General features: G+C 40.7%; 1 long non-coding RNA gene across 1 annotated transcript; it reads right to left on the minus strand.

The window, feature by feature from the left end:
• Positions 1–18830: 18830 nt before the first annotated feature.
• LOC139440804 (uncharacterized) lies at positions 18831–47552 on the minus strand. The gene is made up of 4 exons (XR_011651037.1): positions 47340–47552; positions 34413–34523; positions 25212–25333; positions 18831–25046 (listed from the first exon to the last, which is right to left on the minus strand). It is a non-coding gene; the product is annotated as an uncharacterized lncRNA (long non-coding RNA).
• Positions 47553–69987: the final 22435 nt, after the last annotated feature.

Genomic DNA, 69987 nt, shown 5'->3' on the forward strand with positions numbered 1-69987 from the left:
TACGTTGCATTTCCCTAACAGACTTTCCCTGTTAAAGTGCTTGTTTAGCCAGTCCATCATTATTATAGATTCTACCAGCCTATCTGACACCCAGCTGGTTTTTTCTGGAACACTATCTTTAGTGACTTATTTTTGTACAGTATAGTTTTTAAAATTTCATAGCAGTTTAGTGTTTGCATCTACACACAGAGAAGTCATCCCAGGTTGTCACTTTTAACAAGGATGAGTGTGCATATGTGCAAACATGCATGCATCCCAGCTTGTATTTTTTATAATTCATCAAGACACAGCTCAAAATTGTTTTTATACAGCATATGAAAGGCAACATAACATAACTGAGCAAAGTGTGCTATAAATAAACTGGAAAACAAGTTATAATATTAAGAAAACAAATTATTCTCAAGCCCTGAAATAGCCTCTATTCGTGTATGAAATACTGTATCAGCCCAAGCCCATCCCCTACCACGCCAAGACTGTGTGTGGGACTGTAGGAATCCATTCTGGTTATTCCTGTTATGTCTGTTTAATCTAATCACTAGTTGATAGATATTTGGTCAAATACGCCTGTGAACTGACAAACCTAACGACTTCTGCTTTCCTGTGTGAGGCTGTTAGAAGTTCAAATTTATAACGTGCAACCTAGAAAAAAAATGCATGTGTTATAGGAATTAGGCAGGATACTAACAAAAGGACACATTTCTTCATTGGCCATAGACACACTCTTTCTTCAATGAGAGCTGAAGTCTGGGTCCTGGAATTGAGAAAGAGATTTGAAACACTAAAAAGCATTAATCAAAGCACACGTGGAGGATCTTGACACAAATTGTCTATGTATGATGTGAATATGGACCAGTATGATTTTTGCAGTACAAGAGGGGAAAAAATGAAAATTTACCATCATTCCTAGAAAAAGGATAAACACTTATATTTGGCCTCAACACTATAAGGGGGGGGAAAGCAAAAATTAAATGCCAGTGACATGCTATAAGCACTTTTCTAAGAAGTTTGTGTTATCTCATTTAATCCTACAGCTCTAAGATGTATCTTTATAACCCCATTTTACAAATGAGGTTCGTAAAGGTGAAGTAACTTGTCCAAGGTCAACCAGTAAGTACCATTGAACTTAAAACTCAAACATAGGCAACCTAAGCCCAGAGCCTAGGATTTATAGGATTTACTATATAATTTGCTATATCGCCTATCTGTTTTTCCATCCTGGGTCCTTGCAATTACTTGACACTCTATATTGTAGATTTCTAAGTGTGTGAGTGAAGCTGTGAGGAGGAAAAAGAGAAAAGAAGAGGGCATTTTAAAAATATCTAATATAAACAAATTTTCCTTCACTGGGATTTGAGTGATGTTAACACCCTAAGTAAAACAATAGTGAACCAATATTCTCAAAGATTGATAAATACATATCCTGGCAAAATAGGCTTCCAGCTGCTTGAGCTAATTGCTTTTCTTTAATGATTTTTTTGAGCAATTATTTTAGTTGTGTTTTCCATTTGCATCATCAATATAGATTGAACAGGAAGTCATTGCTTTAATAATCAACCAAGTTTCAATAATTAACCACTTACTTTAACATAAAAATATATGAGGTCTGTTAGAAAAAGTCCAGCCATTGTTAATATAACAAGAATGGTTTGTGTGACATCAATGTAACCTGGCAGCCAAGGAGAGTGGACCGGAACGCACATGTGTGAATAATGATGACTTCACTGTACTAGTCAGTGGGGGCAGTAGATGCCATTATGGAGTGAGCATGCGTACTGTGTGGCCATTGCATTCAAAATGACCGAGACAGAGGAGCAACGAATCTGCATCCAATTTTGCATTAAGCTGGAACATTCCTCCGATTCAGAAGGTTGCAACTATGGGCAACTGATGATTGGCAGCTTCACCACGACAAGGTGCCCACTCACGCATCACATCTCCTGCAGAGTTGTTTGGCAAAACATCAAATCCCCCAGGTGACTCAGCCCCCTACAGCTCAGATTTGGCGCCCTGAGACTTCTGGCTTTTTCCAAAAATAAAATCACCTTTGAAAGAGAAGAGATTTCAGACCATCAGTGAGATTCAGGAAAATATGATGGGCAGCTGATGGCAATTCCAACAAAGGATTTTGCAGAGTGTTTTGAACAGTGGAAGAGACGCTGGGAGAACTGTGAGGTCCCAAGGTGCCTACTTTGAAGGGGACTGAGGCATCATTGTCCTGTGTACAATGTTTCTTGTGTCTGTATCGTCTTCAGTAAATGCCTCTATTTTTCATATTACCTGGCTGGATACCTTCTCAACAGACCTTATATTCACCTGCAGTATATAAAATTGAGAATTTCTAAATCGTGTTTGCAATAGCATCAATCTGCCCTGTGGCACAATTAAAAACATGCACTTGGCCCTCAGTGACCACATGTTCCTCATATACATGTATTCTCTGCAGACTGTTCCCTGATCACGAGAGGCCATAGAGTGGCTGCCGCTGTGAAGAAAGCACTCCTGCTAATACAGACTTTCTACAGTTAAGAAAACAGATCAACTCTTGGAGTGTGGTAGCATGTCATTGTTAATTCAACAACTAGGTAGTGAGTGCTGCTTTGTAGTACAGGTAACGGAGATACTGTAGGAATAAACACAGACCCCGTCCTCAAAGAGCTCAGTCTAGTCTATACACCAGTGAAGATAATCAAACATTATGATACATTGATAAGTCTTATAACCAAGAAGGTAAAAGCCATTATGAGAGCCCAGCAAAGCATTTAGGTGGTGGATAAAGACACAATATATGAATCACACCCTGGGATGGTTAGAGAATGCTTTCAGAATAAAGGGCACTTCAACCAAATTTTAAAGAGTGAGAGATTTCAGCTAAGGTGAAGAGAATTTCAAGCCCAGAAAACATAATCAGAAATCATCCTTAGAAATTTGTATCGAAACAGCAAGCGGTAGCAGGCTGGTGCGACTGAACAACAGCGTGCATGCGGAGGTGTGGTGAGTGGGCGAGCTGGAAAGCCCTGCCAGAGCCTGGGTTCCAAAAGCCACTTGCTCTGATAAATAGATGCTGTGAATTATTCACTGTTACTCTCTGATTCTTGCATATCCCCTCAGTTAATAATAAGTATACACCGAAGAGCACAGGGGAGAAAGGTAAGACAAAGAAGCAAGGATGAATCTTACGTTTCTAGCTTAGGTACTGTGATTCTAACTAAAGTAGGCAACATTAAATACATAATCATTTTGATGAAGGAAAACAATGCAGTCAATCTTTAGACAGTAAGTTTGAGCTACTCAACTCTGCTCCGGGAAGGCATCACAAAGCTACTGGAGCACTCTTTCTTGCTGAGCCCACAGTAACTTCTGAAACCTCTGTATTTTTCTCCCCACATCCACTACATCCACTACCAATTAACCAGTGTTGGCACCTGCATTAAAAACCCACTTGTCTTCCTGATGTAGAACAAGACAAGACAACGAAGGACTTGACTCTGAAGAACAGGTTCTTAAACATCTCACAAACCACCAGCTACACATGTGTGTGCTGGTGTGAGCATAGATGGGACTCTGGTATTAACTACTGTGAATTCATTTTAAACGAAACCACACAGCCTGTCCGCATCCCAGTCCTAGCTAACCTTCCTTCTGATCGTGACTTCTACAGGAACCTCATAACTGCTTTGCCACCTAAATGCTTGCCCCTCTGTAACCCCACCCCCACATTGCAGCCAGAGTAATATTTCCAAAGCACAGATATGATGGTATCACTCACACCCTAACCTCTGCTATTAAAACCCCTTGATAGCAGCTCATGGCACTTAAAATAGAGAACAAGGTTTTTTCGCGTGGTCTGCAAATGAAATAGGGTTTAACCCCTGATTCTGCAGCCTACTTTGTACCACGTACCCACCACAAGCCCCCACCTAGTCCCATTTGCTGTGCTGCTCCCCTCCACCACAGGCTTTGGAAGATGCTCTCAGCCATCCTTGAGGACTCCTGCCATTCATCTTCACCTAGCTCACAACTACACATCGTCTAGGTTTCAGCTTTAATGCCACTTCCACAGGAAGCCTTCCACACCCAGATGTCCACATAACCCCATTGTACCGCACAGCACTTACCCACACTGTAATGTTAGATGTGCCCACGTGCCCATTTGCCCACTGTTTCAATATCTGTCTCTCCTGCCTGACACTAAGCTCTATGTGTTCAGGGAAAAAAAGTTTCTTTGTATTTTTCCAATACCTAGCATCATGCCTGGCACATAGTAGGCACTCAATAAACATTTATTTAATTGGATTGCCTTTGCTGATCTGAATTTTGATCATATATTTTCACTCCTGGAAAATATGCTTAATAAAATATTTACTAAAAGTTTACTTTCATTTTAAAATGAATTAATATGGTTGAAGAAATGACAGACAAGAAATAACACTTGGCAAGTAGTATGACATATATTTCAATAGTCATTTAAATTCATCGCAACTATTCCATCATTTCCCAGGAAACTTGCACAGTATTATTGAATAAACAGTCATATTACTTCCTGAAATTACATACAGCTGGAAATCCTGCTGGCTTCAAAAATAAGAAAATGAGATATCTTTTCTCCTCTTTTATTGGATTTGAAGACTCCTTTTCAAGAATATTGCAATCCTTGTTGTCCTCACCATTGTCTCAAGAGTCATTAAGAATCACATTCTCATTTAGTTTAACTAGCTGTGTGGAACACCTCTTTTTTCCCACCTCTAAGTATCCCTTCTCTTTAATAGGTTTTAATTTAAGACCACAAAGCTACCTGACAGCTTAGATGAAGCAACAGCATGTATTTCTTCCCTTACTTCCTCTTCTAGTGAAAGAGGGGCACTATGGGAAAGTAGGGACTTTCGTGGTTACATGTGCCTGGGAGCATCCTCTCAGATAATGAATAAATACTATACTGGCCTTCTCATGTATTGCTGACCCAGCCTAACAGAAGAACTACAGTGGTGTCCCATAAAATGAGAGCACTATATAAAGTGCACAGTCTTTTAGCAGCCAAATGCAAAGAAATACACAAGTTTCACTCAGGTGCTGTTTGTTTTTGTTTTTTAGTGGTTACTAATGACAACCCCTAGATATGAGCCGTGCCTTAGGCAAAGCTGTGTAACACACGCACTTCCCTGGTAACATCCAAAGCTCCTTCCTACTTTGTCTTTGCATTCACATTCATTCTAGCCCCACTGCCCCAGGCCTTGTGATTTGCCCTAGTTACTCAGGGCACACTGGCTTCCCTTAGAAAAAGTAGCCTCAGTCGGAACCACCTCTCTGGACTTCTACTTTCTTGGCATATATTTCCGACCTGGATCCCTCTAGCCAAAACCACTACTGTTGTTTCTCTGACAGATAACTTGTACTGAGATATTAATGACAAGTTACATGATTACTTGTTTTCATATCATATACATTTGAAGCTTATTAGGGGGAGCTAGACATTTCAGTGCCTTCTAAGTGAACACTGGTGGAACATGGGGGAGAGAAAAGTCACTGAAAAAGTAATTTAGGAGTTGGCTGACCATCTATTCTACCCACACACAGGTATTCACCATTTCAAACATCCACCAAGGGGAAAAGAAGAAATAGAAAATCAGCATAAATTCTAGTTGTCAGAATTCCACTCAATTCACTAATTTAATGGATATGGTGCTGACGTCCAAGAATCTTAGTGTGGGGCGCTCATCTACATGTCAGTCTTGAAGTCAAAGGCTCTATAACTCCTTCAGAAATTAACTAAGTATAAATGCAAATATATTTTCAAAAACCTTTCTACAATTAAAAAAAAAAGGCTCTGTAACTTATATCCACTAGGATATAAGCTCCAGAAGGGCAAGGACCTCTTTTTGGCAACTGTAAACTCCGCGTCTCGCACTGAGCTCAATAAATATTTAGTGAACAAATTAATAATGGTAGTATGTTCTTGCAAACAACAAAATCCATCGCAGCTCATTTTCCCTGAAACAAGATAGAAATGACAATATTCACTGCCTAAGACTTTCGTGTAGGTTAAGATAGAGGGCATATGCAGAAGCTCCTGACAAGTCTTCAGGAAACAGCAAGCACCCTGTTATTTTCAGTGGACTATACTAACTGTGACGACAGGACCAGGAGATGTAACAGAGGGAAAATACAGTCAACCTTCAAGCACTCGTAACAGAGAAGGGTTCCTCTGCACACAGCTTGCAACACACAGATAATCTGGACCCTATACACCAACCAGGACATACACCACGGTAGGAAAACTGAGAGTGAAAAAGCAGAGTGGGAACGATCTACTTTGAGAGAACTAGGAATTCACTATACTTCCACTATGTAGCTAACCAGTGAGGGGGTAAGAAAGTAAAGGGCTTGGTCCTAAACTAACTCCAAATATCCCACAATAATCATAATCTGGTGATTTGGCATCACATGTGGTACTTGATAACAATCTCGCTAAGGATCCAGAACATTCAGTTTTGTCTCCAGCTCTCACAATGCTGACAAGCCATTAATCAATTTTGTGTCTTGGTTATCATTAAAGTAGTTCTAACCAACTACAGAGTTATTTATGACTAGTAATTGTGAAACATGGAGAACAGGAATGAAATAAAAAATATTCTCTAGGGTTTTGCCTAACTTTGAAACATGCCTCCATTTCTACCATATGCCGTAAGTATTCCTTCCCAATAAAGATTCAAACAAGTAAGAATTCATTTTCAAGGCAATTTGTTCTTGAATATATTGCTGTATCAGGTACTCTGTCAGATACTAACTTGTGTGATTTTGTTTGAGTTGTTATCTTACATACTCTAGTCCTTTGTGCAAAGTTCTACCATCCAATGTACAAATATTTTTAATTCTTTCTCCAATAGGAATTTAAAAAATTGTACTGAGTTGTTATCTTCTTTCGATTGGTCCCCTTTGTGAACACGTGAAATATTGAGCCAGAGCTTGGTGATGCAGTCAATGCCCTCAGAAGAGAATTTTCTCCCAAATGAGGATATTTCATGGGAAGAACAAGCTTCATTAGCACCAGAGTTTAAAATTGTGATTAGTGGTCAAGGCCATAATATTTGTCACAAAGAAACATGTTGCTAGTTCTCATCCTGAAAATTGAGAGCAGGAATATTTTTGGCATAGTGTCCAGTTTGACCCTTAAGTCTTCCTTCCAGTTACTTCATTATAGCCCATGGAGAGAATATGGTGCACAAATCATTGAGCTATCGGGTTCATCATAAAATACACCCATTTGATCACCCATGTGTGATTCAACACACATTAATTAAGTACCTATTATGTCTAGGAACTAGAATACAAAGATGAATAAGATAAGATCAAGTCTGTCTGTGAGAGAGACAGACTAGGAAGCAATTGCTCTACAGCATTCCAAGTGTGACCACTGTAGATAAAAAGTAGAATGTAAATGTAGAGAAACCAGAAAAGTTTCAGGAAAGTCATCACAGAGTGGTGACGACTGAGCTGAATATGAAAGAATCAACTGAATGTTTTTCAGACACACAGGTGATAAGGGAAGTTATTTGAATCAGCAAGAAAAGTATTATAAAGACATGAGCTGAGATATGCAAACTAACTTTGGGGACAGTGAGCAATCTATCCCCAAAAGGTGGCACTAAGACAGACAGGAAAGGTAACTGGAAAGGTGGATTAATGCCAAATTATAAATGTCCTTTATCAATCAACTCATAAATAAGTATTTTGGGTCACCTAACTATATATTAGATATTATCCTAGAAAATGTAGGCACAGCAGTAAACATGGCAGATAAGATCCCGCCCTAGATTCTAGCATATGACAGTCTAAGGAGTTTGGACCTTAATCTAAAAGCAACAGGTGAACAGGAAAAGTAGCACAAGCAGATTTAGAAATGTAACTCTTTGTCAAGAATGGATTAGAATAGAAGGAACTGAACATAGTGAGCTGAGTCAGAAGGTAACTTTAATAGACCAGGTGAGTCCTGCTGCTGTGATGTCTTCCATGAAATATGGTCTTCTTGAGCATGTATCTTCACCGAGCATTTATAGAAAATATTCATTCCAAAATATCATTATTAGTTGACTGAGTTCTCACAAAAGATGTGAGTTTATTCTCTAACCATAACAAATTTCTACACCAAGAACATATTTTTGTTGGATCTACATCACGTTGCACCATTAGCTACTCTCAGTCATCCTGACTCATTTCCTGAACTTGCAGTTGTTCCAAGAGAACCTCACTTTGTCCAAGAGAGTTGAGACAGGGCCAAAGAGACTAAAGCCACCTACCTATAAGGACCCAATGAATTCTCAATTTCCTGAGGACTTCCAAAAGAACAAACCAAGACTCTTTGAATTTAGAAAAAAGGAAACAGGCTACATTGGTTTTCCTCCTCTAATCCATCCTCCCTGAGATAATTAGGACCTCCAGGATCTATGATCCTCCAACTCCTGTACTCATTTGTACACATCCCAGAGTCTCGAGAATGGCCCAAAGCCTTGAAATTCATGAGAGAGGGTCCCAGAAATTCTTTTTTATATAGAACTTCACGCATTTTACATCTATTATTTCATGGGATCCCATTTACAAGCAATGGTATAAGGCAAATCATTTATCATCAGACCCATTTTAAAGATGAAGAAACTAAAAACAAGAGAAAGACTTTGACCTTAACGTATGTGCTAGTAAATATTAAAGTCAGAACTAGAACCCAGAACTTTTGACTTTTGGACCATATTCTTTGCCACTATTCTGTCTCTTTACCTATCAACATTTCTCTCTCCTATTCTATCTAAGAGCTGCATAGCAGTTATTTACCCTCTTAAGATTCATAAATAACCTCTTTTATGTTAACCTAGATTTCATGAAGCAATCACTCATATTTTCTAAAGCTAAAGGACTTCTATGTTAACCACTAAATAAAATTTCTTTCATAGAGATCCAAGATGGCAAAGGAGTAAGTGGAAGCTGCACTAACCTCCTCCAAGGACCAATCTGAAAATACAAGTAAATTGCAGAGAAATCATCCAGAATAACTAACTGAACACTAGCTGGAGAGAAGCCTTATAACCACGGACAGACAGAAGAAACCGCTTCACCAAACATGACTGGTAGGGAGCATGAAGGAGGCACAGGAGGGCTGACTGGGCTCCCACAGGCAGCAGCAGAAGTGCCAAAAGGATATTCCAGCACCTAAGGGTTTCCCCCGAGAGTGTGGGGTCTAAACCCCAAGCTAGGCTCCCCACCCTACAACACCAGAGCCAAAGGGAACCTAGATAACATTCAGCTGCAAAAATCAGCAGGGTTTCTGCCTGTCAGAAAGAAATGGCTGGAGCCTCAGAGAGCCTCTTAAAGGACCAACACAAAAAAAATTTTTGCAGCCACTTACCCTGGGCTCCAGCAGAGGGAGGGCAGAGTGGACTAGAGACACTTGAAGAGAGTCTGCAATTGGTGGCTTTGGGGAGAGAACTGAGGGAACTGCTACCCAGATCACTGTGCTGAGACATCCCCCATACTGCAGAGACCCTCTTACTCAGGCAGAGCACTCCTCTCCAAGTGACATCAGCCTGAGGGAAAGCAATAGCCCCACCCACAGGTATTACTCTGCTCACCCTGTGGTATTTGAGCTGGGCTGCTAATTACAGATTGGTTTTAACAACTGATCAGTTTAGCAGTTGATTAGTTTAACATCCAAGGCAGAAAATACAAAGAAGCAGCCAAAATGGAAGGACAAAGAAACAGACCCCAAATGAAAGAAAAAGAGAATTCTCCAGAAGAACTAGATGAAAAGGAGGCAAGCAATTTATCAGATACTGAGTTAGAGTACTGATTATAAGGATACTCAACAGTATGAAAAAAAGACATGGAAACCATAAAAAAGGACCAGTCAGAAATAAAGAATGCAATATTTGAAATAAATAATACACTGGAAGGAGTAAACAGTAGGTTACATGAAGTAAAGGATAGAATCTGTGTTTTGGAAGACAAAGTAGAAAAAAACACCCATACAGAGCAGCAAAAGATAAAAAAGAATTTTTTAAAAATGAGGAAGCTTAAGAAACATTGTGGACAACATGAAGTGTAACAACAGCTACATCATGAGAATAGCAGAAGAAGAAGAAGAGAGCAAGCAAGGGATCAAGAACCTATTTGAAGAAATAATGACCAAAAACTTCCCTAATCTGGTGGAGGAAAAAAGTAACAGAAGTCCAAGAAGCTCAGAGAGTCCCAAACCAGTTGGACCCAAAGAGGCCTACACTGAAACATATCATAATTAAAATGACACGGCTTAAAGACAAGGATAGAATAGTAAAAGCCACAAGAGAAAAGCAAGTAGTTACCTATAAGGGAGTACCACCAGGGATGTTCAACCTTTTGGTATCCCTGGGCCACAAGGAAGAAGAGAGTTGTCTTGGGCCACACATTAAGTACACAAACACGAACAAAAACTGATGAGCACAACAACGTTTTAAGTAAACCTATGAGTTTGTGTTGGGTCACATTCATAGTCATCCAAGGCTACATGCAGCCCACAGGCTGTGGGTTGGACACCCCTGATTATTAGACTGTCATCTGGTTACTCAACTAAACATTTCAGACTAGAAGGGAGAGGCATGAAATATTTAAAGTGATGAAAAGCAAGGACCTAAAACCAAGGTTACTTTACCCAGCAAGGCTATCATTTAAAATCGAAGGAGAAGGAACGGAAGGGGAAGGAGGAGGAGAAAGTGGAAGAGGAGGAGGAGGAGGAAGGAAAAGGAAGAAGAGGAGGAGGAGGAGGAAGAAGGAATAGAGAAAGAAAAAAAAGAGGAAAACAGTCTAACAATATGACATAATGTATATATCTACCAACAATCACCTTAAATGTAAATGGCTTAAATATTCCAACTAAAAGACATGGGGTAGCTGAATGGATAAGAAAATAAGACCCATATATATTCTGCCTCCAAGAGACCCATCTCAAGTCAAAACATACACACAGACTAAAAGTAAAGGGTTGGAAAAAAGGTATTTCATGCAATGGGAAAAGAAAAAAAAAAGCTGGCGTACCAGTACTTATATCCAACAGAATAGACACTAAAACCCAGGCTATAGTAAGAGACAAAGGAGGATACTATATAATGAAAAAGTAAACAATCCAACAAGAAGATATAACCCTAGTAAACATTTATGCGCCCAAAATAGGAACAGCTAAATATGTAAAGCAAATCTTGATGGACATAAAGGGAGAGAGATTGAAAGAAATACAGTCATAGTTGGTGATTTTAATACCCCATTGACTTCAATGGATACATCTTCCAGGGACAAAAATCACAAGGAGACAGTGGCCTTAAATGGCTCACTAGATCAAATGGATTTAATTGGTATCTTCAGAGCATTTCACCCCAAAGCAGCAAAATACAGATATTTTTCAAGGGCACATGTTTTCTAGGATAGACCACATGCTAGGACACAGAATACGTCTCAATAAATAAAAGAATATTGAAATCATATCAAGCATCTTCTCTGATCACAATGCTATGAAACTGGAAATCAATCACAAAAAGAATATTGAAAAACACACAAAGACATGGGGCTAAATAACATGTTATTAAACAGTGAATGGGTCAACAACAAGGTCAAGGAAGAAATCAAAAGACACCTTGAAACAAATGAAAATGAGAACACAAAAGTCCAAAATCTGTGGGACACTGGGGAAGCAACCCTAAAAGGGAAATTCATAGCATTGCAGGCCTATCTCAAAAAAAAAAAAGCTCAAATAAACAATCTAACTTCACACTTAAAAGAACTTGAAAAGAACAACAGACAATGCCCAAAGAGAGTAAAAGGAAGGAAATAATAAAGATCAGAGCAGAAATAATGAAATAGGGTCTAAAAAAATGATACAAAAGATCAATGAATCCAAGAGCTGGTACTTTGAAAAGATAAACAAGATTGACAAACCTTGAAAAAATGGAATTACCTTCTGGAGGGCAGGCCCCTTGTAGTACAGGCCTCCCCCAACTAGGTGAGTGTTCTAGGAAGCCATCTGTATCAGTGTACCGACTGGCATTGTTGTGAGAGGCTGCATTTGGCTTCAGTGAATTTTTTTTGAAGATTCTTTCAACTCATTTGCCCATTTCATGATGGGTGATTTAGAGTGCACCTGCCCACATTGAGCTGAGTGTTCAGCAGTTTTTGACCAAAAATGGCATGACCCCTGCACCCCACCCTCCCTATTCAAATTCACCCCAAGTGACTTTTTTTGTTTTCCCAGATGAAACAATTCCTCAAAGGGAAACGTTTTGCCAATGTGGAAGAGGTGAAATAAAAAATGGAAGAAGCAAAAGGCGTCAAAATCTACGAGTCCAAAAGCTGTTTTGAGCAGTGGAAAAAAAAAGTCTCAACAGGTGTATTGCATCAAATGGGAGAGTACTTTAAAGGTGACTGAAGTTTAAACATGTAAGAATAAATACACAATTTTTTATAAATAAATTCTGGTTTTGGGGGGGTTCCTCCCTCATAAATTTAAGATGTTTACAGACATCCAAGTGAAGTTGTTGTGCAGGCAGCTACGTACATAGACCTAGAATTGTGGGCCAGAAACAAAAGCGTGGGAACCATCAGCATAAAGACGGTATTTACAGCCAGAGAATTGCATCAAGGGAAGCAGGCTGACAGAAAAACAAAGACTACTAGGACTGAGTCTTGGAGAATGATACAGGAGACAGTAGCCCTCTTCGCCTTCTCAGACACTATTAATTTACCATGTACTGTGTTTATTTTTTGTAAACTCCAAGAATGTGAACTCGTAAGGGGAGGGATTTTTGTCTTCTCTGTTCTGTCCATTGATGTATCGAAAGCACACAGTGCAGTTCCTGCTCAGTTAGCATTCAATTAACATTTGGCCATAAAAATCTATGCATTATGCTTTTCATAGTTATTTTAGAAAATTTTCCACCTGTTGAGGTCTTTCTTTTCTTCTAAGTATATTACATATTTGCCTTTCATGTCTATTTCATTATCTATATAGAACTGAATAATATACAGGAAGGATCTAATTTCATTTTTCTTATATCTCTTCATTTCTACAGAATAAAGTCCAAGATTGTTAGCATGACATTGAAGGCCCTTCATGATCTCGAGCCATGTTCTCTCTCCTGGGCTGTCTCTCAGTGCCATCCTGTGGAGTCTCAGTTCAACTCTACTAATCTGCTCGCAATTCTTGAGCTCTGGCAATGCCATATGATATGCAAATCAGTGGAAAATGTGAAATTAATAAAAAATGAAATCAGGATTTGTGGATCATGTAACTGCACACCTAGAAAAATTTAAAAATCATTTGAAAAACAAAATTAACAAGAACTTACAAGAGCTAAAATATTTCATCCATTCAATTGATATTTGTAAACACTAAATTACATAAGACATGCTTATAATATTAACTGATGAAAACCTAATTCCAAATTGTACTTACCATATTTTTTAAACTAAGTTTAAAAGTTAAATATGGAATAAGTTATTTAAGAAGTATACTAAAGTGTAAATGGCCATGTGTTTTGATGGTCAAATTTGTCTCTATATCCCAAGTTTTATATGTGCAAGTTAGTTGTATAACTTAAAAAACTTAAATGAAAATATTTTATATTTGTACAGAAATGCTAATACCTCCCATTCCTGATCAAGAGAAGTTCCACCAAATTTCAAATAAGGCCTGGATAAAAATGGGAACCTTAGCTGTAATTTTACATCAGTCATAACTACAAAAAAATGGAACCATCCACCTAAGAAACTTTATTTGTGCCTAGAAAACACATATGCTCATTGTCATTAAGATTAACAAGCCTAAATAAAAAGGATATTCAGAGGGAAAACTTGTAAGACAAAAAATAACATTTATTGTACATATTCTCTGCTATAGCTAGGCACTGTGCTCATTACTTTAAATGCATTATCTCATTTTAATTCTCAAAGTACTCTACAACACAGTCATCATCTGCAGGAGTGCTTAAGAGAATGAATCCATGGCTTTCCATCTACGTATAGTAGAACCAAAAATATAGGTTTGTTTCTAAGTCCTAAAGCAAATATAGTAAGTCCTCATTTGATGTCAATAACAGGTTCTGCCACTTTAAGCAAAACAATGTATGATGAGCCCTGGCTGGTGTGGCTTGGTAGATTGATCACTGGCCTACAAACGAGAAGGTTGCAGGTTCGATTCCCGGTCAGGGCACATGCCTGGGTTGTGGGCCAGGTCCCCAGCTGGGGGTATGCAAGAGGCAACCAATTGATATCTCTCTTGCACATCAATGTTTCTCTCCCTCTCTTTCTCCCTCCCTTCCCCTCTCCCTAAAAATGAATAAATAAAATCTTTTTAAAAAACATAGTGTATAATGAAACCAATTTTACCATAGGATAATTGATACAAAGAAGACTTAAATTTCTATGGCATCTCATAAAAGTTACAATGAAATGACATTGAAAGAAACGACGTTATTCAAGGACATAGTGCACTCAGATAACATGAGCTTCTATTTTACAGCTGAAAGTGTTCCTGAAGACAACCTATCCCAACATTTTAGAGATAAAGAAATTCCAGTCCTCGGGCAGAAAAGAGATCTGTTGACGGTCACACATCTAAATAACGAATAACATCAATACCAGAATGACTGTCTCACCATTATTTTCACTATACCGCACTTCAATTCCCAACTGCTGAACTCAAATCAAAATAGCTGAATATTTGCCTTAAAAATATTACCCTGACAATATGCTCCTCCAAAATGGTTGTTTTTCTGGGAGACAATTTTAAAACTATATAGGCTCATATGACCACTCACATAATTCTGAACCCTGAGACCACATACTGGTAGATTATCTGCTTTTGGGCAACATCCACTTGAATAGGCAGCATGGCTTTCAATATATAAATTCTCTATTTCAATGGTTATGAAGCAGTTTTCCCTTTTGTTGCTAATAAATGAAAACACTGTATCTTCCATAAAAAATTTATTAGGTAATGCCATTCGTAAAAAGATTCAATTAAGTATATGAAATGTATTCCACTGTGACCTATATTGAGTTGTAATATGAGAAAATATAATCGTATTTTTGTTCTCAGCTCATCTCTGAAGAAAAAGATTGAATACCATTAAGAAAAACAGCTCTGCTTTCCGAAGTAGAGACCCAGAGGAATCTATGAGAACTGCATAGGGCATAAGGTGGCAGAGGGAAAGACCACTGATGCTGTCTCACATCTTACACACACATACACACAGAGGGAAAGAGAGAGAAAGGGCATTCCTGTAGTATCCCTTCCTTTTGAGATTGACCACAGTTAATTTTTTTAACTAACACACAGGGGAAATATTACAGCATTCATTCATTTTTGACTAGAGACCCAGCAAAGATCATGCCCTAATCCAAGGTTCATCAGCCGAAAATCACAGCTAAATTCTCTCAAGCCTTACTTAAGCAATGCCACTGAAATACCTGTCCTCTCTTCCTCTGAAGATATAAATCTCTCATCTGCATCTTGCATCGTAGATTCTTCTAGACTCTAGCTACACTCCCCCCTCTGTGTGGAGAAAACCCCACTGCAGCAACAGCAGGCCATCCACACTCTGACTGAATAGCCTCAAATGGTGGAAGACTCAGTTACTTCCTGTGGCAATCTGTGCTTTGTTGGGGCAGCTCTGGTAGGATGTTTTCCTTGTATTGGTCCCAGAGAGCCTAGTAATGTTTGCTTCATGTTGCATGGGTTGTTCGACATGCCCATCTCCACAGTATAGTAGTCAGTAACCTCCACGTGAATGGCTGCTTTGTTCTCTCATTCATTCCATTTGCCCAACATTTCCTACATGCTTGCACACTCTGTAGAACCTTCATGTTCAATCATTATACATACATACAGCAAAAAAATCAGGCATAGGCATTTGAGATTTTAATATTTTTGTCCTCTGTGAAGAATTTTCTTTCCATCAGGCTTTTTCAAGTATTGATCTACAGACTGGTTTCATCAGAATTACTAGGGAAATCAATTTTTTTTAATACTGATTCCACCCCTAAAAAATTATGATTCAGAAAAATCTGGAAAGTCAATTTTTTTTTAATTTTAAGGAGATTCTGATACACATCTCGAGTTTCGGAACCACTGGTCTAAATAACTTCTAAAGTCTCGTCCAGAGTCTCTTTAGTATTCTACAACTGAGAATTACTACCTTGCTTATTAGTATTTACACCCACGGTGCCCACTGATTGTGAATACCACCCGACAACAGTGAGGACTTCTCACTGCCCATGGGATACAGGGGTTTTGTTTTTGGAATTTTTTAAAAAGATTTTATTTATTTATTTCTAGAGAGAGGGGAAGGAAGGGAGAAAGAGAGAGATACATCAATGTGTGGTTGTCTCACATGTGCCCCCTGCTGGGGACTTAGCCCTAGGCATGTGCCCTGACTGGGAATCAAACTGGCAACCCTTTGCTTCACAGGCTGGCACTCAATTCACTGAGCCACACCAGCCAGAGATTAGCATTCAGAAGTTTCCTGGGGACTGCTAACTGTGAAGTAAGGAAAAGAAGCAGAACTGAGCAGAGTGAGACACTAGGCTAAGCTACTATCTCAAGAAAGACTTCAGCTGACTCGTATGGAGCTAAGGCTGGAGCAGCTCTTCAGAGTTGTTTTGAGTTGGGATGAGGGGGTTGGGTCTTAATACCTGGTACCAATCTGTTATTGGATGCTTCCCCCAGGAAGGGAACATGAACTTGGTGAGGTGGCTTTTTGCAGGCAAGAGCAGCCAAGAGCTGAATAAGTTCCTCAGTTCTAAAGGGTCCTAAGCACAGATCACAACATCAAGTCACCTACTTTCACAGGAAAGCAAAATGCACAGAGTTAAGCCAGAACATTTCTCAGTAGAGAACCAACAGTTTTTAAGTTGCCAAAAAGAACACGTTATTATCTCTCACTTCCTCCCATTTCAAGTGCTGGATATTTATGGAATGATTCACCACTGAAAGAAGCATGAATTTCTCTGTGGAATCATTTCTAATGCCTTAAATGGCACTTCTAGGGCCACTTTGTGTTTATAGTTTTAATCAATAAACTGCCTACAAACTGGTCATTTTGCTTGTTTAAGAGATTTGTAATTAATATATGCATTTCTCCCTTAATGTGTTTCTTTGGGAAGAGAAAGGAGAGTTCTCGGTTTTTATGACAGTCACGGCCCTTTCCAAGAGGGTTGTAATGAATAATCATTACAATTTCTTGGGAGCCAGGAAATGGCCCTTTTCCCTAACTTGCCTGATTCCATAGAAATATTAGACAAGTAGAACAGGTGAGATCATATCCTGAAACCTCGAAATCAGACAGGGCCCTTTGGAGGTCTCATAACCAGCTATACGAAGTGGATGGGGCTATATATCAGATGCTAAATAGTACATTTGGAGTCAAATATCCTTGGCCTGAATTCTGCCTCTGCTGCCCTTAGCTTTTGCTACTGATGACGTCAGTAAGTCTGAGTTCCAGCTTGCTTGACTAGTAAAATAGGGATGGCATTACCTCCATCAAAGGTGTCATGATGATGGCACAGAAATATATGACGTAAGGAATTTGCACACACATGCAGTCATCACCCCTGTCGGGCAGTCCTCCACCATTTCGTGTCTCTACACTCTCTTCATACCCAGCACGTAAGCAACTCGAGGGGCATTTTCCTAAATCTGCAGTTCAGACACATCGCGAACCTTGCAAATGACAGTAAAAACCACTACTAACCGCCAAGTACTATGGCAAGCGCTTTACATGCATTGCCAAATTCAATTTTTCAGACAATTCTATAGATTTTTTTTTTTAGTTTAGCTTCATTTTTTATTTTATTGTTGTTCAAGTACAGTTGTCTGCATCTACCCCCGCACCACTCCCCCCCCCCGCACCCCAGCCACCCCACCTCCCTTCCAATTCCCACTCCCCTTGGTTTTGTCCATGTGTCCTTTATAGTTGTTCCTGAAAACCCTCCCCTTCTTTCCCCCCATTACCCGCTCCCACCTCCCCTCTGGTTACTGTCAGTTTGTTCTTAATTTCAATGTCTCTGGTTATATTTTGCTTACTTGTTTGTTTTGTTGATTAGGTTCCACTTAAAGGTGAGATCATACCATACTTGTCTTTCACCACCTGAATTATTTCACTTAGCACAATGCTCTCCAGTTCCATCCATGCTGTCACGAAGGGTAGGAGCTCCTTCTTTCTGCTGCATAGAATTCCATTGTGTAAATGTACCGTAGTTTTTTGATCCACTCATTTACTGATTGGCACTTAAGCTGTTTCTAGCACTTGAATATTGTAAATAATGTTTCTATGAGCATTGGGTTGCATAGGTACTTTTGATGTTTCAGGATTGCAGCTGGGTATTTAAGAAATTTGACAGGCTGAGTCAAATATTCAAAGAATCCACTTGATTTGTGACAAAGGTAACACAAAATGAATTAGGAAAAACTGGTTTTTCATCAATGTTGTTGGGCCACAGCATATACAAAAATGAAATATTTGAATCCTAATCCTCGGTCTTATACCACATGCAAATATAAGTTCCAGATGTATTGCAGATCTAAACTGGCAAGAAATTTGAATCAGCTCTTTGCAAAAGAGAATATCTGAAGAGTCAGTGAATGTATCTAAAGGTGCTTTTTATTATATTCTTTTTAAAATTTTTGTTCAAATACACTTGTCCCCATTTTCCCACATTATTCTCCCCTGCCCTCCCCCTGCCCCCCTTGTCTTTGTCCATGGGTCCTTTATACATGTTCCTTGACCTGACCTCCCCCTTTCTGTCCCCGTTACCCCTCTCCCTCCTCCCCTCTGGTCACTGTCAGTTTGTTCTTTATTTCCATGTCTCTGGCTCTATTTTGCTCAGTTGTTTGTTTTATTAATTAGGTTACACTTATAGATGAGATCATATGGTATTTGTTTGAACTTCTTTAGTTGAAACACAAATTAAAACCACTGTGAGACGCCACTACCACGTGCCAGTATGGCTAGAAAAAAAATGAAGGAGAATACCAAGAACTGGCAAGGACAACAAGCAAGTGGAACAGATACACATAAAAGCACTTTGGACAAATGAGTCAGCAGTTTCCACCAAAGATGCTTACCACATGCCTCAGAAGTTCCACTCCTAGGCATGTACAGAAAGAAATGTGCAACTCTGTTCCCTACAAGACACTTACAAGAGTGTTCATAGCAGTGTTATTAACTTTTCATACAAAGAATACTATAGAGCATTGAGAATGTACAAAGTATTGTTACATACAACAGGCATAAATTTCATAAACAATGTTCAGCTAGTAACAAAGACAGAGGAAGTGCATTCTGTATGATTATGCTAATATAAATGCGGAAGCAGGGAAAACTACCCAACCACGTAGAAGTCAGGGTGGTGGTTACATGTGGGGTGGCTGTACCTAGGAGGTTATTCCAGGAGGGCCTGTGGGTGTCTGGTCACAGTCTGTTTCAGGTCCTGAGTACAACCGCCTTCACTTTGTGGGCATTGACTGAGCTCTGCGTGATGGTCTGTGTACTTTTCTGTACGTACGTGGTACTTCAATAAAACATGTATTTCTAAAAAATTTCCACAGCACTCCACAAAATAGAAGGGTTTTTGTTTGTTTGTTTTTTCCCCACAAAAAATGAGGAATCTCAAGAACTCCTAGCTCAGGTATGAAGCCAACTAAACCGCTGCCCACTCACAAATGACAGCGGCCGCAGCCCACACGTTTCCTAAAGCTGGTGTATTTGCAACATTCAGCTGCACCACTTACGAGCAGTTTTCCCGTTCTATCTGGCTTTCCTCATTCCTTGTCCCCTTAAGTCTGTGTTTTGTTTTTGCTTTCCTTACACAGTTCTGATGCTGATGAGACCAGACTTGAGTGGATCCCAGAAATTCATTTCAGGTGTCTTAATGGCAATGGTAGCTGTGACACAATTGCAGAAAGGCAATTTGCCATCCAAGTCTACCAAGAAAACACAAAACTAGTTATTTAGGCGCACGCCCATCTGTATTCTTTAAAAGGTAAGCATAGTTTACTTTTACTCCTGCATTCTTATTTTAAAATCCCATTGATGTTCATTGTGTAATTTTAGTGTTCTGCCAAAAAACATTATGAATTCCTACTGCAAATTGGAATAATTGTTAGATAATTATTCCTTTATTCTTCACTTTCAAGGTTAAAAACAGCATTGCTTTAACTTCACATTTTATTAAATGTTGTGTTGCTGCTCCACATCCCTCATGGCCACAACTGTAATTCTTTTCATGACCAGGAATGGCACAGATTACAATATAAACAGTAAATTTTATTTAAAACATAAAATGAATCACACCATGGAAAAATGAAGGATAAAAAGAAAAAAGATGAACCCCCTGAACCCCCAAATAATAATAATGAAATAAAAAATGGAATCACACCATGAAGGACAAATAAAACGAAGACAAAGTTAAAGAGTGGAGGTAAAACAAATTCTTCCAATGGGAGAGAGATAGCAGGGTCAACACGTAGCTCTAGAGCTGACCCTGATACATTTTCCAGAGGCAGCCCCTCCTCTGGGGCAGGAACCAGAGCAGGTTTGAGGGATGGGTCTTCAGGCAGGGCTGGTGGGGCCTCAGTCAGGTCAGGAGGTGCTGCACAGGCGGGCCTGGGCTCCGGAGCTGCAACTGGAGCAGCTGCTAGAGGTGGCATGACCTCTGGAGATGCACACCCTGCAGGTCTGCAGCACCCCCTCCCCGGTCTGCTCCTGCATCGGGCTCCTCAGCATATACAACACGTGTTGAAGCAGGACCCAACTCTGCCTCCTGGGCTCATTCTGAAGTTGCAAGAGGAGAAAAGATTACCCACTGGCCTGCATTTCCATGTGCCCCCACAGACAGAACACAGCCAGAGCCTTCCAGAGCAGCCGCAGCCCAGGGCCAGCCCAGGTTGACCTCCCCACCAGCAGTCCAGCAGATGGGTGCTCTGAGGCCAGTCTTTGCTCCTGGTCAACCTCTGCAGGTGCTCCCTAAGTGTCTGGAACTGACCCAACCCCATAAGCACACATCAGCCTCCCTCCCCTATGCCAACCCCACCTTCCCCGCCTTTTCACCCTTGGGCTCTGCCTCCCTGGGCTCCAGGTCATCGGGCTCAGTTCATTTAACAGGGGCGCTGTGCTCCAGGTTGCAGTTGGAAATCATGAGTTGTCTTGAGATCCTGGGTGCCTTCAGGGGAGGGGTCCTCCTCCGTCCATCCAGGGGCCCTGGTTTCCCAGACCCCCAGGTGGCCACAGTCACTTCTGGCCTGCTCCGGCCCTTGCTGCTGTGGCACACCTGCCCGTCACTGGTGGAGACGGGACAGAGTCTTCATCAACCGGCTGCTGCACCTCCAGCGGCCTTGGGAGGCGGGCAGACAGTGAGCTGGGTAGGGGAAGTCTTAGAATGTTCTTGCTTGGTGTAGTAAGGTCACTGGTCATCAGGAAGCAAAGTCACTGCTCTTGTCTGAGGAGGTGCTCGGGGTAAGGGACCCAGGCAGTGACCTCACAAAAGAGTCTGAGGGAACTTGGAACCCTGGTAACCAGGCAACCACGTACTAAAGCTGCCCCTACCCTGGTCATTTGCCTAGGGACGTTTGGAGGGTGAGGATGCTTTGTTGTTGTGTCCAGACGTCCGAAGGCCCTGGCCCCTCAAGAGGAGGCACTGTGAAAAATAAAGAACGCCACTGGTGGAGGGCTCATGGAAAACGAACATGGCCCTTTACATGGCGTAATACAAAGGTAACGCAGGGAGGACCAGGGTGGCTTTGTTCCGGCCAGGCCACCACTCAGATCACACCTGAGCAGCCCTAAGACCCCTACTTGTGTGAGTGTGTGAGTGTGTGAGTGTGTGTGAGTGTGTGTGTGTGTGTTTAAGGCGGTTCATGTGGGTAGATCTGCCCCAAGCAGGAGCTGATGAGAACACTGGTGGGCCGCTCATGCTCACACACCGCGTCAAGCCAGGCAGGGTGGATGTGGAGTATATGGATGGGGCCCTCTGCACGAGGTTTATCCCGAGCCCTGGAGGTGAATCTAACTTTCCTGGTGGGGGCCTGTGCAAACACAGGGCAGGGCCTGACGCTGAAGCGGAAAGTCCAGTGGGAAGAAGCAGCAGCGACTAGGGTCAGGTAGGGCTGGAGGCCTCCCAACTGGCTACCAGTCACTGTCATTACAGAATTCAACACCAGAAGTAGAAGAGGAGGGGATGGAGGCTGTTGTCCTGGGCGGCAGACAGCACTCTGGAGAACCAGGTCCCTCATTCCAACATGATATGCCTCAGATGTCAAAGTTACTGTCATTACAGACTTCAGCTGCAGATCTACAGAAACAGGCAGCGCAGGAAGAAGCAGGGCCCAGCTCCTCCATCGAGAGCAAAGAGCTCCAAACCAAGGACACCCAAGGTAACCCTGAAATCCCTGTCGCCACCCAGGATCCTGGGCTCCCAGGGCCCTTTCATGGAAAGAAAAGAACATGTTGCCTGAAGCTGCCCAGGCTCCACAGAAAGAGGGTTACAATCCCAAAGTAGAGCAACTTACCCACATGAAACAAAGGGCCAGACGACCTGAATGCCAAAGAGATGGAGTCAAAGGGTGAAAAGGTGGGGGAAGTAGGGGTGGATGGGAGCAGGTCAGAGAAAAAGTGAACACTAAAATGCACGACCAAAAATCAAAGACTGGCTCTAACCAGCTATGTACTAAATCCTCCTCCTAAAGGGCATCGGGGGGATACCATGTGAGTGGTGTCTCTGGAAGGCTCTGGCTGAGTTCTGTGTTCATGGGGCCATTGAGATGCAGGCACATGAGTGGTATCTTCTCCTCTCAAAACTTCAGCACCTGGCCAGATGGAAGCCCACAACAGTGAAGATCCCAGCCCCCTCACCACTGGCGAGGGGCAGGGTGTCCCATCCACCCAGGGCTCACTGAAGGAAATGGTAGCAGGTCGTGGTTAGCAGTCAGGGAAACCATGTCTCCCCAGCTGCCCAGAATATGCCTTGACAGCTCAAGGACACCGAAGAAACAAGAAGACTCCTGTGGCCCAGGTGGAGCAGGCCGCCGCCCCTTAAGCAGCCAAAACACAAGAGCAACTGACACAGGAGTCAGGGCCAAAAGGTTCGAGTTGAGGGAGGTTGTGGTGGAATGGCAGAGTAGTTGGTGGCCATGTTATCGGGAAGAGTAGGTGCCAGACATGGCAAGCACTCAAGCCACTGGCCAGGGGCAAAAGCAGGCCTCAGACCATGAAATACACTGCAATGTCTGTGGCAGGGCGTCCTGGTGGGGGTCGTTATGAGCAGCATCTCTGGGTAGCTCTGGCTCTGTTCTGTGTTTGTGGGGACATTAGGATGTAGGCATGAGAGTGATTATCTTCTCCTCTCAAACTCCACCACCTGGCCAGATGGAAGCCCCCAAGAGTAAAGATCACAGACCCATCACCAGTGGTGAGGGGCACCGTGCCCCATCCAACAAAGGCTCACTCAACTCAGCAGTTGCGGGTGCATCTGGGACACCATGTCCCTCAACCACATGGGATATACCATAGCCTGGAAGGCTCAAAAGTGCCATGGAAACAAGAAGACTCCTGTGGCCCAGGTGGAGTAGGCTGCTGCCCCTCCCGTAGCTGGCTCAAACTAGCAAAGGACCCAGGAGTCAGGGCCTAAGGGTTCGAGTTGGAGGCAGGTCCATGTGGGATGGTAGAAGAGGTGGTAGCCAGCTTACTGGGAAGAGTATGTGCCAGAAACACAGCAAGCACTCGAGCCACTGGGCAGGGGCAAAGACGGGCCTCAGACCATGAAATCTGCGGGACTATCTGCAGGAAGGGTATCTTGGTGAGGGTCGTTATGAGCATCATCTCTGGGTGGCTCTGGCTCTGGCTCTGTTCTATGTTTGCAATATAGGCATGTGAGTGGCATCTTCTGTCACAACGCCAGCACATAGCCAGATGGAAGCGTCCAAGAGTGAAGATCCCAGCCACTTCACAGGTGGTGAGGGGCACCGTGCCCCATCCACCCAAGGCTCACTCAACTTAACGGTTGTGGGTGGCGGTCATCCATCTGGGACACCATGTCCCTCAACCACATGGGATATGCTACAGCCCTCGAAGGCTCAAGAGCACCATGGAGAAAGAAGACTCCTGTGACCCAGGTGGAGCAGGTTGGACCACAAGAACAACAGTTCCAGGACTCAGGGCCTAAGGGTTAGAGTTGGGGGAGGTACATGTGGGATGGTGGAGGAGTCGGTGGCCAGGTTATCGGAAAGAATAGGTGCCAGACACAAAGCGAGCACTTGAGCCCATGGGCAGGCACAAAGATAGGCCTCAAACCACAAAATCTGTTGGACCCTCTTCTGGGAGGGAGTCCAGGATGGGGACCTCATGAGTGGTGTCTCTGCAAGTCTCAAGCTGTGTTCTGTGTTTTGGGGCCATGGGATGTAGGCAGGAGAGTGGTATCTTCTCCTCTCACAACTCCAGCACATGGCCACATGGAAACCTGCAGGAGTGAAGTTTCCAGCCCCCTTACCAGTGGTGAGGGGCAAGGTGAACGATCTATCCAGGGCTCACTCAAGACTGCTGCCATGGAATGCAGACACCCATCTGGTGACCCAGGACCCTCCAGTGACTGATACGCCCAAGACGTCCAAGTCTCGGGGGCAACGTACAAAAAAAATTCCTCTGTGGCGATAGTGGAACAGGCTGCTTTCCCTCCTGATAGAGCAAGACACACAGGAGTCCAGGGTGAAAGAGAAGAGTTGGGGCGAGGTCCTTGTGGAATATCAAAGGCGTGAGTGGCCAGCTTACTGGGAAGAGTAGGTGCCAGACACACAGTGAACTCTCGAGCTGCTGGGCAGGGCCAAAGACAGGCCTCAGACCATGAAATCTGCTGGACTGTCTGCAGGGAAGGCATCCTGGTGGGTGACATTATGAGCAGCATCTCTGGGTGGCTCTGGCTCTGTTCTGTGTTTGCAAGGCCATTGGGATGCAGGCATCTGAAGATATCTTCTCCTCTCTCAACTCCAGCACCTGGCCAGATGGAAGCCCCCATGAGTAAAGTTCCCAGCCCTCATCACTGGTGGTGAGGGGCAGGGTGCCCCATCCACCCAGGGCTCACTCAAAGTAGTGATCGCTGTCTGCGGTCAAGAGTCTCAGGAACCACATCCCTCAACCCTCCCAAGGTATTCTACTGACCTGGATGCCTCTTGGGCATGATGGAAACAAGAAGCTGGTCCACATGGAGCCGGCTGCTGCCCTCATGCAGCTGTACCTACAATACTTGCTTGAAATATCCTCCCTTGATCCTGCCCTTGTTCCTGCCAAGGACGAAGATATGCATCTAGAAAATACCCTAGACTCAGTTCTAGAACTGATTTTTATTAACTACCCCACTCCCCCGAAATTGTTTTATATAACCTTTGTGACCTTATTCTTCCAGTTTCTTGTTTCTTTGATTCAGGGTGGGCTTCTATGGAATTATTAAATAAAACATTTTGTTATATCTTGTGCCATTTGTATGATGTACATGCTGTGCATCACTTCTATCAATTTGATGATGTTCTGTCTCCCCCAAAGAAAACCCTTCACCAAAAGTGCTATGCCCCACTCCTGTCCCCTGGCAACTCCTGATCTGTGTCTTTCTTTTCCTCTTCTGGATGATTCCTATAGATGGAATGTTACAGTAGGTACCTTTTTGCCTTGCTCACATATTTTTGGTATTTAAAGAAATATCCCAGATGGATTATAGATCAGATATAAAAAAAAATGAAGCCCTCTGGGTTATGTGTGCATAATGTCGAGGTAGAGACATCTTTGTTAATTATGTCCACAGTGCTGGAAGCCAGTCACGCAATGGCTGGCTCTTTCTGTGCCCAAGACAAAAACAAGAAAAATGCAGAATTCTGGAAACACAAACCACAGGCTGGAAAACATTCCTCACACTCAAGGCCAGACAAAAGTTTAACACCCCTGTCGTGCAGCAAACTCTTAAAAGTCTGTGTTTTCCAAAAGGACAAGGGACAAGTGTGTGCATTTCCAGCGAGAGGCAGTGCTCTCACCACTACATGTCAGAGGTGCCCCAAATCCCCAGTGGGGACCCACCCATTGTCAACACTCAGGAGACAGCACTGTCCCCATCTGACTGGCAGGCTCCTGGGCTGGCGGCAGCCAGCCCTGGGCACAGAGTGAGGAAGCAGAGGCCCCAGCAGATCCCCTGCAGAGAAAAGGGAAAGGCACCTCCTGTGGGAAGACAGTGTGCAGGACCTGTGCACATTTCACAGGTGCCCCCCCTTCACCGGGCAGGGCTCACCCCAGGGGGCTACCCCACAGAAACTCTTGCGCAATTTCCCAAAGATGTGTTTTCCAGACTACCCATCAGAGCACCCATGAAATAGCTGGGCACTGGTAAAAACACTCACGTCCATGGAGAGGGGACAGGAACCACCAGTCCTGGTCCACATGGATGAGGGATGCTGAGCAGCTGCTAAAGTGGATGCCAACAGATAAGGACCTCAGGGGTCTTCTCATGTGAGATCCGTGGAGCAACCTCCTGCATCCAGGATTCGACTAAACCTTTCGATTGCATACATGTGATTTCAACAGGCAGACGAGTGTGTGTGAAAATCACATGATTTCACTGTATATTGAGAACCCTAAAGATTCTAACAAGAAACTACTAGAAGTGATCTCTGAATTCAGTAGAGTAGCAAGATACATAATTAATATATAGAAATCAGTTGCATTTATATACACCAAAAATGAACAATAAGAAGGGGAAACTAAGAAAAACAATACCATTTATAATTGTATCAAAATAAATATAATACCTAAGAGTAAATTTCACCAAGGATATAAATAAAAAACCCACTCAATACTTTACGAGGCACTGAAGAAAGAATTTGAAGAAGATACAAGTAAGTGGAAGCACCTGCCCTATTCATGAACAGGAAGAGTTACCATCATTAAAATGTCCATAGTACCTAAAGAAATCTTTAGATTCAATGTCATTCCTATCCAGACACCAGTGATACATTTCACAGAACTAGAACTAATAATTTGAAAAATCTATATGGAACCACAAAAGGCCTGCATAGCAACAGTGATCTTGAGAAAGAAGGACAAAGTTGGAGGAATCACAGAATGTAATATCAGAGTATACTATAAGGCCACAGTAATGCAAACAACATGGAACTGGCATAAAAAGAGCCGCAGACATCGAAGGAACAAAACAGAGCGCCCCGAAGGAAAGCCACGCCATCATGGTCAGTTAATATTAGAGAGAGGAAGCAAGCACATACACTGGGCTAATGACAGTTTATTCAATAAATGGTTTGGGAAAATTGGACAGGTACATGCAGAAAAATGAAATTAGACCACCTTCTTATACCACACAGAAGAATAAATTCAAAATGGAGTAAAGACTTAAATGTTAGACCCCAAACCATAAAAACCCTAGAAGACAATATAGGCAGTAACACCTCAGACATTGCTCGTAGCAATATTTTATCTGCTATACCTCCCCAGGCAGGGGGAAAAAAGAAATAATTCAAACTTTAAAAATCTACTGCAACTGTAATAATATATTTAATTCATTGATGAGATGTTTAATTTTCCTGTGTTTCTTAGAAAGCATTTTAAGAAGTATTGCTTTTAATAGTAGGCACACAATGAAAACAAAGTGTAAACATATGTTTGATTTAAAAGATGTATTTCAATTAAATGTTCTTTTCTTATTTTACATATTGATCCGTGGATGTGGAATATCTATTTATTTGTTCTTCAAACTTTTTCATCAAAATCTTATCATTTACACTGTGCAGACTTTTCACCTCCTTGATTCAATTTATTCCTAAGTATTACAATATTTTTATAGCTATTGTAAATTGGATTGGCTGTTTTAAGTTCCTTTTTCAGGAAGTAGAAAAAGAAAAACTAGCCTAAAGTTAGCAGACTGGAGGAAATAAAGAGCAGAGCAGAAAGAAATGGCATAGAGAATAGAGAAACAATAGAAAAGATCTGTGAAATTAAGAGCCAGTTTTTTAAAAGATAACCAAAATTGACAAGTATTAGCTAGACTCAGAAAAGACAGACTCAAATAAAACCAGAAATGAAATAGGAGATGTGACCACTGATACCACAGAAATAGAAATAATTATAAAATACTACTATAAACAATCATACACCGACAACTTGGACAACCTAGAAGAAATAGATAAATTTCTAGAACCACATAACCTACCAAGGCCAGATTATAAAGAAACTGAAAATCTGAACAGACCAAAGCCAAGTAAGGAGGCTGCATGATTAATCAAAAGCCTCCCAACAAAGAAAAGCCCAGCACCAGATAGATTGATTCACTGGGAAGTTCTATCAAACATTTAAAGAAGAATTTATACTGATCCTTCTCTAATAATTAAAAAAAACTGAAGAGGCAGGCACATTCCCAAACTTATTTTATGAGGCCAGCATTATCTTGATACCACAGCCAGATAAGGAGGGCACTACAAAAAAACCTACTAGCCAAAATGCCTGATGAGTATAGAGTCCAAAATTCTCAACAAAATAGAGCAACCCAAATTCAGCAGTACATTAAAAGGATCTATGTAGTAGATCCTATCTATCCAGTAGGATCTGTGTCTGGGATGCCAGTATATTTCAACATACACACATCAATACTCTGATACACCACATAATAGAATGAAAGGCCAAAATCAAATGCTCATCTCAATAGATGCAGAAAAGCGCTTGATAAAGTTCAATCACCCTTCCTAATAAATACTTTCAACAAAATGCATATAGAAGGAACGTACCTCAACATCACAAAGGCCAGATATGACAAGCCCACAGCTAACAACATACTCAACAGGAAAGGCTAAAAGCTTTTCCTCGAAGATCAAGGACAAGAAAAGGGTGCCCACTCCCACCACTTCTATTCAGTGTGGTACTGGAAGTGCTAGCTATAACAGTCCTAGCTAGGCCAGGAGAAGACATAAAAGGCATCCAACTCAGAAAGAAAGAACTAAAATTGTCTCTGTTTGCAGATGATGTGATCTTATATGGGAAAATCTTAAAGACTGCATCAAAGAACTGTTAGAACTAAAAAAAAATGTGGTAAAGTTGCAAGATTCAAAATCAACACGCAGAAATCAGGCATGTTCCTATGCACTAACACACTATCTGAAAAGTAAATAGAGATGAATGTGTACTTCAAATTTTGCCATTGTGTTTGGGATACTAACATGGTCAGGCCAATCAAGTTAAAATGTCTAATAAGCAATTAAAAGTGTAAGATAGAAACTAAAAGGAAGGAATGGCTATAAATCAGAAATTTATAAATAATATGCATAAAATTTAATTTGTATTTGTAGGAGTAGATGATATATTACATATACATTACATATATATAATGTATATGCATACATACATATATAGCTGCCTAACTATATAGACAAGGTCTGTCCAGAATGTATCCAGCCATGCAATATGAAAAATAGAGACATTTATTGAAGAAGATTCAAGAAACACTACATAGCATAATGGGACCTCAGTCCCCTTCAAACTAGGCACCTTGGGACCTCACACAGCTCTCCAAGTCACCATCAGCTACTCCATCATATTTTCCTGAATATCAGTGAGGGTCTGAAGTCTCTTCTCTTTCAAAGGTGATTTTAGTTTTGGGAAAAGCCAGATATCACAGGGTGCCAAATCTGAGCTGTAATGGGGCTGAGTGACCTGGGTGATTTGATATTTCACCAAACAACTCTGCATGAGACATAATGCATGAGTGGGTATGTTGTAATGATGAAGCCACCAATCACCAGTTGCCCATAGCTGTGGTCTTCTGAATCATCTGAATAGTCTCTTGGAGGAATGTTCAAGCTTAATGAAAAATTGGATGCAGATTCATTGCTCTACTGGCTCAGTCATTTTGAATACAACAGCCACACAGTACACATGCTCACTCAATGGCATCTTACCACCCCCACTAACTAGTATAGTGAAGTCATCATTGTTCATGCATGTGCTTTCCACTCCACTCTCCTTGGCTCCCCAGTTCCATCGATGTTGTACAAATTGTTCTCATTATACTAACGCTGGCTCGACTTTTTCCACATAGACCTTGTATATGCAGGTACTTTATGGCCATTCATAATTAAGACACATCCAAAGAATAATTTTAGGGAAGTGGCATTAATGATCTCTAATACTTCAGAGTAGTCAAAAATTCAAAAACAAAAAGATAACTAAGTGTGGATCTTCCCCACCCCAGCCCTGATGAAGTGCTTGGTGCTTGGGTTTCTAGTACCACAGCCACAAGTTTTGGTGGAATGAAGGTCTATGTGGCTTCTGCTATAGCTGGCGAGAGGAAAAGTGCTCAGGAAATAGTTAGGCCTTGGATAATGCAGCTGGGAGCATGGATTCTGGAGTAGCCACTGACTGGTAAAGACAATTCAAAGGCTTCAAGACTGCAGCTGGGAAGAAAACTACCAATCCAATAGACAGACCTGGTATTTTGTAAGTCTCCCAGCTACCTCAGTTTAAATGGCCAAGAAAGGCCTTTGGTTTTGCATGAATACAGACATTATGATTAAATATTTTTATTAAATCTTCACCAAAGGATATGTTTATTGATTTTAGAGAAAGAGAGATTGATCACTTGCCTCCTGTACGGGTCCCTATAGGGGATCTAACCGGCAGTCTTTTGGTGCCATATTTTGCCATACATAATGCGCTCCCACGTATAAGGTGCACCCATAATTTAGTACTGCCAATTTATAATGCACATCCTTATTTTTCCCCTCAAAAAATTTGGGCAAAATGCTCATTATACACTGCAAACTTCAGTATATGAGACAATGCTTTAATCAATTGAGCCACCCGGCCACTGCCTCTCACTTATTAAGCATTCCCTGCCCCCACCTACTTTTATTCAAAATTAAAGGCTGATGAGCCCTGGCTGCTGGTGGCTTAGTGGATTGAGTTCTGGCCTGGGAACCAAAGGGCCATCAGTTCAATTCCCAGTCAGGGCACATGCCAGGAATGCCAGCCAAGTCCCCGGTGGAGTGAGGCACATGAAAGGCAACCACTCATTGATGTTTCCTTCTCTCCTTCCCTTCCCCTCTCTAAAAATAAAATCTTCAAAAAAATAAATGTGGATCTTACATAACTGGGTGACATTAAACAGTATAATTAAATAGAATAGGAAGAATTCAGAGAGCAAGGGTTTAAAGACAGGGTGTTAAAGGACTTGAAAATCATAAAAGGCCCAAGACTGGAAACACTAAAAGGCTTTTTTGCCAAGATTGCCTAGAAGGTTATCACTACCAATGAGACAGGATAGATAAAATGATGGTTGGGAACAATTTCAAAGTTTATTCTTAATTGTCATGTACTTGGTTTCTAGGTTCTGCTAGAATCAAACAACAAAGATTTATTAAAATGTCAACACTCAGCTTATCCGAGGGTCCTCAGGCCCTAGGATATATCAGGTCATGGTGGCCCAACTGATTTATACCAAAAGGCAGTTAAATAACCTACAATAAAAAGCACAGCTGTTAGGCAGAGCAGTACTGGCAAGTCAGCACATTGTACTGCTCCAGGGTAGAAGCTGTCTCGGTGAAGCAAGTTTAAAATCACAAGGCGTCTGGTTGTCACCCCACCAACAGAAAGGTTTGTCCTCCCACATCTTCCATCTTTCTCGTTGCCGCTTTTTAATATAGTCCAGACTTTACTCAAAGTGGGGTGCTTTTAAAAAGGCAAATTTGGGGCCCTTGCTAAGACTAAATTCAAACTTCTGAGAGTGAGACTCATAAATCTCTACTTTTTAACAGCTTCACCACTCCATCCGAATGATTCTCGGGCACATGAGAGATTCTTTGCTATGGTCCATGCTCACTTCCACTTCCTCACCTGACACTTCTTACTCAACTCATCTGGCTTCTACTGCCCCGCTCTGTTCTTCTCTTGTTGAAATGTCCCATGACATCTTAATTTTCAGCTCTAGTAGCTTTATTCTTATTAATCTACAACAGTGAATGTTCTTGCCCATCTCTCTTCCTTGGGACTTTCTTCTTGACTTCCGAGGTAGCATTCACTCCAGGTTCTCTTCCTGCTCACTAGACTTGGTTTGCTTTCCTTGCTGAATCCCCTTCTGCTGCCTTGGCCTGTACACTGGTGGTTTTCCCAGAGTCCAGTCCTTGTTTTTTCCTTTGTTACTTCTAAACTGTCCTTGGAGATAATTTCATTCATTCCCATTTCTTTTTCCACTGACTACATCTTTATAATTCCCGAGCCTTTATTTCCAGTCCTGAGTCTTTTCTTAACTGTGGTCATTAACTTCCAGTGCTCAGCTAACTACTTTCAAGAATTAAGTAAAGTTGAGACAGGAGTAGCAAAAAAGGCAAAAGTGGAGCTGCTCACATAAGGTCTGGGAAAGGTTGGGAAAGTGGTCTGGCAGAACTGCCTAGAGATTGGACAGACCCAGTGTACAAGACACGTTAAGAACAACCAGGTGACATCAGCCCAGGAAACAGAGCTAGGGATTGAGTAGATGGGTCCAACCCAGAGAACCTAAAGACTCAAGACAGTGCCCGTGTCAAGCAATTGGGGGTCACGAGCAAAGGTCAGTAAAGCCGATTGCAGACCAGAGCAAAAGCAGGAACTAAGGCAAGAGCTTGGTGGGGAGCAAGACTGGGAGCTACGCATGTATTGATCCAGGTGACTGTAAAATGCAGGAGCACAGGCTAAAGCAGTCAGCGAGAAGACAACCTGTCCATTGGCAGGGAAGCTTCGAGGGATAAAAAGCTCCATTACTTATCTATAAAAGCTTTTAAAAAATCACCTAGAGCCCTTGGTGGTCAGAACATTCCAAGATTATCCTATTTGAGAGCAATTTCTCTTCCTCCACTCCCTCCTTTTTAAGTGTCTAATCATAAAACATTTTAAATAGAAAAATACCTCAATACATATGTAGCCTCCATAGAGATTGAGCAGATATTAATATCTTACTATAACTGGGTCAGATTTCTGTCCTTCTTTTAAAACAGATCCATTGGTATACAGAGAGAGCTAAAGACACCTGCCAAACATTCTCTGTTCACCCTGGTCCCCAGAGGTCGTCACTCTGCTGAAGTCAGTGTGTGTCATTATCGTGCCTGTTTTATCATGCACTAGAATCCCCGTGTTTCTTAAGCACATATTGGACATCAGTTTTCTCTCTGGTACTGAACACACATCCCAGCCAGGCTTCTTCCTAATGGTGGCTCTTGTCCTTAAAAGATCTCTAACGACCATGGATCTCAAAGTTCCTTTGCAGATCTACCCGATTATGAGAGAGTTCTCACAGTTTAAAAACATCTTTTGTTCTAGTGCAAATGATTTTGCTTGTCTAGAGGAGCTGCTAATGCTTTTGGACGGTGTGAGGCCAACAATCACTCCACGGCGCTGTGATCCCTGCGGGCTGGCCCCGTGCCGCTGGAGGCTTCCCTGGCCTTCAGCATGCCCTGTTCTTTCCCAAACTCTGCTGTTGGTCTCCCTAAGTGCAGTTCTGTCCGCTCCCTGGGGCTGCTCCTCCCCGACAGGCCTTCACATTATCTCCCTCAGGCCTTCTACCTGTAAAACTCAGAAATTATTGAACTATCCAACTCTTTTCTGGAATTTTGTCTGTACATACCAATGGACACATTTAATCATTTAATAGTATTTCTCCAAATTTAAGCTTTTGCGTTTTTGTCAACTGAAGCCTAGAAAACAGGCTTCTCTTCAAAGAAAGAAAACACAAAATATATTATTCCTTCAACATAATAAATTTTGATTGGACCTAAGATTTCTTTCAATTTGATCTTCTCAAGGCATGGATTTTCCAGGTTAATCTTGCTCATTCCCCATTTAACTTTTAAAATTAGATCATTTTTTTAAAAATTTATTTAAGAGAAATTAAAAAAGACAGACAAATACCACATTTCCATCACCCAAGGACACCATTTTGTTAACATCTTTGGATACTTTCCCTAAGAATAAAAAGTCCACCTTCCCCACCGGCTATACACAAATACACACACACACACTTACACACTTTAAAAAATTAAGAAGGAAGAAAAAGGCAGCCCCAAATGGGACTTTCTGACATTAAATTTTTTACAGACATTTGCACAAATGACCCAAAAATCTTCATTTCCTTAGGTCACCAAAGAGAACGAGAGGTTTTCTGAGAAGGCTGAGTTGGTTTTATCTGCCCACTGCTAAAGAAAGTTCCAATCTTGTCTCTCCCTTTTGCTAATAAAAAGGCTTCCTACCATTTCTGTCCTTTAGGTGGCAGCATGATCTCTAATACTTTACTGCCTTTTCCCCAAGTTTATATAATTCTCACAATCAAAAAGAATTTTAATGTTGAATTACCTGAGAGAGTGGTCAGGAGTTGGAGAAGTTGGGAGAGGAGGAAAGAGTCACTCCAGGTGAAGATGTGGAAAATGGAGAAGCCAGGAATCAAAACATTTCCAGCGCTGACATCTATGCCAAAGACAGTATATATGTGGGTTATAGTTACCATCACCCATTAAACGTTACTTGCAAGATTCTGAACAAAATGTGTTTGTTCATTCACTTATTCATTCAATACAAATTTATAGTGTTCCTACTGTGTGCCAGATACAGCAGGGCAGTAGACAGTAGAGCATTAACTAGTAGTAGGGTAGTAGACAGTACTAGGCAGGAGTATTATCAAGTAGTAGAGTAGTAGATAGTAGGATAGAGGGATAAATAAAACAGATCATTTGCATTTGCTTATTCTGCCCTCACTGATCTTATATTTTAGTGTGAAAGATAGACAACTAAAAAGTAAACAAGCCTGATGAATGTGGCTCAGTTGGTTGGGCATCAACCTGCAAAGCAAAAAGTTGCTGGTTTGACTGGGTCAGGGCACATGTCTGGGTTGTGGATCCAGTCCCTGGTCGGGGCACATATGAGAAGCAACCGATTAATATTTATCTCTCACATCAATGTTTCTCTCCCTTTCTCTCTCCTTTCTACTCTCTCTAAAAATAAATAAATAAAATCTTTTTTTAAAGTAAATAAGAAAAATATTTGTTATCATGTATGGTGATAAATGTTAACTAGACTTATTGTGGTGATTATTACACAATATATGCAAATATCGAATCTTTATGTTGTGCACCTGAAACTAATATAAATTGTATTTCAATCATACCTCAATAAACAAATAAGTATACAATATAAATTTAAGTAGTGATAGGACTATCAGGAAAAATAAAACAGGGTAAAGGAATTAGAAAAGACATAAGGAGTGGTCATTTTAGACAGGACTGTCATACAAGGTTTCTCTTGGAGGTGATATTTGAGCACAGACCTGAAGAAGAAAGCAAGAGAGTGAGTTACTCAAATATCTGGGGGCAAGTAAGGCCAAGACCATAATATTCAGACATCCTTGGCTTGTTTGATGAAAAGGAAGAAACTAGTGAGCTGGAACAGTAGTAGTAACAGGTAAGCAAAGCAAGCAGGAACCAGAAAGAGGGGCCTTACTGGGCCTGGTAAGCCACAGAAAAGGTGCCAGGTTCTATCGTAAAGGTTTTGAACAGAATAGTAATATAGTCTAATTTCAGTTTTATGGGAATCACTCTGTTTGCGGGGAGAGGAGGCAATAGTGGAAGCAGAGATGCCAGTCAGGAGCCTGTTGCCAAAACCAGCGGCAGGAAGAGGAGGAGAGCAGAAGACTGAGGGAGGACTTGTTTGCTGGTAGGGCAAGGAAGGGGTGTGGCCAGGAGGGGCCAACAATTTTGTTCTGGACAGTTGTGTTTCAGTTCATATTAGTCATTCTATCACACAAATTAAATAGGCAAATGGATACACAAACCTAAAGCTCAATGGAAAGGTCAGAACTGGAGAAAACTTGCGAGTCCTACGTATATAGGTAGTTTTTTCTAACTAATTAGCTGAATAAGATAACAGAAGGAGCAAGTGTGGGTAAAGATTCAGAGACTGAGCCCTGTGGCACTCCAACATTTGGGGGGAGCAGCAAACTAGAAAGAAAAGCACAGCAGTTAGGTGTTCCAGAAGTTACTTCAGCAAGGAGGAAGTGACCAACTTTGTCCAAAGCTTCGAGCGTTCAAGCGAATGAGTAGCAAGAACTGACCACTGGATTTAGCAAGACGAAAGTCACTGCTGATGGTGATGAGAGCACCCTCAGCAGAATGTGGGAAAGGACTGAATAGACAGAGAGAGAGACTACTATGTGAAGGGCATTGAGCAGAGAAATCCTGTTGAGTTTGCTATAAAGAGGAACAGAGACACGAGGCAGAAAGTAGAGGAAGACGGGGTTCTAGGAAGAGCTTTTACAGACGGGAAATATTTCAGCACACTTACGTGCTGATAGTGATGATCCAGGAGAGAAAAGGAAACGATGACGCAGGAGAAACAGGACAAATAACTGCAGGCGCAGAACCAAGTGAGGAGGAGAGGCATTGCACATGTGGGGGGAAGGGCCTCAGAGAGAGGAGTGCCGACTATGAGCACAGAAGAGACAGAGGGTGGATGATGTATAGATGTGGTGCCTGGAGATGAGGTAGTTTTCAGATTGTCTCCATTTTCTCAATGAAATAAGCAGCAAAATGATTGGCCAAGAGAGAAGGGGTAGGGAGTGCTGAGGGTTTAGTGATAGAGGAGAAAGGGTAAAATAGCCCCTCTTGGAATTAGGGAGAATACAATGGGATTTCTGAGGCATCCCATAGGTTTCCTTGAGGTTTAAGGTCACGGATTGCAAATGCTACCTGTCGGCACATGTTTGGGTTTTTACTCTAGCCACATAAAGACGGATCAGGAAGCCCCCATGGTTCTCCCCAGGTCTCTAATCACTCCTCTGGCTTCTGAACTTTCTAAATTTTCTCTCTCTCCGCTGTCCCCTCACCAACACAAGGGTGAAAATGTAGTGTGTAAAGGCTTATTCTCTACCATCTTCTCCTACAGCTTAATGATTTCACTCATTCCCTGACTTCTGCAGTCTTCTCCCAAATCTACCTTCTCTGCAGACTGAAATGTTCGTCTCTGGGACATCACCACCCAGGTCTTCCACTGCGTCCTGAACTCAGCAAGCCCCGCAGTGAGTCACTGGGCACGACCAGCATGCAGGTCCACAAAGCCTGCTCTTTATAAAACGTCCTGTTTCATTTGATGTCATCCACCTAATCTCCAAGACAAGAGGCCTTACAATTATATTCAATGCCTTTCTCTTCTGAGTTTCCTTTGCTCCTTATGTCTAAGCAGTCGCCAAGAATTTCTATCGATTCTACTTCTATATTGCCTTTCAAATTTAACTTCAGAATCACTACCCTCACTTACGTCATTGTTTCTTCTCACATCTATTATTTTCCACAGTAACTTATTTTCTTTAAGAAGGGTCAGATATTAGTCCCTGCTCAAAAACTTTAATGTATCCCTAACAAAGCCCCGAATTCCCATTCTTCCTCAATTCATCACGGTAGATTTTTCCAGCTCTCACTGCCCTTTACTCCCACCCATGGTTGTGCATAATGCCAAACTCGGAGCAGTATTTCCTGCTGCTACGGCCCCATGGTGACAGACAGGCTCTTCTCAACATAAATGGGAGCATCTGCAGTCCCCACCCCCCACCCCCCTTGCAGTAAGGGCCAAGTGACTGGTTCTGCTCATAAAATGTATCGCTTCTAGATCCAGGCAGTTGAGAGCCAAGTGCCTCCTCTCCCTTTCTCTTCCCATGTCAGTCTTCTTGGAGGAGAGAGACATGTTCCAAATGGCATAGTTACAAGGGGAAGGGAGATGCTTGAACCATATCAGACATTATGTGAGTGAGAAATAAATACAATTTGTTACATGCCACTAGGATTTGGGATTTGCCCAATGAAGCAGCTAGTGCTCTAGTCCTGTGCCTTTCTATACAGATTCCTTTACTAAAATCCTTTTGTACTCTTTCCATCTAAGTTTCTGGCTATTGAAATCCTCTCGTCTTCAAAGGCAGTACTTCCCAGACACTGGCATGTAAATTGCCTGGTTCATGATGAATTTATACCTAGGTCGGGGGAGGTAAGGGGAATACAATGGCATAAGATTCCAGAAAAGCAAATATATGGATTTAAAGCACTGTCCCTGGGCTGAGATAACTTTTTATCTTCAAGTGTGTCCCTTCTTTCATAAGATAATGGTGCTAGATGGCAGAAGGAGCTCCTCTCCCCTGTCCCATTACTTGGCAATAATCGAGTTTGGCATATGTATTTTGTTTCCAATGTTGTTATCTAGATGTCATCACTTTTTAATATTCCCAAGTCTGGCCGCCACTACTTTTAAAAGCATAACCACTTTGCAGTAAGCCTTACATTACCCTCTCAGACCCACAGTGAACTCTGCTTGTCATTTGTTTTGCCTTGGGCCCTTGGTATTGCAGTATATACTTCTCCTCCTAGAAAGAAAAGCCCTTCAGGCATGGGATCCTGTTACTGTCCACAGCAAGAAGTGCAGAAAAATGCACTCTCATACAAATGAGAGAACTGAGCACTCAAGAAATTAAATTACTCGGAAATTATAATTTCTGTCATTTACTGAGCATTTACTGTGTTCCAGACATTCCTCCAAGCGTTTCACATATATTTACTCATTTCATCCCCACAGCAAACCTATGTGGTAGATTACCACCAGCATACCCATTTTGTAAAAAGACTCTGCAGCCTGCCTAAGGTCACACAGGTAGGAAGTGGTCACTTTAAGGTTGGATTCCAGTTAGCCTGGCTTCGGAGACCATGCACTTAACCACCTTACAGGTGAATTGGGGGTGTGACTTTTTTAAACACACACCAGGTCTGAGAGTTCAAGTTCTTGGCTGGCTTCCTCTTCTCCTACAGAAGATCATGGTTGCGAAATCACCTTTTCTTCAACCTGTTTTTTGAAATGTTTATAATTTCAAGTAAGTTTATTGGAGGACTCAAACCTCTTATAGTGTCTAAACAGCATTTCCACATAAATTACTTCAGATTTCCCATTCGACATTCTAACTTTCTGCATACATCTGTTAAGCTGTAAGGTCTTCCTATCTCCATGGACAATCCTTTGCCTCCTGTCCACCAGAAAGAAAGTAAATTCAGTCCTCGAACACTGTTCAGGCAACTGTGACAGAAACTCAATAAGGTGGGAAATAAGCCGATAACATCAAGCTTCCTTTCGTTAAGATTTTCAATATCTATTTGTTCTGGCTTAAATAACGCTGGATTAATCTGAGAGCCCTAAATTTTAAATGCAGTGGGGATGTCCATAGGTTGAATTCTTTAGATGATAGGTATGCCATTTTACACTTTAAGGGTACAAAGAGAATTTCAGACTTCAAAGACTAGCAAAATGTCAGTGCTACAAAAAAAAAAAAAATCAAGAAACAGAGTGGCTAGCCTGTCAAAGAGGTCAGAGTGATTTTATTTTAAGGAGGTTGCATATTTTATTTGCCTGAGGAAGCCCTCTTAGAAATCATGAAAAAAATTATCATTGAATGGCTCTAATATGATATCATTTTCCTAAACATTTACCACAGTGGTGAGTATTTATCAAAAATACATTTTATTAGAAGACAAGTTAGCAAAAGTCAGAAGAAGCTAAAAATTACCTAAAGTTGCATACTATCTCAATGTCGATATGATAAATAACCCTACTCCTCCTGATCAGTGGCCATCCTAAGATGAAACTCATTTCTCTGTGGAGAGTACCCCTACTATCTGCCAGCAGACTCCTAAGAAAAAGCCTGCTTGCCACTGTCTCCTCCACATTCTTCTTCCAAGGACCCATTTCACAGCACTAACGACTGGCCCTGAGGCCAGCAGGAGGTGCCTCAGAACTCTCCCATTCTCTAGTAGTATAACCCTGACAGCAGAGCCCCTAACTCTAGCAAATGAAAGTTTCTCTTGTGGAGACCTGTTGGCTCTGTTCACCTATCAGCTGCCCATGAATGCCAGAGACTCACATGGTTTTTGGAACCTGGTGTCTCCTCCCATAATACAAATTTTTTTTATCTCTCCTTTGAAAGACTCCCCCTTTCCCCAGCTACAGAAGATTCAACAGCATTTGTAATTTGCAGAGTGATGACAGACTTGAGCACAATCCAAGAAGCTTCCACAGCTCCCAGTGAGATTGTTAAACACCTCTTCTTTAGGAAATATGATCTATATGACTTCCGGTCAAGATGGAGGTATAGGTAAACAGGGCCTGACTCCTTGCATAACCACAGCAAAAATTACAACTACATTACAAAACAAATACCACCCAGAATCATCAGAAAATTTAGCTGTATGGAAGTCTGACAACCAAGGAATTAAAGAAGTCACACTCATCCAGACGGGTAGGAGGGGAGGAAATGCAGAGACATAAAACAGGTGGGCCCACACCCATGTGTGGTGAATAAAAATCAGGAGAAATACCTCAGGAGCGAGAGATCCAAGCCCCACACCAGACCACCCAGCCCAGGGTTCTAATGCCAGGAAAATTAAGTCCCCAAAACTCGTCTATAAAAACCAGTGGAGGTTGGGGTGGCAGAAGAAACTGGCAAATTCTTGGGAGTCTCCTCTTAAAGGGCCCACAACAAACTTAGGACTTACACAGACTCACTCCTCCTGGGCTTCAGCACTGGGGCTGCATCTGAAAGGGCACCAGTGTCATACAGGGAGAAATTGAGGTGTCTGGCATCAGAGAGAATGCCGGGAGACTGCTTCCTCCAGAATAAAACTCCAGAGGCCAGGTAGCGACATTGTCCCCTTTCTGAGCCCTCCTCCATACAGAGCCACAGAACAGCTACACAGTATCAGAGACTCCATCCACCTGGTTCACATGGGTTACCCCATCCTGCCAATTACCTAAGGTTCTGCCCCATCTATCTTACCAGTGTGCTTTTCTACAATAGGCTATGCTACTAAGACGGGAAGTCAAAGCAGCTCTACCTAATACATAGAAACAAACACCGAGAGGTTGCCAAAATGAAGAAACAAAGAAATATGGCCCAAATGAAAGAACAGATCAAAACTTCAGAAAAAGAACTAAACAAAATGGAGCTAAGCAATCTATCAGATGCAGAGTTCAAACACTGGTTGTCAGGACACTCAAGGAACTCACTGGGTAACTTCAATATCATTAAAAAACACCCAGGCAGAAATGAAGGTAACACTAAGTGAAACAAAGACAAATTTACAGGGAATCGACAGTGGAGTGGATGAAACTGAGAATCAAATCAATGATTTAGAACACAAGTAAGAAAAAAGCATTTCATCAGAACAGCAAGAAGAAAAAGGAATCCAAAAAAAAATGAGAGTAGGCTACAAGCCTCTAGGACAACTTCAAATTCACCAACATCTGAATCATAGGGGTGTCAGAAGGAGAATAGGAAGAGCAAGAAATTGAAAACCTATTTGAAAAAATAATGAAAGAAAACTTTCCTAATTTGGTGAAGGAAATAGACATACAAGTCCAGAAAGCACAGAGGGTCCCAAACAAGATGGACACAAAGAGGACCACACCAAGACACATCATAATTAAAATGCCACAGATTAAAGATAAAGAGAGAATATCAACCGCAGCAAGAGAAAAGCACATAGTTACCTACAAAGGAATTCCCATAAGAATGTCAGCTGATTTCTCAAAAGAAATTTGCAGGCAAGAAGGGACTAGCAAGAAGTATTCAAAGTGATGAAAAGCAAGGGCCTACAACCTAGATTACTCTATCAAGCAAAGCTATCATTTAGAATTAAAGGGCAGATAAAGTGTTTCCCTAACAAGGTAAAGCTAAAGGAGTTCATCATCACCAAGCTATTACTACATAAAATGTTTAAGGGGCCTATTCAAGAAAAAGAAGAAGATCAAAACTATGAACATTGAAATGGCAATAAATTCACAACTATCAACAACTGAATCTAAAAAACTAAGTAAACATGCACAACAGATACAGAGTCATAGATATGAAGATCATTTGGAAGGTTATCAGATGGGAGGAAGAAGAAGGGAAGTGGAGGAAAAGGTGCAGGGATTAAGAAGTACACATTGGAAGTCACAGAATAGACAGGGGATGTTAAGAACAGTATAGGAAATGGAGTAAACAAAGAACTTATATGCATGACCCATGGACATGAATTAAGAGGGGGATTGCCAGAGGGAATGGGGGTTACCAGGTGGAGGGTGGCAAAGGGGAAAAATTGAGACAACTGTAATAGCATAATCAACAAAATATTATTTTAAAAAAGAAATATGATCTGATATTCATTAGGTAGTTGGGCAAGCTGTCACATATTTTTACAGAAAGAAAATATTATGTTGCCACATTAATATGATATTCTACCTATGTATATTTGCATCGCTAAGTTTTAAAGGTCTTTTTCTTTTGATCAAAGTCACAATATACATTGATGATAACCTATCACGTAAATAAATACAGCAACAACTTCTGGAAATATTTGGGGAAACTCCTAGAAATACACACATACAGTATTCCATACAAACACATAGCAAATATAACTTATTTACTAAATACATATAACATTCCATTTTTCAGGTCATCAAGAAGCACTTACAAAATTCAACTCCAAATCGTGGAAAAGAAAACTTTATAAAATGCAAAATTCAAAAAATATTCCAAGCCACATTTGTTGACCATAATAGAAGAAAAGTATAGGAATTAATTACTCAAATATAAATTAAAAAGTCTTGTCAATTTAAAAGCATTCACCTAAATAACTGTCAGGTGACGATAATGTTGTTAATTATAATTTCAAAAGAGACTTTTTGGTATGCATTTCTGAGCTTAAAGCCTGCATTTTTTTATATAAATTGTTCAATGTCAACATTACTTACTATCTACAAAGAAGTATCACCATGGACAGCCACAGACATTCCCATGGTTAAATTTTTTCTGCTAAAATTAATTCGATTTCCATAGAAATCTCAAACAGCTGACCCTTCAGAACAGCCTGCAGGGGACACATTATTACAACTTTAGGACACATCCAGGATGAGCTTCAAATATAAAATTGGACCCTCTGGTAAGTTCTATTACAAATTTATGACCTCTTTTAAAAGACAGTGAATCCCCAAGTTGAGTAACTTTATACTAACCCAAACCATTTCTCCCAAATGGCATTTAAGATCAAGAAAATTGCAGAATTGCCTCTCACTTACTCTAAGATAATTTCCCTAATGCTTGCTCTTCTAAGAGCAAAGAACCTCACTTAGGCTCTTAATTAAATCTGTCCCCCAAAGATGAAGCAAAGAATATGAAGGTGCAATTCTAACTACACCCTCCATGTGCCCCCAACACATAAAATATTGTAATATCTGTAAAAGACATGTCTGTGAAAATCAACTAAGAAAACAAAAAGATTTCGTATTCTTATTCTGAACATTTTCCAGAATTAAAAGCAAGACCCTTAGAGGAACCATGATACACTAAAAAAGTCCGGGGGGGTGGGGGTGGGGGGAACTGCATGATTTAAAACTCAAATAAAATTATTCCATGGGCACTTAAAAACTCAGGCATTTTCAATAGTCTGAGGATTATTTTTTATAAAAGGAAACATATGTTATCCATACATATCTTTCATTAAACCCCAAAGTCCCATCTATTTGGTGGTTATAAAAGTTCTACATATGGAAAGAAAGTTTAAAACCGCGGAACTTGAAGTGCAGTGTGTGCGCACGGAGACATATGCACACAATTTCCTGGGTGTTTAACTTTAAGCAGCATGGAAAATGCCTTTGTGGTTCTTGCTCTGTTTCACTTTTTTCAGTGTTAAGTGATACCGAGTCTCCCGGCAACAGTTTCATGCCTCAGTTTAGAAATAAGATTTCTTATTTTCTCTGGCCACCCACAGTTTCAGGAAATTTAATTTGGCCCTGAGTCTAAAAGTATGAGGTACCAGTGCTTTTATTTACCTCTCCAACTGCACCTCCCCCCACCAAAAATTAATCGTCTAGCATTTCTTCTATACCAAGAAATAGGGCCCCTAACAGATCATGTGGTTGAGGGAAAAGACCCATAGGACTTGATCTCAAATAGCTTTACCATATAAGAAGTGGCTCTGTGACTTCAGCCTCCCAATGATAAACGATACCTTGCTTGTATTAACTGAGAAGATTCTTTCTCTGTCTATCCCATAGGATTGTCGTAGAAGATAGGAGAAAATGAGACGTTCAACTCTCAAGCAGCACAGGATATGGGCTAGGTGTTGGGAAAGCAATAATGGGTAAGACAAGGCCCCCCCTTGTAAAGAGCTTCCTAATCTGCAAAGCTAATACTTGAAGGGCATCAGCACCACCCCGTTGTCCCCATAGGAGGATAATGCCCTTCCCCCAACAACAGTCATGGAATTTGATCCACAGTTTGGATCACTCTCTTTTCTCAGTCTCAAAGGCTTTTCTCCAGAATTCCCCCGGGCTCATTCTCATCCTGGAACCTCCAATACCACAGCCTCCCAACCCTCCCCACCAGGCCTCCACTTGAACTGCACCTTCTCAGCAAAGCCATCCCTGACACCAAATTATTTTGTTAACTTTTAATTTAATAATTTTATATAAAGTCGATTAATATAAAATAATCTTATATAAACATGAACTTTTAAAAATAAGTTCAATTAAGTAATTATTTTATTGACTATTTTTGTAACTCTGAAATTTAGGGGTTTTTATCTGCTTTGCACTGCAATCCAATTGTTTTCATTTGTGCATTTATGATGTCAAAATTTTTATTTCTTTAAACTCTTTATTGTGGAGGTTTTCAAATACACATGAAAGTAGAGCAAAGAGGTTAATGAACCCCACACACTTGCCACTCTGCTTCCACACTTAACATACAGCCTCCTTGTCTCGGCCGTAACTCTTTCCTCAGGCCCCTGGCCCAATTCTGGATTATTTTAAAGCAAATTTCAGACAATTTTATTCACCACAATAGCTCTATATATTTTACCATAGTACATCTGCATATTGCTCCAAAAGGTAGAAGTTCTTCGTTTAACAAAATTATAATTAGATCATCACACGTACATCTGACACTGTATTTAAAATCACAACCCCCCACCACATCCTGTCTTTCCCTACTTTATTCCTCTCTGTTGCCTTATTGCTGTCTGACTTACTGTATTTATTTATTGTCTTTATTAACTTATTCATTGGTTTTCTCACCCACTAGAATGTAAGTGACCTAAAGGCAGTTACTTTCGTCTGTTTTGTTCTCTGCTGTGTCCCCAGTCGCCAAAGTTGTACCAAACACACTAAAAGCACGCAATAATCTGTTTCTGAATAAACAATCCATCGAAGTCAAAAGACACTGGATTCACATAATGAACTTGGGGCAAGACCCTGTCCTGGCTGTAAATGTCAGCTAAGCTTTGATGGAGCAAGATTGAAAACTATTCAAATTTGCTCTTTCCAAGAAAACCTGAAGTCCTACATTCCTACGCAACTGCTCACAGACATATTCAGGTGACAAGACAGAAATGTTAAAACAAACAAAAGGAAACAACACTAAAATAAAAGAACCTAAGAATGATGGTCACCTTGACAGAACGTCATTTTACTTCATACAGAAGTTCTTGGTCCCTGGGAACGCTGAGGTGAACGTTATTTCCGCAACCTGAATTTGTACGTCCTACTTATTAATAGCCTAGGAACAGGCACATGCGAACGGAAAAAGACCCTGAGTCTACTTTGAATTAATATAATAAATAATAGTAGAATGATAAGTTAACATTTGGAGAGCACTTGTTATACTCTAGGCATCTGCTCGGTGCTTTACTCATATTACCTTCATAATGAGTCTACAACGTAGGCACAGTTACCATCCCCAGTTTGCAGGTGAGGTTGAATGAGGCACAGAGGAGGAACTCCATAAGCGGAGCAGCCAAGAGTTCCTTCAATGTCCTCCAGCTGGCAAATGAGGAACGTGACCTGAACCAGGCGGGTCTGGGCCCAGAGTCTGCACTCGGAACCCCTGAGCTGTCCCCAAAATTCCGCACATCTGTGAGTTGCCGGGAAGCATTCACTATGAGCAAACCAGTAATGCAGTAGCTAAGAGCAAAACCCCTTGGGAATCAATCCAAGCTGGTTAATGACCCAGCTGCACAGCTCATAGGACCTTCAGCAAATTAATTAACCTTTCTGAGCTTCAGAATCTTCATTTCTAAACTAGGGTGAAAGTGTTAAAGGACAGCATCTATGTAAAGCATTTAGCACAACTGCCGGCATCACGATCAAGAGCAGTCTGCAGGGTCAGGCTGCCCAGGCTGACACTCTGGCAATGCCACTGACTGTGACCTTGGGCAAATTCTTTAACCTCTCTGTACCTCTACTTCCCCATCTATAAAGTGGAGGGACTATTAGTACCTATGTCATAAAATTATGACAATTAAGAGCATCACATGTTTAGAACAGCACCTAACACATTATAAATTCTAAATAAATGTTAATAATTTTTTTCATTTTACCCACCCATGCCATTCCTTCTTTTCCTAACATATCTCCAAGCCAGCTTTCCATATTTCACACACCAGACAATATACACTTATCAGGATATTAAAATTAACATTTCCACTAAGGTCCCAAGAAGTAGCATTAGCAAAACTTCAAAGAAAGGTGCCAGGCAATCATGTCCAACATTCACAAAGGCAAAGTCTCAGATCTGGTTTCCCGAAAGAAAGAGGACCAGCTTTAAATACCTGTCAGGCTTGGAGGGATTGACACCAACCAGTCACAAGAGGCTCTACCCTCTAATGAGGACAAAAACCTCATCTAGGGAGTGGGAAGGAGGAGAAAGAAAAACAGAAGAACCTGAACCTGCTCCGCATTCCAAGACCACTGGTTCCCTCCCACCTGCTCCAGACCAAGCTACAGTGGAAAAAGGAGCTCAGAGGAGACCCTGGTGGATGAGGAAGAGTCTTATCTTTGAATGAAAATTGTAATGTTAACTCATATGCTGAGCTGAACACTTGAAAGCACAGGATTGGGCCTGTGTGCATGCAACCTAAAGAAGGATAGTCGGTTCACGAAGAGCAAGCAGAAAGTCCTGGGGCTGCCTGGGTTCTCATCCTGAGACAAGGGTATTGTGTTCCATTGCATCGATTATACCAGGTCAGTAGGAGACAAAAATCTGTGTTTTGCTGACATCTTACATATTTTGCTTGTTCCTCGGACAAGCAACTAGCTTTAGGTAGCATTTGACTCCTGTGCCTTGGTTCCCCCACTTCCAGTTTAGAGATATCCCCGTAACCCTCACCTTTCTTCCATGCTTTCAACCTCTCATCTCCATCTAACCCCAGCAGGTCTTAGACTCACCTTATGCCACATCCACCACAAAGCTCCAGCCACCACACCTCCCCACTGTCGCCACACAGGTCAGGTTCACATGCCTCATTGTCCTTGCACCCATCCACCTCTCTGCTTGCAAAGTCCTTTCTCCTCTTCTGCACCTGCTGAACACGTGCAAGACATCAGCAACAATGGCATCACCCTAGTGGACACGTTCCCAGACTTCCTCAGATACGCTCACCTCCGCCTTCAAGTGATACGTTGTATGCGCCCTTATCACATACTTTTCACACTGTATGGGGTGGTGTGACCACTTCGCCAAGCTGAAGGCTCCCTAAGGGCGGGGACTTAGTCATCCAGGGAAGTTCATTGCCTAGCACTGAAAAGTCTCAGCTGTGTTTGCTGAATTAAAAATAGGTATTCTATTTTATTTGTAATGTTTAATGGTTCTTTTCATAATCGTTCTAGTCAACTTTCCACCTTTAAAATTGTATATTTGATATAAATCAAGGATTTCCAACTACGACATCCTAACAGCGGACTTCTGGGTGAAACACAAAATCTCCTAAAAGTGAAAGTATTTTAGAAGAGGCAGGTGGCAGTGGGAAGTTCGAGCTGAGAAGACTGTGTCACCGGTTTCTGTTCTCATGGTTGGAGAGAGCTCCTCCAACAAGGAGCTCACGCCGGCCAGACTTTGACATGACGGTCCTTTCCATACAGGGGGCAGCATGTGCCTCCCCTTCCTCTCAGAACTTTGTCCAAAAGCAAAAACAAAAAAGGAACCAAACAGATTGCCTTTAGATGCGAAAAATTTCCTCTGGCTTGTGCTGGGCTCCCTCAACAGACCTTCGAACAGACTTCCCTTTCATCTGCCTCCACAGACTTTCCTGTCTAGCCCTAAAACCCCCTGGAGACACTTCCTGAGACTCCGCAGACAGAGGCAAAGTCCCACATTCCAACCTTATTGAAGGAAGAGAGCAGATGATGTGCACATTTTTCCAAGGGCACATGTACCTTTTCTCTGCTTCGAGGGTAACTAGGAAAAGTTGGGCCTTTTACTGAAAGTGGAGGGTTTCAACGAGTCCTGCTTGCAGTGAACTGACGAACACCTGCTTCGACAGGAACAGAAGACACCGCCAGCTCTGTGACATTTACACCCGTTTTGTCGTCGTTGGAAAAATGACAATCACTCAGGAGTGGAACTGGAGAAACAAGTATCATTTCAAGGAGATATTCAATACAACTAAGTGATTTCTATATCCTGAGCATGAATTTGTAACATTTTATATCTTTGGTCTCGTTCTATCAATTCCACATGACAAAACTCCTCTCCAGCATTCCTAGTAAAGTAACTGAACTCACTCCTTTCCCATGTCAACCATCTCGTGCAAGTGGTATCTGGCGGGGCACTGACTGCACTGTAGACAGAAACTTGGGGGTGGGTAGGGGACAGAAGGTCAGAAGGTGGAGGAAGGGGACTGGGCAGTGACAAATGCTGTCAGTTGTTTCCCGCATGAAAAGTACCAAATAAATGTTTTCCGACTCTATGTTCTGCCTCCAGATTCAATAATATAGTAATGAGTGATCTTAATTATCACAGAATACCAAAGCCCAAGAGTTTTGATTATTGTCAGATACATCAAAATACTGCATAAATGATGGTAAGCATAAGATGGAAGAAACTCATTTAGTAGGACACTGTTTACTGGCCCGCCTACCACCCCTGAGGCTTTGGACACTGACAGTCACTTTTGAGTCCCTGTTTCTGTAGTCAGAAGTACAAGAAGTTGCAACACAATGGAATGGCATTGCCCCTCTTGCTAGTTATCAAAAGAAAGCAGCACTACAGCTTCCTGGCTTAAACCAGTATTCACAGATATTTATTTCTTCCCTACACTCCCCGATACTCGACAGGATTCGAGGAAGAAGGGAGAAAGTAACGTTTGTGCTGATAAAAGTAACTGGCATGATACATCACTATTTAAGGTGTACTTACAATTCTCACTTAAAACCCTCAGTGGTTCTTTCTCTAGAGAAATTCACCTGAAACTACAGCTCCCAGAAGAGCTCCAGCAGCCAGAAGAACAAAATTAAAATGAATCTATGACTTGAATTTCCTTTCTGTAAAAGCTCCACATACATAATTGGAGTTATTAATTCAGTACCAGGGGAGTGGACATCAGCTTTGTTTCACCACTGGATGAAATTCTTACGAAGGTGGTTTCTATTATGAATTCCACGGGCCAGCTAACTTTCTAAAGGACTTTTTCTGAACCTTGCATATGTAATTGCCATTTCTCTGGCTCCCAGCCACTTTCTCCCTTACTTCTAACAACCTCTCATTACCCTTACATAACTATGGCCACTTCAGAGTGTGCTACAAAACCCCCTATAGCCCAAATAATACATAAATTCCCCCTACTTCTCCAGGGCCGAGCCCTACTTTCCCTTCATTTAACTCCTCCCAGAGTGCATGCCCTCCACTGTGGCTGGCATAGGCAAGGACAAGTAATGCATTAAGTTGTTTTCAACTTTTGTAAAAAGATCATACAGAAATCAATCTGTACAATTGGGAGAGACAGACAGAGCAAGACAAAGACATGGAGGAGGTGAAGGTGGAGAGGGAGAAGGGGGAGGGAGAGAGAGAGACTGACTTGTCCAGAATCCAGGATCACAAATTGCTATTACTTGACTCTTTAGCATTCTTTAATCTGGAGCAGCTCTATAATATTTTTTCTTACCCTGACATTCATATTTTTAAAGAATGCAGGAGAGTTATTACGTAGAATGTCCCTCAACTTTGATTTGCCTGATGCGGTGTTAATCGTGGTATTTCTTCATGATCAGACTCGCGTCATGTATTTCACAGTTTGTCCTTGTCGGTGCATCCTGTCAGGAGGTGAGTAATACTGTCTGCCCCGACGTGAGTTTGCTTTCATCAAAATGACGATTCCCAGGTTTGCCCACCATGAGATTACTGCTTTCCCTTTGTAATTTATTAGTAATTTTATTATATTTTATGAATTATGCTATTACAGTTGTCCCAAATTTGTCCCCTTTGCCCCCCTCCACCCAGCTCCCCCCACTCCCTCAGGCAATCCCCTCACCATTGTTCATGTCCCTGGGTCATGCTTGTAAGTTCTTCAGCTAACCCATTTCCTATACTCTACTCTACATCCCATGGCTGTTTTCTAACTACCTGTTTGTACTTCTTAATCCCTTCACTTTTTCACTCATTCCCTCACAGCCCCCTCCCATCTGGCAACCATCAAAATGCTCTCCATATCCTTGATTCTGTCTCTGTTCTTCTTGTTTGCCTAGTTTGTTTTTTAGATTCAATTGTTGATATATATGTATTTTTGCCATTTTATTTGTTCATAGTTTTGATCTTTTTTTTAAATAAGTTCCTTTAACATTTTATATAATAATGGTGATGATGAACTCCTCCAGTTTTTTCTTGTCTGGGAAGCTCTTCATCTGCCCTTCAATTCATATCTTTGCTGGGCAGAGTAATCTTGGCTGCAGATCCCTGCTTTTCATGACTTTGAATATTTCTTGCCAATCCATTCTAGCCTGCAAAGTTCCTTTTTGAGAAATCAGCTGACAGTCTTATGGGAACTCCCCTGGAGGTAACTAACTTCTTTTCTCTCACTGCTTTTAAGATTCTCCCTTCATTTATAACCTTTGGCATTTTTTAATTATGATGTGTCATGGAGTAGGCCTCTTTGCATCCATCTTGTTTGGGACTCTCTGTACTTCCTGGACTTGCATGTCTATTTCCTTCATCATTTTCTTTCATTATTTTTTTCAAATAGATTTCCAATTTCTTGCTCTTTTTCTTCTCCTTCTGGCACCCCTATGATGAGAATGTTACAGTGCTTGAAGTTGTCCCAGAGGCTGCTTACACTATCCTCGTTTTTTTATATTCTTTTTTCTTCTTGTTGTTCTGATTGGTTGTTTTTCGCTTCCTTATGTTCCAAATCATTGATCTGATTCTCAGCTTCATCCACTCCACTGCTGTTTTCCTATAAGTTGTTCATTTCAGTAGTGTATCCTTTGTTTCTGACTGGGTCTTTTTAGTTTCACTAAGGTCCTCACTAATTTCCTTAAACATCCTAATAAGCAGTGTTTGAACTCTGCATCTGATAGATAGCTTATCTCCATTTTGTTTAGTTCTTTTTCTGGAGTTTTGATCTGTTCTTTCATTTGAGCCATGTTTCTTTGTCTCCTCATTTTGGCAATCTCCCTGTATTTGTTTCTATGTATTAGATACACCTGCTTTGACTCCCTGTCTTGGTAGTGTGGCCTAATGTAGTAGGTGTCTTAAAGGGTCCAGTGGCAGAGCCTCTCTCCTATCACCCAAGCTGGGTACTCAAGCTGTGCTCTTAATGTGGGCTGAGTATACCTTCCTCTTGTAACTGAGCATTGATTGCTGTTGGCAGATCAATGGGAGGGATTTACCCAGGCCAGTCAGCTGCAAGGACTGGCTGTGACTACTTATCACCAACCTCTGCACTCTTCAGAAGATCAGCTGTGCAGGGACAGGGTGGTGGTATGCCGACGTGGTCTGTAGCTGTCCACTGTGGCTAATGTGCTGGGGTTTCCTAGGTGGTACAGACCAAGGTCAGCCTCCAACCTGTGTTCTCTCCAGGGCAACCCTGCATGAACTATAAATCAATCAGAGTTGGCTGCTACTTGTGCTGGGTTTAGAGGATCCAGGGAAAGCCAAGCTGTGAATCTAGGCTGGCTGCTGCTCATGCTATGCCAGGTGCCATTTAGCAGAGTTATGGTGGCTGGGAACTCACTGAAGCCAGCTATTGCTTGTTTGACAGAATTTAGAAAGTTCTGAAGCATAAGCTAAGAACAGCCATTCATATGGAAAAGTTACTGTTAACAACTTGGGTGGGCCCACCAGTTCGGTGGGATGGAGTCTCTGAGGAGCTCCAGAGCGGGGCAAACAGTGTTAGCCAGGTTATGGAGTGTAGTGCTTCTCAGATATAGCACCTGCTTGCGGTCTATGGCTCTGTTTGGGGAAGGTTCAGGAAAGGGACAATGGCCTCTGCCTGCCTTTGTTTGGGAGAAAGCTGTCCCCCAGCTCTTGCCTTGATGGGAGACACTTCATTTCCTCCCTGTTTGTCACTGGTGCTGGAGCTCAGAGGGAGTGAGTCTGTGTAGATGAGTCCATGTGTGGGTTGTTTAAGAGGAACTTCTTGGAACTCCAGAAGTTTCTTCCACTGACTCAATTCCTGCTTATTCTTGCAGCCAGAAATTATGGGGAATTATCTTCCTGGCACTGGCACCCTGGATTGTGGGGTCTGGTGTGGGGCTGGGACTCCTCACTCCCCAGATATTCCTCCCAAATTTTAATCCACTGCAGGTGGATGTGGAACCAGATCATTCTGTATCTCCATCCCTCCTACCAGTCTGGATGAGTGTGGTTCTTTCATTCTGCAGTTGTCAGACTTCCACTCAACTTGATTTCTGATGGTTCTGAGTGCTGGTTGTTCTATAGTTGAGTTGGAATTTTGATGTGGTTGTGTGAGGAGGAGAGTTGTGTTTACTTATGCCACCATCTTGACTGGAAGTTCCTAATTAGTAACTTTTAAGTACGTTGAACTTTGTAAATAGCCAAAGCCTCACCAAACTTACATCATTAGTTTTAACATACACTGATGATATTGCCTGAACCAATTATTACAACGATGGTCTCCATCCTTCTTCATTTATTACTTGTCAAACTATTATAAGGAAACCTTGTTTTCTTTCTTTCCCATTTATTTATGTATATATTAGTATAACAGAGTTTTACTTTATTTAATGGTTTATATCTATTATTATCATTATTTATTAAAATGCTAAAATTGTCCCAGATTTGACTAGTGAAAATCACTCAAGAATTCACTCAGGAATTTTATGTCTTTCTGATAGGGTTCCATCACTAAGAACTTCCTTACTTTCTGGCACAACATAATTCCAGCTCAGATAATCTAGAAAAAAACTGATGAATTCTTAGAAAGATATAATCTACCAAAACTGAAGTGTTAAAAAAAAAAAGACAATCTGAACAGACTGATACTAATAAGGAGACTGAATCAGTAATCAATAACATCCCAACAAACAAAAGTCCAAGGACAGATGGCTTCACTGGTAAATTTTACAAAACTCTTAAAGAAGAATTAATGCCAATCCTTCTTATATTGCTCCAAAACACAGATGAGGGGAAATACTTCCAAGCTCATTTTTGAGGTCAGAATTACTGTGATAGCAAAAGAAAAGGACACCACACAAAAAAACTACAGGACAATATCCCTGATGAATATAGATGCAAATATCCTCAAGGAAATATTACCAAACAAAATTTATGAATACATTAAAAGGATCATAAAGTGGGGTTTATTTCCAAGATAGAATAATGACTTAACATTCACATAGCAATTAATATGATACACTACACTAACAAAAGAATAAAAATCATATGATTATCTCAATAGATGTAGAAGCATTAAACAAAATTCAACATCCATTTATGATAAAAACTTAAGAGAATAAGTACAAAGGGAATGTACTTCAACATAATGAAGACCATGTAAAACAAGGCCACAGCTACCATTATACTCAGCAGGAAAAAGATGATAAATGAATAAAAACAAGGATGCCCACTCTCACCATTTTTATTCATCATAGCAGTGGAAATCCTACCCAGAGCAATTAGGCAAGAAAAGGAAATAAAAAGCATCCAAATTGGAAAAGAAAAGGTAAAACTGTCATTATTTGAAGACAACATTATATATAGAAAACCCTAAAGACTCCACCAAAAACAACTGTTAGAATTAATAAGTGAATTCAGTCATATTGCAGGATATGTAATCAATATACAGAAATATGTTGCATTTCCATAAACTAATAACTATCAGAAAAAGAAATTAAGAGAATAATCTCATTATAATTTCATCAAAAACAAAAAAATACCTAAGAATAAAGTTAACCAAGGATGTGAAAGAGCTACACACTAAAAAGTATAGGACATTGATGAAAGAAATTGAAGAAGACACAAATAAATGGAAAGGTAGTCCATGCCCATGGATTAGAATTAATATTGATAAAATGTCAATACCACTCAAAGCAATCTATAAATTCAATGCAAACCCTATCAAAATTTCAATGAAATTCAGAAATAGAAAAACAATCCTAAAATTTGTATGGAATGACAAAAGACCCAGAATAGCCAAAAATAATCTTGAGAAGTACAAAGCTGGAGGCATTATGTTTCCTGATTTCAAACTATATCACAGAACTACAGTAATCAAAACAGTAAGGTACTGGCATAAGGACGGACACACAGGATCAATGGAACAGGATGGAGAGCCCAGCAATAAACCCACGCATACATAGTCAATTAATTTATGCAAAGAAGCCAAGAAAATACCATGGGGAAAGAAAGTCTCTTCAATAAATTGTTGGGAAAACTTGACAGCCACATGCAAAGGAATGAAACTGAACCACTATTTGACACCATGCGCAAAATTAACTTAAAATGGAGTAAGGACTTAAATGTAAGACCTGAAATCATAAAAGTCCTTAGAAGAAAACATAGGCAGTAAGTTCCTTGATACCAGTGTTGGTAATGATTTTTTTGAACTTGATACTAAAAGCAAAGGTAACAAAAGCAAAAATAAACAAGTGAGACTACATCAAACTAAAAAGCTCTGCAGAGCAAAGGAAACCATCAACAAACTGAAAAGGCAACCTGTTGAATGGAAAAAATATTTGCAAATCATGTATCTAATATTTGTAAATCATATATCTGATTATATATCTGATATGATATATAATCATATATTTTGTATGTGAAATCTAAAACAAAATACAAAACCCTGAACTCTTATATGCAAAAAACAGATGGGGGAACTAAAATGGGAGAAGATGGTCAAAAGATAAAAATTTCCAGTTATAAAATATTGAGAAGTCAGTCCTGGCAAGGTAAAGTGCAGCATGGTGACTACAGTTAATAATACATTTTGTACAGTTAAAAGTTGTTAAGAGAATAAATCTTAAAAGTTCCCATTGCAGGAAAGAAATCTGTAACTAAGTGTAGTAACGGATGGTGATCATTTCACAATACATACAAAAATCGAATCTTTATGTTGTACACCTGAAACTGAGATAATGTTATTAATCTCAATTTAAAAACAAACTTTACAGATTTTTAAATAAAAAGGTGGCTGGTTTTGTTAAGAAAAATAATTTCCTCAAAAGAAGGAATACCAGATTCAAAGTGTTATCTCCTGTATTAGGCCAGTTTTGATCATAACACAAATATCTTTGATCTTCTTTTCACTTTACTGTTTCCCCAAACTTAAACTAGGCTAAGATTTTTCTCTTCTTTGTCAGATTCTTTTTTTTTTTAAGATTTTATTTATTTATTTTTAGATAGAGGGGAAGGGGAGGAGAGAGGGAGGGAGAGAAACAACCGTCGGCTGCTTCTTGTGTGTGCCCCAACCAGGGACCAAACCCACAACCCAGGCACATGCCCTGACTAAGAATCGAACCAGCAACCTTTCAGTTCGCAGTCTGGCACTCCACCCACTGAGCCACACCAGCCAGGACTCTTTGTCAGGTTCTTGAAGATGCAAAAACTGACTTCTAGAAATCAAGTAGAACAAATTTTAATAAAATGATATTGCTTTTATCTTTATTGCATTTTTGCTGAATACTTGTAAGAGTTTATTTCTCTGGCACTCAGGACCACACTTCCGTAACTAAAAAGACCTGCCATATTTGTGAACTAACTGGGGCAAGGCACTCAATCCATATTTGCAGCAAATCTTCACCAATATTGCAAACCAGATGGAGAATTTAACTATTTTTTAGCATCTAGCAGCTGTCATCTTTTAGTGCTCATATGCCTCCAGTCAAAACTCACAGCCTGCTGAATGCCTCTAGTGAAGTAAGAGGCATAAAAATCAGACTGTTCTAAGTTCTTCCTCATTTGCCTTCTAAAATAGTTTTAAAACATTAGCCAGCTTAATAGTACACCAAATAATCAAACAGAGGAAAATCCCTTCCAAATGTAGCCCTGTATCTATGCAATAAGTAACTTCATTTTACCACAGGGTGTTCACAAATGTTTTACTATATAGATTGTACACAAGTTGGGAATAAAGCTCAATGAATTTCCCTCCTATATGACTTATTGCCCAATTGAAAACCATCAAAAAAGATTTGGCAACTGACTCTTACTGACCAGAAAGACCTACACACAGTTACCTCTTCCTAGTAGGCACTAAATCAGAGCCTTGAAAAGAAATAGGTAGGGAAGCTCAATTTAACGCTCTCGTTATAGAAGACAAATGGTAAAACAGATGGTGAAATATAAAGCAATTCCAACTCTTTATCACTTTCGTTCTTCCAGAATTAAACATTTAAACCCCAATGATTTTAAATATATCTGTGAAAGAGCAGAAAAACAAAAAAGGCATGCAAATTTTCCTAAAATTCAAGCCACAGGCATGGACATGGAATTCACGTAGACTTCAATAAAATCAGAGAGTGTGATAATTGATCTTTTAATATAAAGTTAACATATGACCCAAAGCCCTATAGTGATTTCCGGTACTTGAATGGAGACTGTTTAAGTAGTAAGGTATTTTTTAAGGCTGATTGAACCCTCACATCACATAGTTGATCAATTTTTTAAATGTTCATTTTTGTAGTAAGAGTCAAGAACAGCTGTAGATAAAGCCCTCGGATTTAATTTCACTGTGAAATTTCTCTGTGAAATGTAGTCAGAGATCCATTTGCAGGGAGACATTAACCAGTATGACTCCCCACTCAGCCTGAAGACTCAATAAAGGTAGCAAAAAGGACAATGGAGAGGAAGGAGAGAATGAATGGGAGAGGGCAGAGGAGCAAAGAAACTTGGATCTTGGATGCCCTAAATCATTGCTGTGAATAAACCGGAAAACATACTCGTGGAAAGAACAGAAGTGTACTATAAATTTAAACTGCACCAGCCTGACATTTCTACACAATTACTGCTGCAACATAATTAATGAAGTATTAAATTATTTCTTTCCTGAAACAAGAACATCAACTAATTACAAAAGTAAACTGATTTCAAATAAAACAGAAATTTATGCCACAGTTCAGTCCTAAGGACCATGAAAGTCAAACACAGTAACAAAGGCAAAGCTAAGCCCCGTGTCCCACACGATCATTTCCCAGGGCTTCCTCCGCAGTAGCCTCAATCAATAAAGAATAGCAGTCTCTCAAAAAACTAAGCTAGACAAAGTTCAGCCTTTCTGACACCATGCTGCCCAATCCTACTGGTCTGAGAAGGGATAGAGATTCTGAAGGAAGAAAACTTTTAGGCAATCGAAATGCTCTCCCGCTAGAGTTCCAGGAAAAACCAGAGATTAGGATACCCTGGAAGAAATACATGTTTAGTTTTTATTACACACTTAGGGATAAGCTAAGACAAATTATGAAGAGGGAAAAGTTTATCTTCTGGGCCCTGATACGTTTATTTCCTTCCTTTTAACAAAACAAAACAAAAAGTCTCTTGGGTACGAAACACAGTGCTGGATGCAGAGACCAAACACTTCACACTAACCACACATCCTTCACAAAGTTACTTAAATCTCTTCACCCTGTTATTAAGTTATAGTTCATGAAAGGACATAAAGCTCATTTATTCTAAATCCTGACCTCAAGAGATCATCTGTAGAGATTCTTGCATGATCTGTGGGGGCTGGGTTGGGCTTATTGTGTGCATGTTTGAAACAAAGACATGGTTTTCAACAGAGCTAGGGAAAAGTCATACGGCAATATGGAAAAAATGTGAAAAGCAAACAATATGTTTTACAGTACAATTTAAAGAAATTTGGAGCTTGTGTAAGACACGTTTAGGAAGGACAGGGCTAAAAGTGCCAAGCTGCAAAGTGGGTCCACTTCTACCCCGGAGAACCTTGCCTCTTCCTACTGCCTAGTCGGTCACAGTCCTCAGGGCGCTGCTCTTACCCAGCTGCCAATTCTCCTCCCTTAAATATTATCAAGGTCTATAATGTATTCCTCCCTGGGTGTTCACATATGAGTAGTCAAAGTCTTGAACTTCAATAGAACATTCTAAAAAGCTATTATATCTGAAGGGAATGAATCATTAAATTTCAGAAAAGATCACAAAGCCTTGAAATTTGGGGGTTTTGGGTGTCTGTGTGTCCAGAATACCATGCAGGTAATTACATACGTTTACTAATCATAAGACCAGTCCTTCAGGGCTTGCTTTAACCTGATAATCCTCATAAAAGGGTGAAACTTCCCATTGGCAGCTGTTCATTTTTTCATTTGCTCATACCAAGTTTACCTAAATTACAAGTGATTACCTATTTCCGAAGAGCTTAGCAGTACCTTGCACATAGTTATGTGATTAGTAAAACTTAGCTTGAGTTTTAAGCCGTAAGATTTCTGTAATCAATTCAAGGAAACAATTTCTACTTGTCACTAGTAAATTGAGGGGTGATACACCCTGAGCTTCAACAGAGCTTTCCCAGGTTTTGAAGAGTCACTTTCCAACATGGTAGCACCAGTAGTTCAGTCTCTACACCACTCCTCTCAAAGTGCAGCCCCTTAGGGAAGGAAGCGGTCTCAGTGCGCCAGGGCAGTGGGTACACTGCAGGGGTTTAAAACGGGGCTTTGGACTTGGGGCTGCATTCACACCTCAACTTCCTCACTTAATGGTTATATGACCTTGGTAAGGTTATCTAACTTTGGTAAACATCAGTTCCTCTATCTGTAAAATACTCGTTTTTATGTGCACACTTAGCTTTTCCTAATTTACCACACACAAACTTTCAGGTATCAGAACCTCCCGTGGCCATTATGGACTACTTCTCACTGAAGCCTGTACGCAGGAGCTTACAAAATGAAGCCACAGTAGATTAACCTGGAAAATTAACCCAAGGCTCACTGATTCATTTTTTATGCACAGCATCCTAACAGCAATTACTACAATGGGAGTTATACAGTTGGAAATATTACTCAGAAATTCACAGCTAAGTTGCTTTTAAGTCTCAAGTCAAAGCTGTTTGGCTCAAGGGACAATTGACTGCAACTAGCTTTAAACTTTCCATTAACTGGAATAGGCGGTTTTTGTGACATTGCCAAGACATCACGGTACATCTGGTCAGGCAGAAAAATTGATCTCTAAACAGAAGGAGATGGCCACCGAGCTCTCCAAGATAAACCCAAATAGGCCTGGACACGGTTTCTTCATGGAGGTTTGCCAGTATGGAATCATGGTTTTGAGACATTCTATGAAATCTGATGCCCCTGGTCTTTCTGTGCATTGCAGCTGCCAAGTGTAGACTCTCCAGAGTTTTAAGTGCTGCTGCATAGTCACTGCCAAGTCAGGTGATCCAAAAAAAGAGACAAGGTCATACCCAAGTCCGTCTCCAAACTGATGTTTCTGAGATGAAGATGTCATCTAGAGATCTCAGCAGTGGTGGAGATCAGGAGTGGCTGCCCTGTTACCAACCCTCTGCCTTGGCCAGAGGATAGTTAAAGGGGGGTGCGTGGTGGCCGAAAGCCAGAACCACCACGCCCATCAGTTGTGCAATTACGGCTGCAGAACATCTCCCAAACTTCACCTCCCTTGCATCTACCTTTACCTTAAGTCGCCATTTTTCAACTGGTGTGCCACAGGAATTTTTAAAACATGCAATGCTAATTGGTATTGCATGTTAAATGTCAGGGGCACTGACTTTTTTTCCCTTAGACTGTCAAATTTAAAAAAATGACAATAGCTAACACAACAACAGCTGTCTGATGTGAATGAATCAAAATTATACCTATTTTTATCAGATGAGCAAAGAAATTGAAAATCTCTGCCTTAAGTAATAAAGCAATACAGAGACTTACTCAAGCTTCTCAGAATTTCTAAGCCCAAACTGTAATAAAAACCATGCACTAATGAGACTTCATTTCAGAATTATCTGTGTTTTTCCATGTAAAGTTTGAGCAGATTGCTTGCATTCCACTACGAAATATTGGGATTTCCAAAGCTCTGAGCTTCCTTAGAGCTCCTCAGCTGGAACACACGCCTACTGCGTGCAAAAACAGCCATTCTCGATCCACAGGGCCCCATGACATCGCTGAGGCCACTGCTACAACTCTCCCAGACTTGAACTCCTCCCTCTGCCCAATCCTGCTTTCTTCACCTCTGCACAGGTATTATTTATGAGAACGATCATCCGAGAAACCTCCTATGTGGAAATCACAGACTCTAGAGTCTGTTCTCAGGAACCTGACCTGAGCTGGGGAGAGCCTTTATTTCCGTATATTTGCAGTATTCCCACCAAATCTTCATGACGAAACTTAGACCTACTAGAGTCCTCTTCTATTTCCAAATTTCTTCCTCACCTTCCTCTCACATGTGCTCAGGTTTCAGACTAATCCATGAATAATCAAACATTCACCACCAGGGATTTTTAACTGCAGTCACCAACAGGCATTTACGTAGTTATTTGAGTTAGTCTCTTGAAAGACCTCCTGGATGAACATGGAAGATGATACGATATTAAACTCAGGAGAGATTAAGAAAAGATTTCACGTGAGTTTACATTTCCTGAACTGTGGACATTTTCTCAAATGGTGGTCTGCTTTTCAGAGAACAGACTGCAAGCAACTGGCGGACAAGCATCAGCAAAGACGAGGAAAGCGAGAATTGAGCGAATATCTGAAGGACATAAAATAAACAGCCGACAGAGTTAGATTTTACTGTATTTTTGTTTCCTATTATATTAAAGAATTTTTTAATATAAAAGCAAAGCTCTTTTGCTTGAAAGATCTCAATTCTGGGACCCTAGTCACTTAGCCTAAATCATCAATTACCCGGGTATTTTTTAAAATTCCACAATGCTATGCATGGGACCCAAAGGACATTTTGAAAAGAGGATAGAAAATAGTTCTTTGTCAGTATTTATTTACCGGAAAGTTTTGCTTTAATAAAACATAAATTTGGTTCCTACCATTCTACTAACAACTAACAGAGCCAGAGAATCAAAAGGCACTATGGTAATTATTTGCCTTAAAAAGCAAAAGCAAAAGTAAAAACATCGACTCTTCAACCTCAGAGCAAAAAAATCTGCTTACTTTCAAAAACAAGAGTTCACCCAAAGGTAAATCAGAATCAATCACTGGTGTTTTTAGGCAAAGAAAGAACAAATGCGTAAGTTGCTGGCCTTGTTACAGCACAGTGTTTATAAAACATTTAGTGCAGTGTTTCCTTGCCAATTAAAAGTGAGTATAGGATTGTCCTTTCAGTTTTAATACCTTTGCCTGACTCTGATACTAGTAATATGAGCCAAAGGGATTAAGAAAATCACTGGATACATATTTCTGCAAAACTATCTTCAGGGTAAAAGGAAACAATATTAGGGCCTTAAAGTATGGGTAGGCTGGATTTACTTCAGATATAATTGATACAACCTGAAATTTATTTGCATTTCTAATGTTAAAGCCTGATTATCTGGCCATCTTAGAGACTCTATAAGCTACCTAATGCCCTTTAATAAAGCCCTTTTAGTTATAAGTAGCAAGAGACGATTCAAACTTAAAACAACAAGCCACAGAGTAACTTGTACCAAAGAATTTGCAGTCCACAGGCCCTCAGAAAAACAGGAATCACTGATTACTTGTCTTCCCCAGTTGGATGTGAAGGCAGCGAAGATCCCACGACCACTAAAACACTGAAAGTTCACTGTCCATGGGGCAAAACTGTGACAAATACCGTATGATCTCACCTACAAGTGGAACCCAGTGAACAAACAAGCAAGCAAGCCAAACAGAACCAGAGACATTGAAATAAATAACAAACTGACAGTAACCAGAGGGGAGAGGGAAAATGGATAATGGGGGAAATAGGGGAAGGGCCATCAAGGAACATGTCTAAAGGACACATGGACAAACCAAAGGGGGTAGGTTCAAGGGTGGGAGGCAGGGAGGGGTGGGGGGGTATGGTGGGGGGAAAGTCAAGACAACTGTACTTGAACAACAATAAAAAGAAAAGAAAAACACTGTTACTTACACGCTCACCTGTAGTAACACGGAACGCAGCACCTAATGTTGGCAAGACAGAGTGACCCCTGCTTCCTCACAGGAAAGCTTAAAGAAAGAAAATGCCAACCTCAATATTTAAAATTCTGGGCTCAAGATACAGTCACCAAATAAAGAGTTTCTGTAACTAGCCTAAAGACAGTCTCCTATCTCTTGCAGTTGCCCAGCTGAGATCACTGAAAGTCAGACACTGAGTGTGGCCTGAATTTGGGCAATTACAATGTAGGTCGATTCCACAACCCTTCTCTAAGGTGCAAGTTAAGGAACAGACTGAGAACAGCGAGACCCTAACAGCCAGAATGGAGTCCCTCAGCACCCCGAAAACGTTAAGACCACTAATCCTCCCTTGCCAGATGAAGTAGTCCCTTCTGCATTAAGTTTTTCCTGATTTATCACAGGAGCTCTGGTTGTAAAGCCCTTGATTGCCAGTTCTCCCCATGTCCCACTTCTCCTTGCTTCTGCAGGATGGAGCAAAAATAGGTTTACAGTTGTTCCTATGGAGGATTGCACCTCCCAAGAAAACATTAGCTCTCATGCCCTCCTCCAGTCTCTGTTTCCTATGGACCCCAAGCTAAGACAGTTATATATTTGAAAATTTAGAGAAAATGGTTGATTTTCTACAAAAAAACAAAAAAAACTACTACTATATTGGACCAAACAGGAGGTAGAACATTTGAATAGACTGACAGTCACAGAAAACACTGGAAAGCAAAATAAAGGTCTACCATTTCTAAAAAGTCACCAGGCTCCAGATAATCAAACAGGTGAATTATATGTAACTTTAAAGTACAAATAATTCCTAGTTTATTTTATCTATTCTCAACCAGAGAATTCAATGTATTTATTTTATGCATTATCATGTTCTTATTAATATAATATAGTTCAGAAAAAGAAAACTACAGACAAATTTCATTTATGAGTAAGGATGCAAACACTTAAAAATTATATCAAGTAAATTCTGGCAGGGCATTAAAAGAACAGTTCATCATAACTGATTTTTCAATCATTAGTAGATCACATCAATGTCAAAATATACTCATATTTGGGAGTTCAATAATTCTCTCACTATAACACAAGATGCTTCAAGATCTCTCTCTATTTCTTCCTCTCTCTTTCATACACACACAGAAACACTGTGACCAAATGAATAAAACATATTAGATACATCCGGCTTCTTCCTAGAATCTTTTCAAGGCTTCCTTGTGCCTTTTCTTCATCCCTTAACCATTGACCACCAAAATGTCTTTGAGGTCAGGAGGCCTAGCCCATGGTGTATTCCAACAGGTGGAGAACTGGCATTTGAGGAAAGACTACTCTACTCTGTGTAAGCCTGACTAGGGCATTGTAGATGTTCACCATTTCTGACTCTGGGAATTAAGTTTCATAGCACTGCCAAGTTTATTGACACCTGAAGAGCTCCAGTAAGTTTTTAAGGGTCTGTTTGACGAGAAAGACCCATCCCTCATTACGAACCCCTGGGGGGAATTCCACAGAGATCTATCTTCGTACCCGTATTCCCGTAACTACTGAGAACCCCCCTCCTCCTCAGATGACCTGTTTCCAGTTTCAGAAATTGGAGAGGGTACCTATCATTCTAGTTTCCCTGCCCTTTCCTACCTGAGTATAACATCAGCACCCAGAAAATGCAAATCACCAGATAATGAGTTTTATATGCACCTCCATCTGAAATACACAAGAAACCAGCATCCTTGTAGTAGTTTATCATGTGGTTTTGATTTGTGTGTGCATTGGAACAACAGAATTTCCACAAAATCGAAAATAACTATCTACCATGCCCTACTAGGTCAAAATATCCATCACCTACTGAAACTCTCTTCTCGGTGTAGCTTGGTGAAACTGATTCTCGGTATAACAAACATTAGTGGTGCGGGCTCTAGAGAGAGATGGATGTAAATCCAAGTTCCACTCTGCCCTTTCCTCTGTATATCGTAAGGACAATTTATTAACCCCTCTGACCTAAGTTTTCCTCCTCTATAAAATGACGGAAATAGCCCCTACCTTGTAGGGCTGTTGCCATAATTACATGACATAATGCCTGTACGATGCTCAGCCCAGAGCCTAGCATACACTAAGTGTATTTTATATCTCCCCTACACATCATGCTGACATCTACTTTCAGAGACAGGTTGCCAAATTCATTCTTAAGTAACCCATTTTAAATGTTCCTTTTACATATTTTAAGGAACTTCCGCTATAGCACACTTCAGTGTGATAAGAAACACCCAATTTGACCTTGAAAAAGAGGTATGGTTAAATGACTATCTCCCCAAAAGGCTCTAGGTACTGATGGCAGAAAAGGGCTCCCCACAATGAATCCAATGCCCTTCACACTAGGGACATTTCATAGTCACCTGTTAAATGCGGAATGAATGAAACACAGAAGTCTACAATCATTCAGTGCCTCACAAGTACTTAGTATTTTAATCAATTTAATTGGAACTTAGTATTCTAAATGGATTATTTTTTTAATTTGTATTGAATTTATTGGGGTGACATTGGTTAATAAAATTATATAGGTTTCAGGTGCACACTTCTGTAATACCTCATCTGTGTATTTTATTTTGCATTCACCACTCCGAGTCAAGTCTCCTTCCATCACCGCTACGCCAACGTAGTATTTCTAACCGTCACACGGCCCTGACAGGTAGGCGCAATTAGGTGTGCCACAGCAACACAGACGCACCCTAAAGACAGCTTGGTGAAAAAATTAAAAAACAGAAGAAGCTATAGAACACACTAACATTCACATAAATGGACAACACATAAACAAATTGTCAAAATTCACCAAATGGTATGCTTAAATGTTGATAATTTCTATGTAAATTTTACCTAAGAACTGTAAACAAGTATTGAAATCAACTTATTGATATGGATGCTGAAGTGTTTGTCAGTAAAGGGCACTGATGTCTGCAAGTTACGTTGACATGTATCTAGAAGTGAAGGTGAATGATGACTAAATAGAGTGATGGACCATTAGTGGTTACGTATTAAATATAGCGAAACGGTATCTGTAAAATCTAGACGGTGTTCGCTGCATACTCTTCCAACGGTGCCTGGCACACAGCAAGCAATTCATACTTAGTACTAGAGTGGGTGCCTAGGGATGAGAGGAGGAAAATGGGAGTAGAACATGAAGATAAAAGAAAATAAATAAATGAAAAACAGAAAAGTCAAAGTCCTGTCTGGTATGGCTCAGTGTGTTGAGCATCATCCCACAAAGCAAAAGGTCACCGGTTTGATTCCCAGTCAGAGCACATGCCTGGGTTGTGGGCTGGGTCCCCAGTTGGGGCACATGTGAGAGGCAACTGATTGTGGTTCTCTCCCTTTCTCCTCCCACCCCCTTTCTCTAAAAATGAATAAATAAAATCTTTTAAGAAAAAGCAAACAAAATATAACCAGAGACATTGAACTTAAGAACAATCTAACAATAGCCAGAGGGGAGTGGGGAGGGGATAGTGGGGAGAGAGGTTTACAGGAACTACTATAAAGGACACAGGGACAAAATCAAGGGGGAGGGTAGAGGTGGGGGAGGGAAGTGGGATTGGCTGGGGTGGGGTGGAGGGATGAGGAGAAAATGCAGACAACTGTAACTGAATAACAAAAATTAAAAAATAAATAAAATAAAATAAATAGCATATGATTTCTAAAAAAAAGAAAAGAAAAGAAAAGCCAAAGGTATTATATGGTTTCCATTTTATAGGAATAATGATTGAGTTTAAAAAAGGTTAAGAATGTCCACTGAAATATATACAAATTTCTTAAAATTACACCCCATTCAAAGAGAGCAATTATCTAAAGAAAACTGTCACCAATTCCATTTCTTCTTTTGCATTTTCCTTCTCACATCTGTTCAGATAATTAAACTTCTTTAATGTACTCTTTCAAATAATTAGCATTTCTACCTAGAATTAGAAAAAAGCATTGCTCTCTACAAAACACAGTTAATATTTCATACCAAAATATGATTAACATTTCTTTGATGCAAGGTTTTTTGCTGAGTCCTTCATTTCAATATATATAAATATGAATATAAACATGAACATAAATAAATATCGTACGAATGGGGTTAGAAATTACCCCTGAGCTCACTTTTATTCTCCAGAAAATTTCAATTTTCTCCATGTTTTCCTGGCTACTCTTTTCATGTTGATTTATGAAAGTCATTAAAACAATTCCTGGAACTTTTAGATCCTCACTATTGTCGTTACCGTCTCAGCCACAGGGACTCTGTATGCCGCATGCTAAAGTGCCTCGTAACTGTTTAGTATTAATGCCTTTAACCTCCTCAAGTTACTCCATTATATCAATTCTCCCTTTACAACAGGGGTGTCAAACTCACTTTCACTGGGGATCACATCAGCCTCACAGTTACCTTCAAAGGGCTGAAATAATTTTAGGACTGTTTAAATAGAACTACTCCTTAACTGTTGAGGAGTTGAAATTACATTCGGCCCTTTGAAGGCAACCACAAGGCTGATGTGACCCCCAGTGAAAATGAGTTTGACACCCCTGCTTTAGAATGGAACAAGACCAAAGGCTCAAATTCTTTACATATGCCTTGGAAATCAGTGTTTGATTTGAATGAATCATAAGACATGTGACAAGATTTCATATATTCTTGATCAATATAGTCTGCTATATATATTTTTTCGTTCTTTAGAATAGCAATTTCTAATGTGGGTTACACATACCTACTCCCAAGAATAAGCTAACTTACCCACTAGAGAAAGAAAAGAAGAAAATATAAAAACACTATTTATATTTTCTCCTCGTTCTTTGGAATTTCCATTTCTGTTGAAATACATAAATACAGTAAAGAATCACTCCATTCGTTGGGCAGTGAGCATTCAAGACTAACGCCATGATTTTCTTAACTACTAACAGAGGCCAATACTTTCTGTCAAGAACCCCTCATGAGAATAGTGAAGATTAATTAGTCAGATTTTCCAACTCGAAAGTCAAAAAATGCTTTGGAAACTATGGGGTATTACACTTTGGGTTTTGTGGGGCTTTGTTGTTGTTTTGGGTTTGGGGAGGCAGGGAAGGAGAACAATCCTTTTCGAGAGAAGCTGAATCTCTTGACTAAAAAAAGTTCCAAGGTCACATAACTCAGAAGCAGTAGAGCTGGACCTTGAGACCTCATCTTCTCATTCCCAAACCTTTCGTTGTTGTTCTGATTTACGCCAAGCTCCATCTTTCTGGGTACATGAAAACTCCATATGGCATCAGGGCAATGGGGTACAGAGCTAATGGGGTTTAATGGGGGAGAAAAAACTAGAAGTGACCTTAGAAGAGAATTTTAATCTCTCAGAACCTCGGTTTCCTCACCCTATAAAGACAATACAGTAATCCCTGCCATGTCTACCTCAAAGGGTTGTCACAAGATGTAAACATGTAACATATGTCGATACGCCCTACAAACTGTAAAGAACTTAGAACAGTTAGGCACTCGCTGTTGTTCTGATGTACTCACAAGTGGTGATGCCTTGGGCAGCCAGGGAGCCGGTAGCATCCTGGGGATTTGCTATCTATGCAGCAGAAACCACCGATCCTCAACTCCAGGAATATTTGGTACCACTTACTGTGCAAAGCAGTAGAACCTGCAGCTTTGTCAGCCACAGCTGCAAAACAGTGAATCCCTACTCAAATTCCCTTCAAGATTAATCCAAACTAAGAATTCAAGGAGGATATTAAGAGAAACGGTAGAGTCTTTATCTATCTGTAATTATGGAAAGCAAATTATCGTATGCTCTGAAATTGGAAGGAGACTAGGGATGAAAATACTCAGTTTGGTATTCTTGGAGAAGCAACTGTGTACACAATTTAAAAGGAAAATAAATGTTTCCATTCCAAAATCATCATCTTCTGGAAAGAAAATTAGAGCCATATTTCTTCTCTCTATCCAGGCTCAGAAACTGTCATTAAGTCTTCCTTGTGGAAAGTTCATCTAACAAAAAAAAAAAAAAAAAGACTGAAGAAATACTAAGAGCTAATACTTTCCTTAGAATGACTTAATTCTATAACATGCAGATGGCATTTTTACTTTAATAGCCATGTAGAGAATATGTAATACTTTAAAGTTTTTCCCGAGCCATTTTTTCACTCGGAAGAGTGAAAAAATAGGACCAGTGATGCAGACAGTTAAAAAAGTAAAGCTGTCCCCGCCGCTTCTCTGTCACTACGTTTTTACGGCTCGTGCGGCCCGGCCTGCAGGGTCTAAGGCCAAGGAGTTCATCAGAAATGTCTCTTCTGGCAGAAACGCTGCTGCCACTGCTGCAGTTACTGATTTCCTTTCTAACCTAATTTTTAAAAGCTCAATTATCTTCAAGGAGTGAAATGCTCTTGCTTGGTAGACTCCTCTTCATTAGTCTTATAAATTAGCTGCAATTTCAGAGAGAGTTTGGTGCCATTTTTCTATTATGCTGAGTGGGTAAGCGATCCAAAGGGGCGCTTAATCTTTCTCAAAGTCCCGCCAAGTCATTCCTTCCAAGCCTGAGACCACACACTAGGACGGATATTGAGATTTCCTGGTTGCAAGACTAAGACGAATGATAAGTATGCCAAGCAAAATAAAAGGAGGTGACCATGTTAGGCCACTTCCCTGCCTCAAATGCCTTCGTAATACAATAACCATAAAGTTGTTTAATGCTCCCCAGACAGCCATCTGGTGTTTCTCAGAAGTAAACCGCTTCAGATCGACAACCGTGGGGAAAAGCATATGTAGGCCAAGGGATCAATAAGCGTGAATAGAAAGTTAATGAAAATAAACATATTGACACAGGACACCAACTAAATTAGAACCTAAATGAGGTATTCCCCAAAAAAGTCCATCACTGGGTTCAGTGTCTTCATAAGCAATATAACTGGCACAAATTAGGCTCTCGATAATAACTGAATAAATGAGATGGAAAGGTTAGCCCTTCTGCAAAATTATCCAAGGATCATTTTCCTCTAGCCTTTAGGACTAGAGAAATCTATTCATACTCCTAAATAGTCAAGTGCAGGCTTCTGACATGGAGCATAATTAGAAAGGCCTGCCGAAAGGATGCCAACTTACACGGTTTTGAACGGCCCTCAGCATACTAGCATACGCATCTAGAATTCAGACACATTTCACTGACATTAAACATCCCAGATATAGGAAATGTTGTGTGGATACTTCAAATATACTTTTTTCATCTCTAGTACTCAAATAAGCAAACCTGGGGAAAAATATAAAGTCATACAATATATGCATGCTGGGTCTCATTATCAGAAAATAGAGCAGAGAACTAGATGGTCGAAGGCCCATAAAGTTTTTTGTTATGAATCAGAATTCAATTACAGAGGAACTTGTGTTTTCTATTTCAAAACAAACTTGCGTCCCTTTCCCGAGTGTGTAATTGGGTCACATGTGTGCTACTAATAACCTTATTGTTCTCTCTGGGTGACAAACCACCTATCTCCTCGCCCTTTGATGCCCAGTACTGTCCACCAGGTCGTTGCAAAAACGGGATAAGTGCAAAAAGACAGAACTGCAGATTAATGCCATCCTAAGAAGGAA

The sequence above is a fragment of the Desmodus rotundus genome, chromosome 3 (assembly GCF_022682495.2).
Source record: "Desmodus rotundus isolate HL8 chromosome 3, HLdesRot8A.1, whole genome shotgun sequence".
Lineage (NCBI taxonomy): Eukaryota > Metazoa > Chordata > Mammalia > Chiroptera > Phyllostomidae > Desmodus > Desmodus rotundus.